A 72,089-nucleotide genomic window follows, 5' to 3' on the forward strand; every position below is an offset into this window, starting at 1 on the left:
ACTATTGTTTTGTTTCACCTTGATAACCTTAAAGTGACAAATCTTTCATAGTCAAGTTGCAAATATCTCTTCATTAAATATTTGCAACATTTTCAAGCTAAACAGAAATCACCAGGCTGGAGGCTTTCTCTGTGTCCTATTACTTCACCCATTGAATACTAAATATTTTGTAAACCTTGAAGGTAGTTTTGCATTTCACCTGTACAGTGCAACATTGGTGACGTTTTAAAGATTTAATTAAAGAATACTTATCATAGTAGAAATCCATAGGAAGTGCTGGGTGACAAAACCCCATTGTTGTGAAATTAATTGTACCACTAATGTATAGATGAAACAAGTGGAAAGCTTGAACCCAATGAAACAGCTCGTTAATCTTCAGGCAGCTGTGCTGTGCTAGGTGAATCATTTCTGTATTCACATCAAGTTATCTTAAAAAGGAAAATATCCCAAAAGCTAAGGTATATTTTAAGTAGGAAAAATTATTTTGCAGAATAGAAAATATTGATTGACATATTTATTACTAGATTTTTTTTTCTGAATTAATTCCTTAAAGACCTTTAAACTTAGTTTTAAAAATACATTGTTTTCTTATATTTTGAAAAAATATAATAGAAAGCCTTTCTTTTCTTCCTTACATTCTTCAAAATTTATACTTTTAAGAAAGAAAAATTTTTAAAAGGAAGGTGCAAGTGTTTTCCTGTGGGTATAGTAATAAGAATTTAAAAATATTGTGCCTTTTGATATCATGTTTTCTTTATTGATTATATGATTTCTACAGTATTTCCTGAGGAAATGCCAAATAAGTTTATTGGCTAGTGTTTTAATGCACAGAGATAATAGCATATTTAGAATATAAGCCTTTTTTTCTTAATTTCATTATTATTGTAAGTTACATATTCTTGAGTAAATACATATTAAATTAAGAAGAGGTAAAAGCTGATGAAGCTTTGTGGGGTTCCTTTTATTTTGAAATTTTCTTGATATATCAGTTAAGTTGCTAGCTCCTGACCTTGGCCACATTATCTACAGGTCTCAGCTCAATATGACACACAAAAGAGGAAAAATGTTGTCAAGAACTCAGATGTTTTTCATGATATGAAAAAAACAAATATATTGACATAGCTCAGACATTTAAAACACAACTTCTAGTAACTGCAATTGTAGTTACTATTGTGACCAATTGCTTCTAATGACATCCTAAGATCTATCCAGGACCAAAATCAAGGTTTTGAAAAAAAAAACAAACTTTCAGGCTGAAACATCTTAATGGACTTGAATTTCTGAGACTGAAATTAAGATTTTAATCTATACCTTAAAATACCACTTTAACCACCAAAAATAGGAAATACAAAATCTCTAACTCCTTTTGATAATTCCCATTCATAAAATGAATTCTCAATATTGCATAATTCAACTTCCTATTTTAAAGATATTGCATATATATATATACACTATGCATATATATGTATGCAACAACAAACACAACAAATAATGAATGGTAAAGAGGGAGAAGACAAGGAAAGACATCTGATGACCTCAAATTATCAGGAAAGTTTTGAAAGTTACTAATCAGATAAGAAAGAAATCTATTATGAGGATGTAGCCTTTCAAGAACTTCTTGGACAAGCAGTTCCTCAGGTCCTAAGAGACCTGGAAGGAGGATGAGGAGATGTGGCAGATGAAGGAGTCTGTGTGCAGGATGGGACTAGTCACAGAGGAATCCTTAAAGCATGAGTATTTGTTGTCTCTCATGTTTTAAATCAGATGCACATACTTCTAAACTTGCTTAGCTGGCTCTGAATAGATGTTTTGGAGAGCCAGAAAATGAATAAAAGGAAATGTGTAGGTTTTGAAGAGACAGCCAAACTGAAGCAATTGCAGAACCAATCTTTAGAAGGAGTACCATCTCTCTGAATAATCTGAATAAGAAATATGAGTAAAACAGGAAGCAAAGACGAACAAAGATAACGCAAGGGAAGTGCACCATAGACCTGAAGGACCTCAAGAGTGCTGAGCTCAAACTGACCTGTGGGTTCTAAGATTCATCAATATAATTTAACATGAGGATTAGAGCACAACACTAATGGCTCAGAAATTCTGTCTTACTATGTCCTCTGAACAAACTTGAGATTATATTCTTGGAAGAAAGAATTTTTAATTTCACTAATTACCTATTGAATTAGAATTTACTGTACAAACAGAACAATTTATTAAAACAGTTGATACATTGTTTTCCTTCTGCCTTCCTCAGTGATATAGTTGTTGTGCCTTAACAGTAATCAGCATCTGATTGCTTAACAAATAAATACCAAAGGTGCTGATTTAACAGTAATTTTATTTATTTTAAAGTCAATATTTCTTTCATTCATCCTTTAGTCTGGACATTAGTACTTGTGTATTTATACATGTGAGTACACTGCAGAGTGCCCCAGTCAATATTCTGTAAAAATAAAGGAGTACACAGCCTTTTAATAGCATTGACCAGGCAGTTTGTGGGAACGTCCGAGCTTGCCTTGGCCTGAGCTGGTTTTAGCTTGTTTGACAAAGTGACCACTGTCCCACTTTTTTGAGAAGAAGGTCTCTGAATGACTGTGGCTGAGTTTGACCATCTCTGGGAATCATGATATACACAAACACTGCACCTTTCTCTCTGTTGAGGCGGCCTCTTCATCAGCTTCCAGACTTAAGCTGGGAGAAAACTGGTAACCCACGTGAGAACTCCAGACTAAGGAGAAAGGGGGGAGCTCCCTCCATGAATGCGGACCTTCCCCCCACTGCTGAGTCCTGAGTCTGCTGATAATTTGTGGAATTCTGGTGCCCCATTTTCCTTGGGCAGAGCTACCTCCACTGCCTCAGGTCTCTGAGGGCATCTGGAATAGGGAGATTAACTTGAGAAAAAAGTGATAGCTGGACTAAGGATAACCATTTCTTTTTCTTTTTCTTTTTCTTTTTTTTTTTTAATTAGATTCAAATTCAGATTTCAGTTAGGGTAACAATAAATAATGTTCGACCTCACATTTGAGCAATGAGGAGCAGATTAAATAGAAAAGTTAATGGATTTATCAGGACTAAAGATTTTTCTATATAATAAGGTATTTCAGGAATCTGAATAAAGATATTTCAGGAAACTAGCTGAGAATTTCTGAAGGAAAAATGTGAATTCCTGTGGTCTACAAGTTGATAGTCATGTAGACAAAAGCATGAAGTGCTAATGAAAAAGACAGAAATATAATTGAAATACCTCTCTTTACTGTTTGAGGAGTGAGAAATAAAATGAACTACAGCAAATGATGGAGATGATTTTCAATTCCTTATCACTTCAGAACATTCACTATTTTTAGTTCAAATGGAAAGCTCAATTCTCTCAGGCGCTGTAAAAATGGAAGCAGAGCTGCATCTGACACAGAAAAAGAAGTAGCTTTCCATATCTGGGCATAGATACTGAAGCAGTGTGAGAGGAACTGGAATGTGACACTGATGGGAACCAAATCAGTAAGGCAGAAGATAAGTAGGGAAGCTGAGGGAGATTCTACCTAATTTTCAGGTAAAATGTTTCAGGTTTCTTCTAGCTCTCTTCCTTTCACTTGATATGAAAGCAAACACTTATTTTTAGATTTTAATACAGTAAGAAGACTTGTTCCTAACAATAAATTAAACTTCAAAAATGGTAACATGAGAAACTCACAGATAATAGAAGGGGAAAATTAATACGCCAAAACTGACCTGGAACTAAAGTAGTAAGACAAAACCAGAAGAAGTTATCAGACTTTATAGATAGTGAATACTTGAGGAAAGGTTGTGAAAGATAGGGCACGGTGGAATGCTGTCTTACTAGGAATTTATGACTAATGCTGGATATAAAATCAGTAAAAAAAGGTCAGTGGACAGAGCGAATCAGCTGTTTAGTTAGGACTGGGGTTAGGGAACTTGTAAGGTAAAGCAACTGAAGCTGCTCAGTGCTTCCTCTCAAGCAGTTCTGCTTCTGATCATAGCAGCTTTGAGCAGGAAGAAAAATGCATGGCTGATCTGATCACTGATGAGGCTAACTTTTTTCTGTGACCAGGAGAGAGCCAAGATGTTTTTCCTGACACCAATGAGAGATCATTCAACAGAGACAAACACAATAATTCGAGACTCTAACAAAATTCAGACAATTCCATCAAATAAAAATACATCCCTATTATGTATAATGCAATGCTAATTGCCAAAAATTTTTCCTTTAATGGATCTATTCTTTATTTCAATTGCTAAATTATATTACTCGCTGTCTGTTGCAAGGAATGCACTTTCTCTTATGTGTTTCTTCTGGATACTAGAGTTTGAACTGGGTCACAATGATAGTGGTGAATCAGTCAAACCATTTCAGAGCAGTACTAGCTGTCAATAGAAAATTTCAGTGTAGAATTCATCCTGATTTAGCAAAAGTGAATAACAGTGCCACAAATTTTTTTTCATTATGTATTTTTTTAATGAGGAGTTATTGAATTGCTTACAGAAGGGACCTGATTGGTGTTTCATGTTTGAACTATTGACTTTTAAAATATAAAATGACTGCAAGTTCACTATTGGCCTTTGAAACCAGGATAAGTAAAAGAATACAAGAAGAAATGGTTCACTATAATGGCTGTAGAGGATTGACTCTGGCTGGATGCCAGGTGGCCACAAAACCTGCTCTATCACTCCCTCCCTCAGCTGAATAGGGGACAGAAAATACAAGGAGGGACAGGACAGGGAAAGATCATTTGCTAGTTACTGTCACAGGTAAAAGAGACTTGATTTGAGGGAAGTAATAGAATTTATTACCAATCAAATCAAAGAAGTTTATTGAGAAAATAAAACCAAATCTTAAATTCCCTCTATCCCTCCTTTCTTCACGGGTTCAGTACTACTCCTGATTTCTTGTGCTCCTTCTCCAGAACAGTGCAAGGGGACTTGGGGATGGGGGAATGGGGGGAAAGGAATGGGGGTTGCATTTTGTTCTTCAGCAATTGTTTCTGCTTTTTTCTCCTTTAGGGTCGGACTCCTCACAATTCCCATGCTCCAGTGTGGGCTTCCTCTCAAGGGAGACAGTTCTTCAGGGAGCTCTCCAGTGTGGGTCCTTCACACAGCTTGCAGTTCTTTACAAACTGCTCCACCATGGGCTCTTCCACAGGATGCAGTCCTTCAGGGGCATGGGCTCCCATGGGGTCACACAAATCCTGCCAGAAAACCTGCTCTAACATGGGCTTTTCTCTCCATGGGGCCACAGCTCCTGTCAGGAGCCTGCTCCAGCATGGACATCCCTTGGAGTGACAGACTCCTTTGGACATCCAATTGCTCTGGTGTGGAATACTCCTTGGCCTGTAGGCAGATCTCTGCACTCCTGTGATCCTCCATGGGTTGCAGGGGCACAGCTGTCTCACCATGGTCCACACCAGGGGCTGCAGGGGAAACTCATGTCTGGTGCCCCTCCTTCTCCACTGACCTGGGTGTCTGCAGAGTGAACTCCAGAGTTCCTCTCACATAATCTCACTCCTCTGTGCTTTTTGGCACAGAGCAGTATATTTTTTCCCTCTTTGTTAAATCTGTTATACCAGAAGCAATATTGCTGATGGACTTGGCCTTGGCCAGTGGCAGGTCAGTCTTGGATCCAGCTGGCACTGGCTCTGTCAGATATGCAGGAAGCTTCTCAGAGAAGTCACCCATTGTACCCCACATTCCTAAACCTTGTCACTCAAACACTATACAATGGCCCACTCACAGTACATTGAAAATATTGTCCGTGTGTGAAAGTGAATATTCTTTATTTCAGAGGTACAGTAGCTATGTATACAATATATAGCTCTATGCCCTGGGAAAAGTATGCATCCTACAATTTTCCAAGTCCTCTTGTGAGAGTAACAAAAAGAGACCTTGACAGACTGATGTAAAGTTCTGAGAATAACTGAAAGAATAATTGTAAATATTCAGTCCTGAATAGGCATTGCTGAGAGACAGATATTTACAAGTGTTTCATTTCACCAAAAATATGTTGTTTAAGATGAACACGTAATCACAAACAGCAATTACTTACATTTTATAGCATATCTAAAAACTAAGAATACTATATTTTTCTTGATTAATTATGTTTTAGGGTTTTTTGGGGGGGGTTTCCAAAATATTTAATCTTTTATATATTATGAAAATGTAATATAAAAAATATATGATATATAGAGAATTATATAATGTATTATCATATGTAAATATATATTTCAGGTATCACTAAGAGATATCATATATTGAATTAGCCACTGAAAATCAAAGAAATACTTTGAAAGATACATTTGTATAGCAGCTGTGGTTTAGCTAAAGTATTTTATAGTTGGATTGCAATAGACCTACAATCTTTTAAGGTAAGCAATATGCAGTTAATAGTGTTCAGGTATATTAAGTTAGTGCATAAGTGCAGAAAAACAAGTATCTATATCATGGAGTGGGAAATTATAATAATAAGTGGGCATCTCTCTTTTTCAGTGATGACTGTAGCAGTAACCTTCCCTTCAAAATTTTGTTTCAATCTCCAAAAGTTTAATTTATTTTTTCTAGGTAGCTTGTTGCTATTTTGTTTGTTTTGTTGTTTTTTTTTTCTATAACCTTTTCATGAATAAAAAGGATTTTGCATGGTATAGTAATTTTTATGAATATAGCTCTAAGAGGAAATTTCTGTACTGTTCATAATGACTGCCATATATAAGACAGTATACAGATAAACAGGATGACAAAAATAATTTTAGCATAGTTTTCAGAAATAAAACTGTGCTGCTTTGGCTGGGGTAGCATTAATTTTCATCACAGTGTCTGGTATAGGACTATGTTTTGGATTTGTGCTGAACATGATGGTGCAGAGATATTTTGGTTCTTGCTGAGCAGGGCTTACATGGAGCCAAGGCCTTTTCTGCTTTTTGTATTCCCATGTTGGCAAGAAGGCTGGGGGTGCGTGGGAAGATGGCAGGAGACACAGCCAAGACAGGAGACCCAAAGTGACCAAAGGGATTTTCCAGACCATGTGAGATCATGGTCTGCATATCAGGCAGAGGGGAAGAAGGAGTGAGGGGCAGACATTTGGAGTGATGGCATTTGTAGTGTTGTCTTTTCTCCTCTGGTCTGTCAGTGGAGCTCAGGAAGAAAATCTTTTTCATCAGTATGTGTTCTTCATGTAAGAAACAGATTTCTGTCATGTGGTTTCAGGCAGCAACAAGACAGACAGCAAGGGAATTATATTCCTGGATGTTGTTTGCAGATGCTTAGCAGAAACTGTGGCTTTCTACCATAGCAAAAGTGATTTGCCTTAAGGTATCAGGCTGTACCCTGCTTCTTTCCCTGCAGCTTTGCAAGCACACTTTATATCAGAACTTATACAAGATATTTCTGAAATATCTCCTTTTAGAAATATCTCTTTCAAAATATAATGTTTCATAATATATGTTTCTGCCTTAACTGGAAATCATTACATTTGTAAGGGGACACGTCAGTGGCCTTTCTCTTTAGGATATGTGTGCCTTCTTTGTGTGTTAAAAGTGAATACCCAGCCTGAAATAATATAGCTTTTTAATTTCTCACAAATGTTAACAATTTTGGTCATCACTGAAACTGTATAGAACTCATCAATAATTTGATTGATTGATTGATTGATTGATTGATTGATTGATCTGGCTGACTGGCTGTCTATATCACTGTTAAGCTATTACTTAGTGGCCTGAATAAAATTTCTTCTTTGAATCATGTCCTTAGACTTCTGTACCATAGAAATATTTTTTTTTAAGGTGTGAAATATTTACTTGCCTAGGTCCTGTCCCCTGGTAATACTTAACTAGTCTTGGCCTCATTAATACTTGGCTAATTCCTAACTACTTATACGTTGTTAGACTTGTAGTTACTCCCTACTCTCCAGTTACTTCTATAAATGTGTGCAATGGCATTTGACAAACAGGGTTTTTACCACAGTACATTAAACATTATGTACTGAAAGTTTATATGATTAGATAGTCTTAAAAAAGAATGTGCTGACTGTTATGTATACTTATGTATATATGTATGTATCTGTATATATGGCAAATATTCTTTACAGTCATGATAAAAACCCCAATGACAACAACTTGCAGATGTAACAATGTTCATTCCAACTGTAATTTTGTAATCTTGATAATATTAAAGAAACCTCAGTGCTTCTCAATATGAATTGCAGGCTGGGAACTGATGCCCATGTCATCTTGTTATGCCAGCTCTGCATTTGTTCCTTACTTCTGTCATTTATTAAAAGAGATTAAAAGCCAAATAGAAAATGTTTCAAAATTAGCAATGCACTTCACAATTATGTCATTTGTTAAACTACTTGTAACTCTGAAAGAACAAGTCCCATGTTTAAGAGATAAATGAGGTTTTTGAACAGATACACTAGGTATTTTATGTATACTTTTCTGTGCACAGTGCTGAATTCTGATCAACTGGAAAATTTCTTAAGTCTCGTGAGTACAGGGAAAACTTCAAGATTTACTTGCAGATTTTAAACTTCATGTGTTTTGGTTTTTAAAATTATTTTAAATATCTTTTATTTTATTTTGTTTATTTTTAATTATTTCTGGATGGAAAATTACTGAAAAATGAAAGAAATTAACTGAAGTTATTTATTTGGCTCTATCTTCTTTTTGTTATTTTTCTGTGAGCAATATGAGTCTAATTCAGAATCCTTGGCAAATTAATGTCTATTCTTTTCTTCCACGTGGTTTTACTTTGTGACTTTATGTGACCTAAAGACACAGTAGTAACACAGCTTATACTCATAAAAACAGTACAATTAATTTCTTACAGGCATTATTTTTTCAAATGGCAATTTCAATTATTGTATTATGCAACACTTACTGAGTAATTTTGCAGATACAAAAATGATGCGATGTGTGGTTTGGTGTGTCATTTCAGAACAGCTCTTGGATTGGGATCAACTTTAGAAACCAGTGGGGATTAAAAGAATAACTCCTGTCAGCCATTCATACTAACACAACTGTGAGAGAGGATGAGGTAAAAATAAAGTAATAACTTTTAGTGGTTTGAGGGTTAGGTGACATACAGTAAAAGCACTAGTTCAGCACATTCATTTTCTTTCAGTCCATTCTTGTTTCCATTACAATCTGAGGAATGTACTGTTCAACTGCAGATCAGCATCACTTCTATGCTTCCAGCAGTAATAATTTAATACTCTACATTTTTGATATTGGTTCCCTGCTAAGCCTCTTCCCTTTCAATTATAATATTGACTTTTCTTTATAGATTCTTGCAATACTTCTTGTTACATTATTGGTACAAATGTTCACTCCTAAAAAGATAAAAGGAACACTGCAATGTACTTCTCAGCCTTTAAACACGGGCTTTATACATTTTTCTTTCTTTTTCTCTTGAAAATAACAAAAGACTCCTAATTTTGCCAAGTGTACTAAAAAGATGTATTTCTGTGTATTTGCTAAGTAGTCATGTTCTCCATAGGCCAGTTATCTGCAAGATACTTCATAATACCTTCAGCTGGGAGAAGACGGCCATTAGTCATGTGCATGTGCTTAGGGCAGGTATTTCCAAACTATTGCAACTAAGACTATATTGAGACTTTTTTCTCGGAAAAAAAAAAAAAAACAACCAAAAAAAACCCAAAGAAACAACAACTTGTTCTTTGTTAACATTTGAGATAAATTAACTCGGTGATATGATAATATGTGTTTCTCTAGCATTTCCCCTGTCCTCCTTACTTTCCCAGAAGCAAATGCTAGCTCCTTGCCCTTGTGGACCAAAGTTTAATGGATGACATGTCATAATGGAAGCAGCAGGTTAGGTACAAAGTAAGCATTTCTGCAATACTATTGAGAAACATAAATGAAAAATAATTACACTAAAACTAGTATTTTATTTAATGTTTTCAGACATCAGCAGGAATTTGTTACCTGTCAAGCAGACCTTATTTCATACATAACTGAATACCAACCAGAAATAATGTGGCCTTCAAGTTTCTCTTCAATTTTGTTACATGTTTTGAAGATATCAAGGGAGGTAGATTAATCTGCTTTTGCACAGAACCAGATGTTACTGTCTGCATCAAGTCATTACATATCAAAATGCATTCCAAAAGAAAAACTACTTTTTTCTTTCAACTTCAGCTTCTCTCTTTGTTTTCTTACAGTTTTTTTTTGCAGTTTTCTTGATTCACCATCCACTTTTAAAGTATAATTTCTTATTTTTTTTTCCTGTGTGATTTCATTATTGACTACATTTATAAGCAAACATGGACCAGCAAATTTCCGGACTGGACTAGGCTGTAACTTGTCAATTTGTCTTGCATACTGCAGGGCAATATGCTTCTCTCAACAGGACAGTGTCTCTAACAGCATGGCATCTCCACTGCTGCAGGAAAACACTAACTTCAGCCATGACTGAAGTGGGGACTCCCCTTTTTTCCCTCCTTTGTCAATCTTCTTTGAAGCAAGGGTGCAGAAGCGATATTTCTTTCTTTCAAGAAAAAATAAAGAATAATACTTGGATGAAATTATTTTACTTACCCTGTTTTTGCATCCAAACTTCACTCTGAAAATTACGAACCTGTTAATCATCAGAATTTTTTTTTTCTTTACAGAGGATAAGATATTGTTCAGTTAACATGATTGATTGTCTGTCTCAATTTGTACAGCTATGAAGATCACAAAATGTTTCACATGCTAACCTATTAATAACTGACATAGGATAGCACTGATACATTGGTATTTATGCTATATATATACGCCTTTAGCATTTCTGGCATTAGCATTAATGTTCTGAGTGAACATTAAGAACAGAACTTTTGGTGGGCTGATGACTTTAACATTTAAATAGCCCAAGCTTTCAAAGGATTTTTTAAAATATTTCTGTTTTTTATTTTATGCAAATTTAGTCTTTCAAACAAATAGATTGATAAACCTGGGTGCACAGTGCTGCCCTTTGAAAGGGGAGATGAGGTAGTGCAAGGGAGTGCAGCCCTAGCATGGTAATAGAAGAGGCAAAGGATGGCACAGGATGGCACTGGGAATATAAACAGCAGTCAGTTAAAGATAAGAGATGAAGACAAAATTATTTTACGGGTAACAAAATGAACAAAGAGCAAGTATCTAACATGTAAAATATAAGTATTCAAAATAAATAGTAACTTAAACTCTAATGTGGACTTGTAGACTCATATAGAGAAAGCAAGGTGTAAAGCTGTGTTAGAAAATACACATGAATAGCCCCAAGTGTTTCCAGATTAAGAAAAAGAAAGTGCCAAGATCAACACTATACAGACTTGGTGAAGAATTTGGGATGCTGTCACTTTGATGTAATACCTCATTCTTTCTTCTTGATGAGTACTAGTATTGTGTATCTGGACTGTAAGTCTAACATGAAAGAAAAACAGTACAGTAGGAAAATCTTGTGCAACCCTTATTAATTGCATTAATATTAACATTTATTTTGCTTTTATTGGATATTTTGGATTGTGAATGTCAGTATCACTGTGTCAGACTAGCTGTTATAAATGTAATGGTTTATTTAGATTTTTAAGATTGAAATTACACTAAAGTTCTTGAATTCCTGTAGAAGATGTGTATCTCTCTTTCCTCATTACAAAACATGAAATGCAACATAGCCAGGAGAGTCTAGGATGAATGCAGCCTTCCAGAACAGCTCACAGAGACTCTACTCTAACATTTCCTGCATCTCAGGAGTTGCCCAAGTCAGGAATCATGGCTTTAATATGTGCTCAAGGCTGAGTAATGGGAACTTGTAAATTTCTTGATCATTTAGGGTGTGACAGATGGCATTTGTCAGGGAATGTGCATACAGCACATACAAGGTTGGTTCACAGACCATGTGTTCTACCCTATCCTATATGTTGGGTTGATGTGATCTGGGGGTTGGTCTGGTGGTTGGCTTGTTTCTTGTCATTTACAGTTACTGGGAATGTCAGGAGCAATAAGAGGGTATGTAAGCATGGCGACTAGCACCAGATTTTACACATCATAAGGTTATCTTTTTTGTGTTGTAACAAGTTCTGCAAATGTAGCCTTGATTTTTCTGAGATCTGTATGACAGATTTTATCATGATAAATTGGAAAGACTGCATAAAGATTGCTGTATCAGCTAGTACTCTGCCAAGACAAACATTATTTGTTTACTTTCTGTCTGACTCTTATTGCCTACCACACAGTCTGCCTTTTTATCACCTATTTAATGAACTGCAGAACTATCTTTCATTTGTGCTTGTTATTCATCTTGGCACAAAGTTTCTCAACGGGTGTGTTAATAGAATTAATGCACAGCAGTAAAAAAGAGTAGCAGAAGCAGAATTAAAAATCTAATTTACTTTCACTAAACAACTACTGAGTGAACACATGTGCCACTGAAACAGATCAGCACAACTGTGGCAGCTAAAACATTAATGAACTGCACTGGATGTGAGTGCCTGCTCTGGACACTGAAACCTACACGTGTGAATTGCAAGAAGCAGGTTATACAACATCTGCCATGAAAATTTGAGCAAGAATATTTAACATATATTTTAAATAATTAAATGACATTATTTTATACACAGCATTCAAATGGTTTTGAAATGCAATTATTCACATAAGACATATGCTTCTGTTTTACCACACATGCTTCTGGTTAGAAGTAAAGTCCATGAAGAAGCAGAATCTGACAGGCAAACACAGCGCTCTGTAATTCGTACATTTGACATGAAACATATGGTCTGCAGTCAAGCACAGAAAGCATCATATAAGGTGAAAGCCAGTAGAGCAAATTACAAAACCAGAATAGCATGTGAGAACTACTTTTGAGAACTATTTTGTGAAAGCCATTGTATCTATTTGCTTAATTTATTGAGAATATTCTTTATAACTTTCATGCTGAGCATTGCTCTTCAGTAATACCATTTTAATATCCTTCCAGAAAAAAAGCAGCAAAGAAGTAACTGTACTCTTATATCTCTGAGGTGAATATAAGAAAGTCAACATTACTTAAATATCTGTTTTCAGCAGAGACATGGTAAAAAGAAAGGGTGAGTTAAGTAGCATTGCCTCAAAATCCATTCCTTTTTTTTTTATCTTTTTTTTTTTGTGGTTGTTTTTTAAGACTTTCCAGCGTGTACTAATTTAATTCAGGATTACCATTGGAAGGCCTCAGAGGTGGAGAAGAACATCCGCTAACAGCAGGCTGGGGCCTCATTTTAATAGGTTCGGTCAGTCAGATGAAAAACCCTCCATTATAACCATCTCCTAAATCTGATCTGTTATGTGAAAGATACTAAAGCTCTTGCATTTCTTTGTCTGTGATAGAAAATGCATTATGTGCCTTCACAAATTATACACAAAAGGAGTTAGATTCTGTTTGTAAAACAAGCATGCCTGCTGGGTTTAATCACCACAAGCAAAAATCACTTTATATTTGCTTCTAACAGCACTTCGGCATCTTTTATTAGTGAGTATATAAAAGCCTCTTTGATTTTTTTTAAAATACATTGGAGCTGTTTTCTTTATAAGTGGTGGTACAACAATATCCTAACTGACCTTCATCCTTGCTATTGCTTTTGTGTTCTGCAGATTCTCCTCTAATATTTAAAAAAAAAAAGTAAACTCAGGCAAAGAACAGAGATGATTAGTCACTTGCCTTTCATCTCTGGGGCTGCAGTCAAATGCGCTTTCAACAGGAGTATCTTATTATCTCCAGATCAGATGTCTTTAGGTCTACAGTGTAATATGTTTTGATGACCTTGGATTCTAGGCCAAAACAAAAAAAAGAACCAATGTTTTCTTGTTTCTATCTGAATGCTAACAATTTCATATACTCCAATGGATTAGAGGACAAAACCTGCTGCTGATTCAAAGACAGCTGAGAGAAGAGTAAAATAATCTAGAATTGTGCCTGCCATAATTTAATGTCACCTCCATTTAAGAAGCAAAACTTCATGTAATGATATATCAAATATACTTTCTATTTGAATTTTGAATCCACTGCAAATGAGTTTTAGTTATACCTGTAGAAATAAGTAATTCATATTCTTACACTAATTTCAACCAAACAAATGATAATTAGACATTGTGTGGGAGGTATCCTCTCAGTCCATCAGTCTGCAGAACGGCTCTATATCACAATTTAAAAGACCCGAGACATGCTCTAATACCAATGGCACAACACAGTCATGTACAGATGATCCTTTACACAAGTTATGAATAGTGCTTGAGCTTGTCCTGATATGGAAAAAATACTAAAACTAAGCTGTAAATAACTTTTACTTCATTTAGCCTTACATATACTATTTTTTTTTTTCGCAAGTGCATGCCCACATACTTGTCACAGAATCATAGAATGGTTTGAGTTGGAAGGGACATTAATGGTCATTGAGTTCCACTCCTTGCCATGAACAGGAACACCTTCCACTAAACCATGCTTCTCAGGGCTCCATCCAACCTGGCCTTGAAAGATTTCACTGCATGCTCTTTTGAGAAGAATCTCACTCAGTATATTAGAATTAGCTTTCAGCTATTGTTTTCATGCTATGTGTCATGGGGTGACTTTACCTTTAAGATAGTTTTGAGAGCTAAGGAAGTTGAAGCTGCTGGTGACTGATGGTCACCAGCTGCTGGTGGTCTTTTCTCCTGACCAATTATCAGTCATTTCTAAGAATTGACAGCAGTTTTAACCATTAAAAAGTGAAGTCAACTTGTAAACACCTCCTTAAGATGTAAAGCCAGAGCTCTCTTGTCTGTCTTTGTTTCTTGGCTGTGAAAGGTAACAGAGCTCCAGCTGGCCTCCCGTTCTCTGCCCAGCCATGCAGCCCGGGCAGGGGCTGGGCTGGGCCCAGCGGCTCCCGGCCGGGAGATGGGGCCTGCGGGGCTTGCCCCGGGCTCTGGCCAGGCCAGGCTGGTCCCTGGCTCAGCTGCAGGTTTTGCCGTGACTGAATTCACCAGAGACTGCCGAGTGAAGAAAGGAAAAAGCTCTGGACCTGCGGCGTGCTGAGACAGCGACCACACTCTCCAGAGCAGCCATGAAGAATCTTCCATCACAGACAACTCCAGTCGCTGCTCCAGCAGAGATCACAGAACCATCTACAAAGCCTGGGCAAGATTTTAACCTTTTCATTACCCAGATGAGACTTGCAGATTAATCCTGTTATCCAGAGAGAGAAAAAGAGAGTAATCAACATGTAAAGAGACAGTAAAGAAAAGAAGCTTCAGAAAAGGTAGAGAATAAGGAGATGCTTTATAAGCTGAAATATTTTTCTGTTAAAGCTGTGGAGATGGACAATAAGGTCCTGAAAAAACTCCTTTAATTCATGATAGAGTATATAGGGAGGAATGGAGTGTTCAAAGTGTGGATTTTGAGTAAAAAGTAGAGTAATTGTGATACAGTGAAGTGCTGGAACAGAGTGAAGCGAAAATTTGAAGCCTTGGGGGGCAATGAGAAAACTGTTTTCCAGTAGAGCTCACAGAGACAGATGAAGAGGACTTTTGCCTTTGAATAACTCATCCTTAAAATGACATCCCTAAACTCATTGACCCATAACACACCTCAGAGTGATGTGAAATGGGAGGAGTGAACTGATGACAAGAGGTCTGGGCAGCTGGCATCAAGAAAATAGAAAGCTATAACATAAATAGCTTTCTTGTAGAAAACTCCATAGATTAGCAGAAGAAAACTTCTGTTTCTCTACAAAGACTGATGAAAAGACTCTAGCAGGAATTGGGACTGTTTTAAACACCAAAGTTCCAAAGTTTTTGTCTCTATGTTGTCATGTGAACAAAGGAATGGTGGGTAGTGGGGGATAAAAAGGGTTTTCTGGAAGTTTATTCTAGTGTTCTTATTCTTGTAGTTTGTTAATAAACTTTCTTTAATCCTTTTTAAATTTTAAGCCTGTTTTGCTCTTGCTCTAATCCATATCTCACAGCAGGAAATAAGTATTTTTTTAGTTACTGGTTTAAAACCACGACACTGTGAAAACACTATTTTTGAGCTGAAACCTGGTGAACTGATCTCTTCAGAGATAGTACGTGAATAATAGTGGTTTTAGTAGAGCTTCAGGGATAGAAGTAAAAGGTTAATTACCTCATGTTAGGGTCTTTACAACTGTGTATATTAGTCTAATATATGTCATATCATTTAGATTCAAACAACATTATTCCCTAAAACCCACCTATGAAAATTTATGCATATTATATATAGCAACTACTCTTAATTGTAAAGAACTGATCAATTGACTTCTGTTGCCTTCTGCTAATTTTCAGCTCTGACAACATAATCAATAAGAAGCCAAAGAAATTATCTTAAAAAACCCAAAACATCATTCACTTGATGTATGGATTTATCATTCAAACAGCTGAAGTCTACAAAACTCATTTACTTCACTCAGTTACCCAATTATGGCACTAATCCAGGAAAAATCTAAACACCTCCATAACACAGAACCAATTATACTGGGTTTTACTGCAGGTCCACCACTGTCCTAGATTGTAACAAGCCACAGAACAAAATATTAGTTGTCCATTATTCTCAAAAACACAGACTGTACAGAACAGTCTTAACTATCCTAGAACTTTGTGCTGTTTTATCTTTTTTTCCCCCCACCTTACCGAAAAGGTAACATCTGTATCTGATGGCGTTTGCTATAGTGTCTGACTGCGGTGCACCTGGAAGACTGCTACAGGAGAAGTTAGTGATCTGCATACTTGATTTTATATGCAGGTGCATGGTGACCATTTACCAATGAGCACCCAAGCAAAAAGGGGAGCGGAGAGCTCTGGTCAGTCTGTAACAGCTCATCCCTTCTGCTGCCCTGTTCCTATGGAGGAGTCCCTTCAGTGGGACACAGTCCTTCACCAGCCCCTCCAGTATGGGTCTCTCCCACAGGCTGTGGTTCTCCAAGAACTGCTCTAGCATGAGTCCTAGCAGAGGCTGTCCTGCAGCCCCCCCTACTAATACTTTTCCTTTAAACCCAAGACCTCCTTATTTTAAGTTTTCTCCTTATTCTTGAACATATCTGAAAGAAAAAGTAGACATAAAATACTATTAAAAGCTATTTTTTTTTCTGTAGCACAGAAGCAATCCTCAGACATTGATTTTTTTTTATATATACTGCATTAGAGACTAATTCAGATCCCTCTCCCTGAATTTATAAAAAGTCTGTTAAACTGCAAAAATGTGGCACGTAAACTCATTTCATAGGCACAAATACAGAGCAATGATTCTTTATTTACATTCTCATTAGAATTATTTTCCTGTGTGTTTGAGCATAAAATTTTTACTTTGCTTATCCCAACTGAATGCTAAAAAATTATGTGTTGAAGGTATCTTTAGAGAAAAGGAGTAAGTTGCTACCTAAAACTAAAAATATTTTGCTTGAAACAGAAGCTTATTTAAACACACAGACTGCCATACGCTGGATATAGGACTTGCCTATAGGCAAATCAATTAGAATTGCATGACAAGTAGTGGAAGGAACAAAAGCAACAAAAGCACTATGCTGTAAATAATTTCATAATGGACCAGGTCAAGTTTTAGTTATAAAAGCACCAGAGGATTCAGCTATCAGCTGTATTCTTAATTCTTAAACATGAATGTTATATGTTGCTAACGCAGTATTAATAATCCCTTTATTTAACAATGATTTTAAAAAATAAAATACGAATCAGTAATAAAATCTTTTTATCAAAGAACCTATGTAGTTGCAGTGATGTTACACACACCTCATAATGTGAAATTCAAGATAATGAATTATGATAAGGACCTTGATAAAATATTCAGAGAATCTGGAACCTGCAGCAGAAATTTTACAAGGAGTACCACTCCTTGTAGACACGTTTTTGGCAGATAGTGATGTTACAGGAACCCAGAAGCAGAACCATTTCTTCCTAAGAGAACTTTTTCCTAATACTGGCACAGTATAAGCATATGAAGGAACTGTCTTAGTTCCCAGTTAGGAACTTAACTGGGTTAGCTTACGGAGGATTTCAAAACAAAGCTTTCTTGAAATTATTAGACCTTTTTAGCCAATACTTTGTCAGTAAAGACAATATCCCCTAAAGACAGAATGTGGTGAAGAATCAATAAATGAGCAATTGCAGTTTGTTGAAGAAGAACTGAATCCTATTTCTCCTTTCTGGGTCTTGAAAAAGACAGAATTATCGGAGCTCATAAATCCATGTATAATGAAATCATCTGAAGATATAGCCACTCTTTCATGTATCGTTTGACAAGTAAGTGTCAAACAGTTAGGATCAAAGATGCAACTAGCTGTCAATATATTGTTAGTATTTATCAGCCTTGGCTTTATACTCTCTTAATTAAAAAAGCTAGAAGAAATGCTTATTTAATATGCTGTTCTGAATATCCCACATCTTTCTTCATCAGACAAATTCCAGTTTGTTTTTGAATTGAAGTATCTTTTAAAAATATGCGATCATAGCTAAAAGGTTCCTTTGCTAAAGATGAACTGTTTTTAAGGTGGTAAAGTGATCTGAGTTTGATCTTACAGTAAACACATCTTTCAGCTGAACTTACCGATTTCCTACACACTGGATTTTTGTGCACTTTTGACACAAATAAAAGTTAAGATTTATTATAACTCTCCCTGCTGCTTTATACAATCTTCACCTACTATTTCATTAAGAAAAAACAACCGGTTCATTGAGCCTCAACTTCCAGATAGTTTCTATGGTTCTTACATTCATACTAAATTGTTGAGCTGAGAACATCAAATACACCCAAAAGCTCCAGTGGCAGTGTCTCTTGACCTGAAAAAAAGAAACTATTTTTTCTTTTCTTTCTTTTATAGATTGCTCAACAAATATATTTTAGTGAAATTATATACTTAAAATTTTTTTTTAACGTTTGATATGTTTTTCTAGGTATTGCTTTCAAACAGCAATGCATGGCTGTATGAGAGATGTATTCATTCTGAAAAAAACTGCATGTTAATTTAGTATTCTTAAATTTATTTAATATATATGTTGATTTTGTGTCATACATTTTTTGCAGTCTATATTAAATTTTCAACATGACCTTTGGCCACCAAGCCTATTATATCCTTAAAATAAAATTCTGAAACAAAAATTCCCTAGAAAGTGGTTTTGTCATCAGGGAACTACCATTTAATATGATCTGTTAGAGTATAATATTGTGTCAACAAGCATAATTTCAATGATATATATGTAATATATGAAGAAAAAGAATTTTTTTACCTTATGATTGAAACCCAAATGAAGTAGTTAATAACTGTTACATAAAAAGTGATGCTGAGCACCAAGTAAGTTAATGCAATGTGATTGATATTCTGTAATGAGAACTAAGCAAAATGCCATTAATATGTAAAAGTAATTTCTAAGTGATTTGTCTTTGTGACATATGAAGTTTTATGTAGGTCTCAAAATTTTTATCTTTTTTCTATAGTCTGCAAAATTGGTCAGATTGTTCAAAATTTATTATATGTATGTAATTAGCCCTGACAGATGGATTAGTTTAAAAATGTCTTTCAATACTAAGAAAGGCCTTCCTTATGAATTATCAAGAAATTCCAAGTGGAAATTCTTACAAAAAGTTTTGTTTCAAATATGTTGGAGAACCAAGTCATGTATTTTTCAATCCATTCTATTTTTTTTTAATTTCTGATTTTTTTAAAAAAAATTACTTATATGATACCTTAAGAGGAAAAGAATCCAAATTAATGATTAATTTCCATTCAAAGTTGTTGTTTTGTTTTTTTCTGATATCAAATAATTTTATCTTTAGAGGAAATCAGAATAATTATAAAAACAATATTTTTGACAGACTATATTCAATAGCATTTTTGATACCATATTTTAAGTAATATCAAAATTTGACTTTTAATGAACAAAAAATAAGCATTGTTAACAATACAGATGTTGCATATTACAATAAGAAGATGTTGCATGCTAAGTCGACGAACATAAACCCCTCACCTGTTACTTTTGTAAAGCTATGTCTATATTCTTAATTGGAATATTAATCTCATCTCTTTTTGTTCATTTCACTGTTTTTATTATCTCATCTTTGGCTTTCCTTAACAATTTTTCCTTGCAGAGAAGAAACACAGTAATAGATCAGTTGTATCTGGGATGATTGGTATGGGAAGCTTCATCCAATGGCTTCATCCAATGTGATTATGGAAATAAAGTTTTAAGATTTCAAGTGTTATCATAAACAGTTTCTCTTGACAGTAAGATTTTAGGAGTCATGCAAGAAGATTAACTCTTTCATACCTTCTCAGCCTAGATATAAATTTTTGTTGACGACAACAAAGTAATATCATGAAAGAAATCTTGCCTGCTACTTGATAGCATTAAATAATGCCTTCAAGAATAAGTTTATATAGTTTAAGTCCCAGGATCGCCACAATGCGGCACACTGTATTCCCTTTTAACTGAAGGTGTTCTCACACACAGTACCACTTGTTCATGGTCTCTTTCTCTCTTACATTTGTGTACACAGACATATGTATAGGCTTTTGTGTTCCCATACACACACATATAGATATAGAAATGCAAGCAAACAAAATCAAATTTGAGATTAAACATAAGACATTCAGGACCCATGCTGCTGACCAACTTATCCAATACTTCAGCTAAGATAAAATGTTTAATACTGATAAAGTTTCTCTTGGTGATAAATTACAGAGCAAGTTTGGACATGTCCAGAGTAACATGAGAACATGGTACCATGCCGTTTGCCCTTGCTTGTGTGAGACATGAAAACAAATCATTGCAAGTAAAAGTGTTGGCTTTAATATACCTTCTACTGATAGAAGTCATATCAATAAAAATATCCCCAAAATTTTCATCTATCTTTTATTGAGCTAGTTGGTGAAGAAGTTCCAGGGATTAAATAGAAGAAGTACTGCTTTCTGTCTTGCCTGAGTGGGTAGAATTAATGACAACATGATCACTGAGGGAAGTTGTGTAGTTGAGAAGGAGACATCACATAACACAAGAAATCTTAACACTTGGAACTAGTTGAAAAAAACAAAACATAGATCATAATCCCTGATTGTTCTGTCTTTTTCAGCACAGTAGCACTTCTATTTTGTTACAGTTCTGGCTGTCAAAAACTGATCTGAATGGATCAAAACAAAAGCACAGTGTACCAGCACTTCAGAGATCAGAGCCATTGTCAGTGGGATTTTGCTGCCAACTATTAGAGATGACAAAATGGAGAGAAGCAAAGGAGTGAAAGCTGATCTTTTTCATGCTGAAATCAAAACAAGATCTTCTCTGACTTCAAAAGAAGAAGCAGGGTAAAATACACAACCAAGAATAGAACAGTCAGAGTATCTAGAAAGGAGTATCTAGAAAGGAACAAAGCAAGAAATTTAGGGAGTGAGGAAAATTATTTGAGAAAAGGCAAAATTATAACAGGTTAGAAAATAGGGAGAGAAAGTCTTGGATTAGAAACACCTTCACAAATTCTAGAAGTACCTTCTTACCATGTTTCAAATGTTATTTTGATCTCAGAAAATTTGTTTTTTATAGCCCATCTTTATCCTAGAAGTGAAAGTGAACAGACAGTTCCTAAATCTAAGGAACACACATGAGTACACACACATGCATGCATATATATGAATTACAGGAATATATGTGTACTTCCTCTTGATTTCATTAGATTTAAATTCCAGAAAAACAAAGACTGCTGGTATGCTGAGGTCAGGCTGCAACCATGTTTAACACAAAGAGAACTTGTAGAGATTTTGAGAGACCTTGGGCTATTTCCCCAGTACTCCCAAGCTGGAGGCTTTATGACAGGTCTATATACTATTGTTCTTCCTTCAATCAGTCTGCCCTGTTTCCAAGCCTTACATACACATTTTGCAGCATGGATTACACTATGAAATAACAGGGAAAACAGTATCTGGATCTATTTTGGAAAAATAATTTTATCCAGTTGAAAGCTTCTCTTAGGACTCAAATCTGAATTTGTTGTTCAGATTTCTCTGTATATTCAATGAAGAAGGAAAGTTTTCTCCAGAGACAGATTTGACATCTGTTTTAGAATTGTGTTATTCTTTATTCTAGATTTTTTTCCTTCCTCTTGTGAGGATTCTTATTATTCATTGATAATCTAGCAATCCTTAATGACTCACTTAGAATAAATAATTTGCTTTTAAGATTACAGTCAGATGACTGACTCTTTCATAATATTTATCAATTCTAATTGTATACTAAAATTATGTATAATTATAGAAAGACCAGTTAAAGATTATATCACTTGAAATAAGGCAATATTTCAAACCCAAGCGAATTAATTCATATTAATGATACATGGTTTAAAATACACTCATTTAGTTCCTGCAACCGGGATGCACAAACAACATAATGGAAATTATACATATAAATAATATTGAAGTGTTTTAAATTAAGAAACTATTTATCCTAAATAAATAGATTACATTAGTAAATGAAAATAAGTAATAAATTTCTGATTTTATATGGATTGTGCACCACCTATGTGATCTTACTATTCAATAAGGTGACAGTACTCCATTGAAAAATACCCATGAGAATGTGTGGGGTTTTTTAATGTGTGCATGCATTGTTTTATTTTCTTTGTGCATTATTTATTATCTGAAAAGTAAGATAAGTTGGCTCTGAAGAAAGTCATCATAAAGTGTCAACACACCAGGTAACAAATCAATACTTCTTTAAATGACTGTGCTTTCTGGAGGAAAATATATTTCAGTTTGGGGCCTTAAATTCATTATGCCTCAGTGCATACTGAGTGAAAAACACTATCTCTGTCATTAATGTGTTTATAAAAGGGTCTTGTCTTCTAATGCACACACCAGTTTTCAGATTTCTAATTGATTTTAAAATTTAGGTAATCTTTTAAACAGAAATTAGCTTAAGTACATTATTAGCTTTTAAGAATCATTGCAATACCTCTGTGACAAATTTAGATTCAATGAAAATTATATTTAAAAAAAATTCTTCAAGCTTCATAGTTTCAAAAAATCAATTTTAATGATTTAGTTTTTCCGTAGTGGTAATCTACATCTGAAATTTTCAAGCATTGCTGAGTTTTTGTGTTTCTTTCATTTTTGTTCACTAAATATTTCTTTATAAAGGAAAAAAAGGAGACTAGACAATTTAACTAATTTAAACCACATAATAAAAAAATTAGCAAACAAACCCAGATCTGTATTCAGCAGATTTTCAGAGTACCATAAGCCTGTTTTATTGGTCCTCTCTAATGGTATGACAAAGTATCATGAGAGTAGTTTATCATCTATAGAAATTTTGTTTCTAAAGATTATGTGTTAGCAGCATAGGAATACCAGAGCCATAGTAAAATATGAAACATTATAAAACTGCTAATAGATACAAATTTCTGGCTTTTTTTTTTTTTTTTTTTTTTTGTCATGCATCAAGCTACCCTGCTTCACATTTTTGTCTGTGTATCTCCCTAATCAAAATGGGAACAAGTGTAAACATTTTTGTGGGTAATATTAAGGTGAGGAAAGTACTTAAGGGTGGAGATTGTCTCTTCCATACAGGACATAGAGAAATAAATAGAGGAACTATGATTGTTCTGCTTCCCTAACTCACTGTAGGGTGGCATTAATTCTCTTGAAGCAGGGTAGCTCCTTTCCAGTTACCTCCCCACAGATGTTGTATGTTGAGGTAGTCATCTGACACTCATCAGTGGTAACTAAAATAATTTTGCTTACCCACATATTCTGTTCACATTGCTGAAACCTTTTTATGGTCAAGAAGCAGAATGTAAGCACATTCTTCAGTGAATGATTAAGCAAACAAGTAACCCAGAGCCTTTACTGCTCATGAAATTATTGAACTTACTTCATGAGTAAGTTCATGAGAATGAGACTTACTTCACTTAATGAGAGTTACCTGTATTTTTCTCATTCAGTTCAACTCAAAATTCAAATGTTGATTAGAATGCACTTATGGTATTATTAGTTAGTCTTCGAGTTACTAGGTAAAGAACTAAAATGAGTTTCTTATTATTCTAATTTTTAGACTAGACTTTTCACACTGTCAGTTCGAGTAATTTTTTTTCAGGGGGGAGGTGGGGAGGAAATTTACAAAGAGAACTTGGGTTTTCCTGGACTTATATTTGAATTGAAAGGTATGTATTTCTTTCAGGGGAGGAAACATTTATATTGTTTTTCCTTACTAATTTACTAGAAATATTTGTCCCCTCAGCTAAAAAAAAATAATCATTGTACTACTAATAAAACTCATTTAATTGAGATTATTTTAGGGATGGATTTCAGTATCCACTAGTGAACAGCAATGTTTAGAATATTATTATACCACTCTTAGGTGGTTTCCTTTTAATAACACTAATTATAATAGCTAATGTAACAGAGTATATCATTGCAGAAGTCAATTTTGTGTTGATGTAAAATTTCTCTGCCCTATATCTCTAGATATATTTAAGAGATTTCTTACATATGATGTTGCCATAATTTTCCTGAAAAACTCTTGATCCCTGTTTGCTTGAATTTTGACATAGTTGTATTTTTTTCCCCTCTTTGTGAATAAGGAAACAGAATTAAAATGCATCAGTATTTTGATAATTTTTGATCTTGGAGCTATAAAAAATATTAGAGGTCAAAGAAAGAGAAGGCCATGTTCTTATATAAACAACAAAAGAGAAAAATAATTGGCAGAGATTGACATTTTTCCTTTTTCTGCAGACAGTAATTTCATATTAATTTTGAAGATACAGAATTTCACACTTGTCTTAAAAAGCTCTTTTTACAATTTCAGCTGAGTCCCTGGAGAATTCATCTTCAGTAAGAATTTTTCAGGATAGAGGACAGTATTTCTTTCAATTTCTGCTCCTGAGAGCTACAGGCAGTAATATCACTAGGTGAAGATATGAGATCTTCTGCATTCAGAACACTTCCTGATACAGCCAGGTAAGACATGGGAGGAAAAGACATTGCTCTAAGTTAAAGGAAAAAGTACTGAACCTCAAGTGATATCTGAAGCTGAACAGGTGAAAGCATTTTCCAAGCAGGAAGAGTGTATAAAATCAGGAAACCCAGGGTGAGGGCCACTGATGCTAAAATTCAAAAGCAAGTGAGGAGAGCAGGACTTGAGTGGTCTGGTCAGAGTTCCTCCCTTATATGAGGACTCTTTGGACAGATAAAGAACATTTTATTATCTTTAAAACTAATATTATGCTAATTTAAAGTAAAACATGGATAGCTACAAAAGGGATAAAAGTGCAGTGGTAACTTGGCTTTCCCACAGAACATAACAGGCTTATTTTTGATGTTTGAATCACTGAAGAGGGTTATGCCTTTTTTGCAGATTTTGTGGTAGAAGAGTGAAGATATTGAGACAGTTAATTCACCTACCCTAACGACATAGGAAACTGGAGAAAACAAAAACTTTCTTCAACAGATCATCAGAGTCACAGTAGGCAAAGACAAAGGAAGAGGGGCTAAATGGAGCTGAAATTTGTTCCAAGTCTCTCGGTTAAACTACAGGATATGAGTTTGCATGCCTGTGGCTTGAACAATAGGTAGAGCTGCAACCCGTCTGTAAAGAGGTATTTTCATGAAGGATTGGTTAATTTGCATTCAAGGGCTGTTCTCAGGGTACACAAACACATTGAACAAGAGCTATGAGGGCAGCATATAAAGCCCAAAGCAAACAAAATAATGTGATTCTTAGGGGACAAAAAAAAAAAAGAAAACGGTGGAAACTGCAATCAGAATACAGAAGAAAAGAAATCAGAAGTTCCACTTAGAGAATGTGGGGTTTCCAGACAAAATCCTGGTAATCATAGGGAGGTAGTAGGAACAAGACATGAGATAAAAATAAGAGAAAAAAAGAAAAATTCAAGGGGAAAAAAGGATTCTTTTATACATCTTCCCTGGAGGAAAAGAATAATGAATTACTGATCTAGTGATGTCAGTAATAACACCAGTAATACTATAGCTTCCATTAATTTTACTTTGTTACATTGGATAAGAAAATATAGAGATATAATTTTTTGCAAAAACAAAGTAATCGAAGGAGATGTATATACTTCACATATTGTTCAGATGGAATAGAAATTTCCCCATTTGATTGTGGTTGGAAGGAAAATTCCTGTTTAAAGGAGAACCATCAAGAAAATACTGAACAAAACCTTCTGCACATCAGGACAGTGCAAGACCTGGATTGCATTGCACTGTGATACTGGACTGTCCACAATGTGAAGGTAGGATGCAGTGTCTACTGATTTTACAGAACATAAGGATATTTTAGTGAGGTGATTATCTAGAAGACAAGCTATGGTTCCATCACTGCCTAGAGCTGTGGACTGAATTCTATTAACCCAGGTGGAAGATGGAGGAAGTAAGCCCACAAAAAGATTGAACACATTAGCACAGCCTCTGAAAGTAGCACAGACTGAATGAAAAGTCAAATTGTGATAAGAAAACCTTCCAATAAAGGAAATACCTTTTCTGATTGAAAAACCACTTAACAGGACACTGAAGGAAGTCACAGTCTATTAGAACTGACTGAAGACATGCTGACCAGTTTATTCAGTGAAGGCTGTTCACTGTGATGACAACAATGATTTTAGTTGTGTTTGGATAAATATCCTTTCCCTTCATAGTAGTAGTTTATCACATGAAAGAGACAAGTGGAGCCTAAGTGAAAAGATAAGAAAAAATTATTGAACTATTGAATTTCCATTGTTCTTTACAATGTGTGCTTTCAATGACTCTTTTTTTGTTCAGTTTTACAAATAATTCAGATATGCTCTCTTCTAAGAGAAATCACAATAATTTTCACTTGAAATATAAACTAATTTTACAAAAAATTTAATAGTGCCACTTGTTAGAATTACCTGGCACATCTAATTACAAGTCTGCTTTCTAGAAAATAGCCAATGTTCTTCTGAAAAACACAGTTTATGTGGTAGAATATTTCCCTTTGGCTGAGAATACACTTAAGAAAAAAGAGGACACAAAGAGAGAGTATGAATCCATGTTAGAAGCCAACTACCAATATGTGAAACTGACTGCTAAACATTTCATCACAGTGATAAATATGAAAACTAAACTGATGCCATACATAAATTCATGCTAAATTATATGTTTCGATCCAATTCAGATATTTCAAAGTTGAAAGTATAGTGTTAATTGCATGATGTAAAAGAATAGTTACCACTAAATCTGAAACTTCAGATTCTTGATGCCTTGAATTAGTTTTCAAGAGAAGTATTCAAGCTTTTAAACTAGTTTTCACTGCTCCCCTTTACGTTATTTGATAGTACACTACATGCTGTATTAAATAAATAATAGCATTATTAAGAACAATTACATCTACTAAATATATACTATATATTAAATATATATGCATATAGTACAGCATATTTAGTATTATGGAAGCACATTCATTAACAGTTGTCAGTCATTCAAATGATGCAGTGATAACTATGGCAGAGGAGTCCATGAAGAGATTGATTCTCCATTCAGGTTTTGATTGATACTGTGCACTAAATGAGGCCAAATCACACACAAGGGAGCATGATGCTCTAGGTAAAAGTCCACAGATCTCTTTTAAAAGGGCATATTGATCTTGTATCACTGTGGGATGGAATGTATGGCATGGTGGGATGGAATTAACTTTCTTCTTAGCAGTGTATATGGTGCTGTAGTTTGGATTTATGAAAAAAACACTTCAGATAACACACCAGTGTTTTGGCTTAGGCTGACAGCTCTTGCACAGTGTAAAGGGTTTCTCTTTTTTCTGCTCTGCCCCCACAAGAAGTGTGCTGGAAGTGGACAAGAAGTTTGGAATGGACAAATCTGGGACAGCTGACTCAAATTGTCTGAAAAAAGAGGAAGGATTTTCATGATTATGGCGTTTTTCTTCCTAAGGAATCATTTGTGTGGTGAGGCCCTAAAGCAAAACATCTACCTGCAAATGGAAAACAGTGAATTAATGCCTTACTTTGCTTTGCTTATGCACAGAATTTTTCATTCACCTATTAAACTTCCATTATCTTGATCCACATATACTCACCTTCATTCTACCTTCTTATCCCATGGGAAAGGAGGGTGAACAAAGAGCTGCATGGATGCTTGGCTGCTGGCCAGGTTCAGCCCAGAGAAATCACACATTTTACACAATAAGCAAAAGAATATTGATACTGATGTTTGCGTAACATGAAAAAAATTCTTTACATTCAATACATGAATTGAAAAATACGTCTGAAATGAGGACTGAATCAGAGATTTAGTCTTACAGTGGAGTGCTTTCCTTTTTCACACAGTTTCCAAACCCAAAAGGGTTAAAAATAGCAGCTGATCAGGTCAGTGCAAAGCCTACTCTTTGCCAATTGAATGATACAAAAACTGCAATGATCGGATCACTGTGTGAATATTTTGAATAATGTAGATAATAAAAGTGTCATTGATATCAGTAATTCAGGCAAGACTTTTGTAGAGACAGTGGTAAATGTTAAACAGAACTGAGTGTCAGCATAACTAAAATAAATAAATACCACTTTTCTAAATTTTCAGTGATCATTAAAGCACTAGCTAAAATGTTCAAAGAATGAATGCTGAGTTCTGAAAAGAGATAAACATGAGAAGCAGATAAGCAGAAAAAAAAATCTCAGACTTTACAGACTTATTAAAGGCAAAGAATATGTCAATTTCCTGAAGAAAAAGGATCATAGTAAAGACACAGTTTTCTGAGGTCGCTAAGAAAATAAATTCTTCATGAGTTAAAAAAATGTTTTTCACTTGGCTATACTATAGTGGAGGGGAGAAAAAACAAAGTAGTAGAGTATGAAAAAAAAAGAGCATAGGAAAACCTTGAAGTTCCCAGCTGCACATTCTTAGGAAATCATTCACTCTCAAAGTAGATGCTAAAGCAAGAACTTGCTCAATTATATGAAACTGCAGCACTCAAGGCAGGAAGGAAGATACTGTGAATGAAGTTGAAAAGTCTCTGATTCATTCAAACAGGCAATAGAAAATGGAAAGGGAACACTCCAAATTCAGTAAGTAAACCAGAAAATATGACACTTCCATATGGACAGACCTCTAAAAAGTTTTGCTATGTTTTTTGGATAAGTAAGAATCTGCAGATGTACTAGAAGATGAGATCCATACCTTGAGGAGTCTTTAAAGAAATCTTAATCACAACTACACAGCTGAGTGTATTGACCCTGCCTATACTAAACTTCCAGAATCCCAGTCAGTGCTGGCTTCAAGCCATAGTAATTACACAAGTATAGAATTATGTCTGACTGAATGAATGTTTATTGTTTTCACTAAACATTTTACAGCCAGCTAATTTAGTGGGCATAAATCTAAGTAGTTTCAGGGAATTACAGGGTTTGATATATAACCATTATCATCTGGCATATTAGTGGAAAGTAGTTCAAAATGTTTAAAATACGTTGTTACATTAAACTGTTAAAGGAAAAGAAGCACTTTTAAGCCACACTGTTGGAATTGATTTTTCCTTTATTATGCAGGGACACTTAATATGCAATCCTGATCACATAAAGGCAAAATGAAAGGTTAACCTTGATTCTGGAAATTGCTGGGGCAGAACCTTTGTGAGAAGTATGATGTAGATTTCATTGTGTCTTTTCTTTGTACAGGATGTATATAAAGATTACTAGTCTCAGATATCACCTGTTTTGGTGGCCTGAGAGAAGTCAGTTACATAAAATATTATTATCTTTCCTACATTAAAATGTTCACAGACTGGTTTAAGTTTTGTCCTGGTGTATCACCATATAAATTTCCTGGACAAGTCAAAGCACATCTTAATTTACAATTTACATTTACGTGTAATTTAATTTACAATTACATTATATGATATAGGAAGGAGATAATATAAACTTGCACTATTCAAGCAATATTATGTGTATCTCCTAACAAATTTTAGAAGATATTTTTATCTAGTAAAACACAAAACTATCTGGAATGGAGAAGTATTTCTTTTTTAATAAATGACAGAAAAATGACAGTATGTGTGCTGGTGAAAGAAAAATAATAGCAATAATTATGTTTATTAGCACTTTTCCTTCATCATACATTGGTATTCCTCCAGAGAAAAAATGGGGAAAATATATACTAAGTGTCCATACTTCCAGAACTGATAAATAGAAAGATATTAATTCTTTGAACACCAAGTTGTTGGAGACTAGAAAGATATTCTGAGTATCTGTTGCTAAATCTTCATTCATGTTTTCATGTACTTTCTTCAGCATCTTAAAATACTGGTCTAAGTACTTTTGTATAACTCTTCAAGGACTTTTGACCTTTTCCTGAAGCATAGTTTTAAAAATAGGATAGAAGTCACAGAATTATGACTTATAATTTAGGTTAGATGTTAGTATAGACAGTCCTCCAAAGTTCTTGTGTTTTCTAAACTAATAACTGGGAGGGGAAAAAAACCTACAAGAGCAACAGCAAAAGATGTAAACCTGCCAAAGGTCACTATCAAAGCTAGAAGCAGAATGTATTTTCACAGAGTGCAAAGTAATCTCTACTAATATCAACATAGTTCCTTCTATCACATGGTAATACTAACAAGCTTGATGTCCTACATTAACACATACAAAACCCAAGCTGTAATAATATTTGCATGTACAAAACTTCTTAAGTAATCCATGAGAGTCCATCTAATTAGACACTAAATTACCATGAGAAGCTTCAAGTAATTATCGGTTTTGCTGTTTCTGGGGAAAACTCTCATCTGAGTCTCATCTGATGTTATAAACTTGATTGCACTGTCTTCACTGGAATTAGCACTAATAGACACCAGAGAGATTCTCAGGTCTCAGGTTATGAAAATATTTAAGTATTTTCTTAATTTTAGAGCAAATGAATAATCCTTTTGACTTTGCTATATTGTACATCTGCAGGACTTGAGATTGTTGTCATGATGGATGTGAATGTCTTCCTACACTCTGCAATCAGAAAACTTGGACTTTGTCTCTAATGTTGAGAGATTATAAGTGACTAGTCCAACTTGGCACTGCTGGAAAGCATCCTGAGGGATGTGGGTCAGTCAAACAACAAAGAACCCAGAATTTAAGGCAAGCAAATTTTAATCTATTCAAAGAATTAGTTAATAGGGAACTTCCCTCAGGGACAAGGGAGCAGAACAAAGATAGCAGATCTTTAAGAACATGTTGCACAGAGAACAAGAGTTCTAAAACCCCCGATATAAGAAATAAGGAAAGGCAGGCAAGAGACAAGCATGACTGAGTCAAGATCTGCTGGTCAAACTAAAGGCCAGGAAGGAAATGCACAGGCAGTGGAAGTAGGGCAAGGTAGCGGTGAAAGAGGTGAAATAGGGACATTGCCCAGTTGTGTAGGGATGGGTTCAGGAAGGCAAAAGTACAGCTGGAGTTGAACTTGGCAAGGGGTGCAAAGAATAATAATGACTTCTACAGATATGTCAGCCAGAAAAGGAAGGTAAAAGAAAACTGACAAAATTGTCAACAGTGCAAGAAGAGAAGATTGACATACCACTGCCTCCATCTTTGATGGCAACTTTTCTTCCCACACCACTTGAGTGGATGGGCTGTACGGCAGGCACTGTTGGGAGCAAAGTCCTTCCCACCTTAAGAGAAAATCAGGTCTGTGACTGAGGAATCTGGATGTACACAAGTCTATGAGGCCTTATGAGCTAGATTCCAAGAGTCTTGAAGGACTGGATGATGGAATTGCCAAGCCACTTTGAAAAGTCATGGCAGTCAGACAAAAGCCCTGGTGCTTGGAAAAAAGAAGATTCTTTTCTAGGAAGATTCAACCTATTCTTAAAACAGCTTGAAAGGGAGACCCTGGTAACAACCCACCTGTCAGCCTCACTTCTGTGCCTGGGAAGATCATGGAGGGATATGTTAAGGCAAAATGGAGAACAGAGAGGTGGTTCAAGACAGCCAGCACAGCCCCACCAAGGTCAAATTTTGCCAAATAAGCCACTTACCTTCTGTGATGGAGTGACTAAATCAGAGGACAAGGGAAAAGCTACGGATTTCATGTATCTGGACTTTTGTAAGGCCTTCATGGACCCCACCATATCTTTCTAAGTTGGACAGAGATGAATTTGATAGACTTTTCAGTGGATGAGGAACAGGTTCTGTGGTAACATTCAGAGGGTAGTGGTCAATGACTTGGAGTCTTGAAGGACATCAATGACAATTCAACAGGTTTGTGAATCATTTAATTTGAGATTATAGATGATAATTGTTGCAGACTGTATTTTTACAAATTATCAAATACATTTAAAGCAGAAGACCTAAGTGTAAATTTAGTGACAATCTTAGAATCATGAGTAATTTTAAGGATTATGTGTAATTTTGGTCTTGTATGTTCTCAGTTATCATTATACACCTTAGGAGTTTGAAGCTACAGTGACATAATTAAACTGCAAGAGGTAAAAATGCCAGAAACTAAGCACTAATGTCAGAACATCTAAATGTCTTGAGAGCACTTATTCAAAACATTGAATACATCAATATGTGAAATATTTTTCCCTATGGTATGCAATTATAAGAATCAGCTTGAATGTTACTTTTACTGCAGATTGAAAGTTTGACGGTGGTGAATGTCATCAGTCATGTCAGCTAGCCATGATTAGTGCATATAATTATTTTTACAGAAAAATTAAAAAAAAAATCAGTCACAACTGAAAATATTAAATAAATAAAATAAAATAAAAATCTAGTATGCACATGACCTAAGTCTACCAATATGGCATGTTTCTGCACTAATATTATACCTGCTAAATTCTAAGTGAAAGAACCTTACCTTAAAAAGGTGGAAGTACTGCAGTTTGTATTAACATATTTTTAATCAGGAGCTGTTAACTGTGGGTATAAAAGTATATAAACAGAAATATATCACAGAATGCTAAAGAAAATTCCCTTTTTTCCTCTGCCAGACTTATATTTTTTAAGAAGAAACCTTTTCAAAAATGAACTTAAGCTCATAAATGAAAATCTGGGTTTTCTTTTTTAGGGTAATGCATACGTTGTTTTTTATCTGCACTGCTTAGCTAAAGAAAAGAAATTTGGATTGATTCATCAGTTTTCATTAATCTTCTTTAATATAAATTCCTATGAAAGAGAAATTTGAAGATTAAAGCAAAAACTTATCAATTAGAAGTACATAAAGATTTTGTGTTTCCCATAACCAACAGGTTGTTTCTGTATCCATGCACATATAAGAATAAGTAGTGTTGCTTTCTAAATCAGTAGGTCTGTGAAATATAATTTGAGAAAATAAATAAAAAATGCTTCCTCAAGCCAGAATATATATTGCTCACTATTCTTAGAAATTCACCAACCATCTGTGGTCTAATTTTTGTTGACCTCAATACATTATGGATGACAATGCTAAATAAATATTTTTGTTAAGAAATCCATAAGAAAATGCCTTGGGATTTAGCTGCATGTCTCACATATCTCTTCACGGGTTGTTGGGTTTTTTATCTGTTGATTTTTAATCTGCTTTCATTACACATTTATGTATATTTTAAAACCAGATACTAATACAAATAGGAAATTAAATATATAAGATGCTATCTTTGCTTTTTCCTACAGCTCTAAGATAATGTGTAGAGTCTGTTCCATTTTCTATCAACCACACAGTTCTTTTCTATAATGAAAAATTAATCCTGGTGAAATGTTAAAGAACTCACTTTGTTCTCTTGCTGTCATAAGCCTTTTAAGAATATTGGGATAGATGAGACCTCTTATCATGATACTTCATTGATAAAAGCTGGATTTTTCTCACCACAAAGTAGTTCAGTCAATTATTTATAACCTTTGCTCATATACTAACACCTGTCTCATGCCTCTACAGAAGTTTATCTTGATTATTAGATAGAAAGAAGTCTTAAAGGAAATAATGAACTCTTGTTTTGTCTTTACATTTTTCTAAATTCTATTATATGCAGACTATGGTTTGCAGTGACACTGGAGTTTGTGATGTTTTGGGGTTTTTTTACTGTATGCCCATACTAACTCTTTCATAATTTTTACCTGGTCTTCTTGTGGACTTCGTAAATTTATTCCTACAGACACTTATCCTGATTCAATTTTATAAGGTCCCTGGTAGCCCATTCCTCCAGCCTGTCGAGATCCATCTGGATAGCAGTCTTTATCCAAATCATATTGACTTATTACTCTATTTGGAGTTATCTGAAAACTTGATAATCAAGTACTTCATCACTTCCTTCAGATCATTAAAAAATATGCAGGTATATTTCATTATAGACTCCCAGAGTACTTGCCTTGCTACTGCTCAGGAGATAGAGTGTGACATTTTAATCACTACATTTTGTGGCCAATCTACCAACCTGTTCTGAACACCATTTAGTCATTCTCCAATCTAGACCATATAAGTCTAATTTTTATACAAGAGGAGCCAAGGTGACTGTAAGACTGTGACATGAACAACCTGGAGTTAAATGTTTTGAATCAGTGACTTCTGTAGTGGATGGAACTTTGCTCAACACCAGGTGCCCACAAAATCACTCTACCACTCCTCTTTCCAAGCTGGACTGGAGGAAAAACATAAAATGGAAAACAACTCATAGGTTGAGATAAGGCAGTTTACTGAAACAAAAGAAAAAGTTTGTGCATAAATAAGCAATGAGAAAAAAAAAGTTCACCTCTACTTCCCATCACTGAGCAATGTTCAGCCACTTCCCAAGAAGCAGGGCTTCAGCACACATAGTGGTTGGTCCAGAAGGCAAACATTGCAAATAACAAATGCCTGCACCCCTCCCTCCCATTCCATCTCCTTTCCTTAGCTTTTATATCTGACCTGACATCACATGGTATGGAATAGCCCTTCAGTCAGCTGGGGCAGCTGGCCTGTTTGTGTCCCCTCCAGGATCTTGCCCACTCCCAGCCCTGTGATGGGGGGAATGTCGAGAGACAGCGCTGCTGCTGTGCCAGCCCTGCCCAGCAGTACCAAATTCCCATGTTACCATGTGTTACCAACACCTTTCCAGCTACCAACACACTGCACAGCACTGTGAGGGCTGCTGTGAGAAAATGGACTCCATCTCAGCCAGACCCAATACAACCAAATGCAATTCTCTCAGACTTTTTGTTTGGTTAGAGAAGAAGGAAGACTATAAAGCTGGTAAATTGGTATCCTTCAATTACAAAATGTATATAGTTAATACTGCACAAAAATCATGGCCTCCTTTAACAATGTTACATTGACTTCCACAACATTAAAGTTAAGGTTCATCTATAAATTCAAAATTCTGTTTTTGGTATGACTGATCTTTATACATACTCTTAAAATAGGACTATTTCTTACACTGGATTATTCATTCCCCCAAGAGTCTTCAAGATACTGAAGACTCTGGCCTTCATCCAACAATGTACTTAATCACATAATTTTCTATTCATTTCAGTCTTATGTTTTGGAGGCTTGAATTTAAGCTTTAGTGCTTGTTTGGACTTGAGTCAAACTGTTCAACAGCAAGCAGGAATGATCCTGCATTAAGTTATTAAGGAGGAAAAAACAGTGCTATTTGGACATAAATTATAAAGTTAAGCAAAAGGTGTTGTCTGTAGGAGACTTTAAACAGGCAGATCAGTAAAAAAAAATGCATTTCAAGTGGTTCAAAGAAAAAATTATATTCAAATAATTAATCTCTTGTTACTTATAAAGATTGTATTTAAAGAATAAATACTATCCCTGATGTTTTAATTTTTCCAGTTTCCTTGATATTACTTAATTAGCTCTTTCTTTCCCTGAGAAGATTTTGTATCTCATTTTCAAAGATACAACAATATATGATAATGAAAATTCTGTTGCATTTGTGCACCATTAAGTACAAGCTTGTATAATTTAAAATCAAAAACTTTGAAGAACTCAAGTATATAATTGCTATTTCTCTAACACATACACATGCACATATATATATATATATTTACTTAACATAATGTTGAAACACAAGTTTTCCCCATTAACACGCTATATATATATACATATATATATATATACATATATATACATATATATATATATACATATATATATATATACATATATATATATATATATATATAGCATCAGTGCCACATGCAAAAGTTCCAGAGATGAAGACACTACCACTTCTCTGGAAAGGCTATTCCAATGCTTGACAACAATTTATGTGAAGAAATTTTTCCTTCTATTTAATCTAAACTTGTTCAAGTACTCACAGCACCAAGAAATCCATGTTTAAATTCTGATGCCAAGATAAACAAGTCAAGAGATAATAAGCATTAAAAGCTTGGCAGCAATAAATGTATGTTTAGCTTTTCTTTTGAGTTTCCTAATGATGGTGTCATGAGAAACACCTGCTTAGGCCTGCAGATAAGCAGCAGCTGTTAAGGAGAGACCTTCCTTAAGGGATAAGTAAAGTAAGCAGAAGATCCTGTCTGATGATTTGCTGAGCCTTGAAACAAAGCCATCAGTAAGAGATAATGTTAATAAAAATGCAGTTCTTTAGTATAACACAGTACACTCAGCACCCTAAGTTCATATATGGTAACTAAAGAAGATAAAAGGTAATCAGACTTTGGTGAAAAAAATACAAAAATCTGGTCTATTCTGGTGTATTGGTGATTAGTGCAAAGATACTGAAGAGACTATAACCAATAAGCTCCAAACCTAATGTATTATTCCATCAAATGATGCCAAGTTCTGCAGAGTTCAAACATATGGTCTTTCCAGCTCTAAGGTCATTTTACCAACTGTATTTATCAGGTCATTCGCAGTTTACTTCAAAGGTCCTTCACTACCTGATTGCTTGTTATAGAACTGAAAAGGGCTTCTCACAGAGTTTTTGGAAGTAAGTTACATTCACTAGGAACTGTGAGGTATGCACTTCCTAAAACGTGATTATTGGGGAGGACATGATGCAAGTAGAATAGTGCAGAAAGTAGGAATTTCTTTTATGAGAAGAAATAAAATATGATGTGTGGATTAAATAAGCAAAAGGTCTACATTTAAGTAGCAGCCATGTTCTGCCACAAATGTTCCTTATTAGGAGTGCATAGGTGTATATATACATATATCTCTACATATAGTGGGGGGTGTGTGTGTGTATAAATAAATAAATACATAAATAAATAAATAAATAAATAATGCTATTCCAGGGGAGCTTACAGTTTTTTGAGTAATTTTCTACATAAGTATTATTTTAAATAAACCACTAACCATATGCAATTTATTTATCGTCATTAAATAAAAGTTGAACCTCTATTAATGCATAGTTCAGTTAATACTGGAAATGGGAGTTAATACTGTAAATGGAAATTTTCAATAAAAGACATTTTGTAAGTGCTATGAACAAAACACTAAGGAAAAATCCATATTCATGTTGCCTCAAAGAAGATATAGAAGAATAAGCCTCTTAATTTTCTAAACAACTTATGAAGTAGTGTGAAGAACAATGTACCATACCACAGAATTTCATTATATCCTATTAATTTCATTTATGTCTTAAATCAGAAATTATCAAATGCTATCAAGAAGGGAAAAAGTCAAGTTTCTTTCCTCATCTATCAATTTGAAAGGAATATCAGCCTCTGGATAATTGCTTGGGTTTTATTTCCCAGATGATGTGCTTAACTCTATCTTATGTCAAAGAAAGCTTGAGGACTAGTTCCTCATTCTCCAGAGTATTAAAAACACAGAAGTTTTTTCCTATAGTTCAAAAAGGTTTTTCCCACCATTTTGCCATTTAATTCATTTCCCCCAGTCCTAAACAATTTAGATGTTTTAAAATAGTGTTTTCCAGTGGAAATAAATGTTTCCTAGATTGATTAGACCAATAAACTCTACTATATTTAAATTCCAGATCTGACTCTCCAAATGCCGATATAACTATTACTGGCATTCATCTTCCTGAAGCATTTGACTTCAAAGGGATAAAACATGAAAGTAAAATTAATCAACTGCAGTAATATTTGCCGAATTGGGCCCTTAGAGAACATGTTATTCAGGCTAGAAATGCATAAAACACTAAAGAGACAATATTGTAAATAATAGTATTCCTTTATGTGATATATTTTGAGAAAATGTAAACATGAGTTCTCTCAATCTAGAGGATACTCTGAGGTAAAGTGTATTTCTTGAAAGTCTGTCCTCCCTGCACAGAATATTCAAACTATCAAAATGCAACAGTTCTTTCTTCTCCCAGGGTTATTTAATTTTACATAAGAAATGGTGGTATTTCAAACATTATTGACAACTTACCTACTTCTAACACAACATCTGGATGGATAGAAGACAGCTAGACAATGAGAAACATAACTGATTTTGTAAATGTAGAAAATCTATTCAGATTTTTCCATAGATTGAGTAAACACCTCCTGCTTTAGGGTAAACACCTCTCAGTTTAGGGAAAGATTAAATTCTTGCTGTTCCTTCTCTCTGTGTGATTAATTGGCCCTTTGGTCTCTTTGCTGTTATAACAAGTTTTTACATTGGTACTGGAAGAATTTTCTTTTAAAAAAATTACATTTAATAAAAAGGGTGATCCAAATTATTATTATTGGATGTTGTCTTCTGTTTCAGTTTGCCTCTGATAAAATGATTTACACCTCTGTAAGATGTAAAAATTAATAATCTCTTATATCTTACATTTTTTCAAGTTTTTATGATCATCCACTTTTTACACTTAGAATGTTACATTTGCTTTGGTTTTGTTTTTATTATTCTTTTTAAATAGACATATTATTGTTGTCTTAAATATATATTTTGTTGATTCATGCGTTATCTGAACGGGTGGCATGAGCTGGCCATCAGGGGGCACTAAGAGAGCATCCAGCTTCTTACCCTTATGCAGGATATAACATGTCACCTGTGCGGCCATCCTAGTTCCAGATCCCCTTAAGTGTCTTATGCTTGAAGCTACAAATCAATCTTGTAAGCATTGAGGGTGTGCACAGATCCCTGAAGGAAGCTTTTCAGAGATACAGTCAATGCCTACTTCAGCAACTTGGATTTACAGTAAATTTAAGCCTAAAGGCAGCCAGTGCAGAAGTAAACAGAACACAAGCCAGTAACACACTATAACAATAAAACTAAAATAATTTCAGCTTTTTTAAGATAGCTCTATATGTTAGAAAAAATGTTTTAGATTAGATCTCTTATTTCTTATTTGTACTTTTCTTGATATTCTTTTTGTGTATCATGTCTTTCATCTCTCAATCATTCTCAGGTGAATTAATTTGAACTTCACTCAGGTGAATTTTTCTGAGATGTAAAATAATGTAAACTACATCAGAGTTATCCCATAAGATACCACATTTACTGGAAGAGATTCTAGATATTATATCTACAACCAGCAACATTTATTTGAATTATGGATACAATTTTAACTCCAAGTATTGTAAACTTCTGTTTTATATTTCATAGGGAAGGTGCCATAAAATACAGCTGCTTTAAAGCAATGAAAGAAATTTAATGAGAAGTACAGCTTTCACATGTATAAAATACTTTACAAGAGGGTTGATTTTATTAATATGTATATTTTGTTAGTTTCATAGTTGGCACTGTTGTTAGAACTCTGCATGTAATGAATACTGTCTTTGCTCCTGTTAAGAAATGACAGTGAAAGCAAAAAATACACCAAAAAGTTTGAGTTTAACTATTAAATAAAACCTTAAGAAGAAAATAATTTCTGTCTTCTGAAACAATTGTAGGAAAGCTTATTTTGAAATGAATATCCATTACTCATGAGTATGCAATGAATATCCATTACTCTTTTGAATCTCTGCAAAAAAAAAAAAAAATTGGTTTTCAGAGATAGTACATGTCATATTAGCAATTGGTAAAGAAAAAAAAAGAAGTTTGCAACAGACCTAAGAAAACAAATCTCAGAAAAGACATAGGTTTTACAAACAAACCTGAATGCTTTTTTTGTTTTTGAAGTAGTAGTATGTTTTTTTTGAGATTTCTCGAAACTGGCTGATCACCTACAAAGAAACTCAGTCCATTATCGGACTGTCATAAGAAAAAGATATTTATCTTGTGATCTTCCCCTTTGAAACTATGGTAAGGAACTCAGTGGCTGAATCTCTTCACTAGCTTAAAGACATGCACAACTGGATAGTTCATTATTTTCAAACACCTTTTTTCCTGACTGTAGTCATGGATGTAAATGAGAACACCATGTTTAAAATTGTTGTTGATATAAAAATTCCTAATAAGAAAAATTGAATCTGTAATGTATTTCTAATAACAAATTTTGCTTGCTTGTTTTTTCTCTTAATTTTTTTTCTTGGAATGCATTATTAAGATTATTAAAATGTGTATTGCCAAAAAGTATTCACTATTAAAAAGGTACTTCTTTTTTAACATTCATGCATATGAAAAGACAGTATTTACTTTCTGCTCAAATTCAGTGTTGCATATGTATTAAGATGTTACACTGTCTCAAAGGACATTTTATTGTGAATGAATGAAAAAGAATAAAGAAATGTGTAAAAAGAATGCAGCACATCTGATTTTTGGAAGTGTCTCCTACCTTAACCGCCAGCTGTGAATAAGATTTTTGTGATAATTATCTGTATGAAGCAAAGACAATATATAACTACTTCATTTGTAAAATCATAAAATCTTACAAAGGTTTTACATTTTCCAGATTAAAATGTAGTATTTTCATATGTACAAAATGTTTTGGTTGCCCTTAATTGGCAACAACGATCATCTTTTGAAGGCATCCGTCTCTTTAGTAACTATGAATGAAGTAATGATCCATCACAAATAGTTTTGTTAGTTTAAAAATTGAAGAGAAAATTAAATATATTTATGCCAATGTGCAGGTTTTGGCCGCAACAGAGTCGATTTTCTTCACCGTAGACAGTGAGGGGCTATGTGTTGGGTTTGTGTTGAAAACGGGCTTAATAACACAGGGATGTTTTCATTGCTGCTGATCAGCTCCTATAAAATGTCAATGGCTTTTCTTCTCCTCACCCTCCCCTAAATAGCAAGTTGGCTGGGGGTGAACAAGAAGCTGGGAAGGGACAGAGCCAGGATGGCTGATCCCAACTGACCTAAGGAATATTCTGTATCATTTGGCATCATGCTCAGCATGTAGACCTGGGGAAAGAAAGTGAAAGGACAAGGGTTGTTTGTGGTGGTGGAGTTTGTCTGCTCAAGTCAACACTACATGTGACGGATCCCAGCTTTCCCAGGCATGGCTGAGCACCTTCCTTCTTGCCCTTGGGAAGTGCTGAATGAATTCCTTGTTTTGTTTTGGTTGTGTGCACAGCTTTTCCTTTACCTAGTAAAGTGCCTTTGTCTCAACCCACCTGTTCTCACTTTTACCCTTCTGATTCTCTCCCCACTCCCTCTAAGAAGGAGTGAGGAAGTGGCTGTGAGGCTTAGTTGACAGAGGGAGTTAAACCACGGCAGCTGCTTTTCTTCTGTTTTCTCTGTTGAGATTATTCATGTCTCCTGTTTTAGTCACATTCCTGAGCAGACATGTTTGTCTATTTTTATTATGCAGTTCTGTGCAGAGATCCTAGAGAAAAATGTATTAGTAATTGAAGTAAAGCACATCGGATAAGATACACTCCATGTGACATCCAGTGTTCTATGTCTGGTGCAATCTAGTTGTCTATATTTTCTCCATAGCTAACAGGCAAAACTATTTGACTTCATTCAGTCCTCCACAGGTAGCTCTTTTGAGCTTGAATCTGTTATCTTTAATCTGTTGCTTGCTGCCAACAAACACAGCCAAGCAATTAGTTTTAGGCACATAGCTAGAGTTAGGTGAGATGGTTAAAAATTAAACCAAATAAAGCATAAGTCTATAAATTTTCACCATTTTTTCAAAATTTATAGATGAACACCATTTTTCAGTGCAATTGAATTTAAAGCTTTACATCCTAACAACCAACCTTGTTGATGATCCTTCTGCATTTCAATATTTAAAATTGGTATGTTCTAATAACATAATGGATATTCATATATTATTGCACCCATTAAAATTCTGTCAAAAATTATTGGTATTTGATTGCACTAAAACCAGAGGGAAATGACATTTACTTACTATAATGTAAAATAATCCTACTATTTGAATTTTGCTTATTATTATGCCTGACTTTGAATAAAGCAGTGAACTTTAATGCACTACATTACAGCCCAATCTGCAAACACCTGGAAACAAACTGTAACACATCATTAAATATACAGGTTAGTTAAAGTGTCTTATAACAGAGGAGCTGCCTTAGTGAGTTAGTGAACTGCTTCATTTGCTCCAGCCTCTTGTTTCTAGATCTGGCTAGTAGTCACTGTTTCTTATGTGAAGAAAACATCTTTACTCTTATAGCAGAAAAATGTAGACTGTTTTAGGCTCATCCCTCCTGCTATGGAGAAGCAATGAACAGTCTTGTAGCAGGCTAGCTGGTGCTAGAAGCAGGTAAGCAAAAGTCTTCTAGAATCACAATTATATCATAAAATGAGAGAGCATAAAAACTTACAAATCCCATATCTTATTCACAATTAACATGTATTTTTGTAGTTCCGATGATTAAATCCTTTGTTAGTTCACCTTCAGTTTATACAGAAAACATATACATTTTAAACATGAAATGCACTGTCCAAAAATATTACTTAGAGTGACAGTATATTTTTCCTCTGTATTCCTTTTTCTCTCTTTAGGATATGTTTTTATTCCCTTTTTGGATCATGAATTTCAGTGTCAGAAATACTTACGTGAATTACAAGAGGTAATCTGACCTGTTAACCTTCCATTAGAATACAAAACCTATATGCAGTGTCACTCATAGGCCACTGTTTGAATTTTAAACATTCTTAGTTATTTATCTCATCATACAGTTTAGGTTTTCAAACAGTATTTAAAAGAGTCAAAAATAAAAACCCCTGTGGAAGCTTAAAAGAAAAAAAAGAAAAAAGTTTAAAGAGAATAAGGGATAATCTCAAAGTCTCATTTAGACTTTTTTAGATTGACAGATTGAATAAACTGAGGGAATAATAGTTTGAAGACTAGCTTTCTTACACAGCTACTCAAGTAAGGAATATAAGCAGAAAAATAATGGGAAGTTTGGTAAGAGGGGTCTTCCATAACCTCTAAATACGAACATAATGTAAATACATTTCCATATGCCAGAAGGTCTCTGCATGGGAAGGCCTAAAGAAAGACATCTGTATTGCTTTAGATTTTCTGTTGGTTTTTGTTTGTAAAACTGTCCTAGTTGCAGGGATAGAAGGCAGGGTTTAGCATTATGTGGGGGTGACCAAAATGGTGTATTTTTCACTTCTCTTTGTCATCATTAGTGGACTATATTTTTAAGGCATCAAGGGAAGCAGAAAGGTGGTCATTCTTCTCCGGCCCGGAGCTGAGGAGGGCTGATGTGGGCTGCCTGGACCACATCACTGTCACCGAAGGTTGCCTGTTCATCATTTTTCTGTCCCCATGGAGCTCAAACCTTGAAAAGCTCCTACACAGGAGGCTGCTGCTGGAAGTGGAGGGCGAGGGAAACCCCCGGAGCAGCTGAGCCATGTGGAGCCAAAGCCCGCTGCTGACCCAGCCGCATGCTGGCTTGAGTCTCTTCTTGCCCTGGGACAGACACCCAGCACCACGCACAGCCACTCCTCTAGGGCACCCAGAGACACCCAGCCCGGGTTGGGAATGCTGCTTCTTGCCCTGGGACAGACACACAGCACCGCACACCTTGGGCACCCAGAGACACCCAGCCCGGGTAGGGGCTGGGCATGCTCTGGACAGCGGAGACCGCTGCTTGCCCTGGGAGCGTGCCCAGCTCCACACCACCCGGCACAATAGGTCCTGCTCCAAACCAGCTCTCTGGGTTTGTTCTGTCCCTGGTTTTGCATTCTTCCTCGGCTGGGAGGAGGAGGTTGAGCCGCAAAGAGAACCTCTCTGGCGTGCTATCCTTTGCTCTCATGAGCACCCCGTGGCAGACAGCATGGGGGCAGCCCCAATTTTGGTTTTGCCCTGGGCGGGGTCCCCTGGTACCTTGCCTTTATTGGTTAAACCATTCTCTTTTTGTGGACTCATTTATTATTATAGTTGTGCTTACTACAAGCCTCTAAAAAATTGTGACTCAGCCTTCAGTCTCCTTTAGCATTTATTTCTCCATTATAGAAAAGGGGGTGGTTTGAGTGGTCTTAATTTCCTTACTGGATTTTTAAACCCATGACAAAAACTAAATTAAAAAGTGAAAGTAATCCATTTCCATTTGTCCTTCATAAGTTACTCAACTTCTCACAGTATTCTTTTTTCCTATTACTTTGTCACTGTAACCTCTCATATTATGTAAATCTTACCTTATCATTAATCGTTTTTGTCGCCTTTGCATGAATCTCATTAATCTCTGGTACATCTTTACTGAGATGAAGCAACTGAACTGAAAATAAGGTCATATGAGAACTTTCTAAAATGTAGTATTTTATATATATATTTGTATTTCTATTTATCTGATTTATTTTATCTTGCTTTAAGAGACTTCTTTGGAATAGTTTTTTATTTGTTTGTAAGAAAACTGTTTATTTTTCTACTTCTTCTGAATTTGCTTGAGTAAAGAACTAAAAAGCTCCCTTTCAAATAACCTTTACTGATAGCCAACAAAGTAGTTATTGATGTATGATACACTTCAACATCTGCAAGCTCAAACTATAAATAATGCATTATACTGAATAATAATTTTTGTGGTGTGATATCATTCAACACAGCACTACATGGGGTATTGTACAACTACACACAGTGCTGTAATTTTAAGTTAGGCATTTTCTTTTTCTGGAAGAATTTAGCAGTTCAGAAATTATATAGTCACAAAAAGTAGATAACAGAACCAAACTGTTGAAAGAGTTTATATTCTGTTTGAACATCTGAAATGATGGCAACAATAAATTATTCATAACTAAATACTTTATGTTATTAAGCAAATCAAAATAATATTTATTGTCTAGACACAACTTCTTAGATAAATTATTACAATAATTAATGCATTACAATTCATTGGACTAAAAGTTGCTTCTACACTGATGTTGCTGCCCCAGTAATATTTGAGTCACTTGGAAAGTGAACACCAATACCTTCTCAACTAGACCAAAGCACTAAATGCCATGTCCACTTGTTTCTCGAACACCTCCAAGGATAGTGAATCCACCACCTTCCTAGACAGCCTGTTCCAATGCCTAACAACTCTTTACATAAAGAAATTCTTCCTGTTGTACAACCTGAACCTTCCCTGGCTCTGCTTAAGGCTATGTTCTCTTGTCCTGTCACTAGTTGCCTGGGAGAAAAAGCTGACATCCACCTTTCTACAACTTCCTTTCAGGCAGTTGTAGACAGTGATAATGTTTCCTTGAGTGTCCTTTCTCCAGGCTAAGCAGCCCCAGCTCCCTCAGCTGCTCCTTATATAACTTACCCTCTACGTCCTTCCCCACTTCTGTTGCCCTTCTCTGGACACGCTCCAGCCCCTCAATGTCTTTCTTGCAGTGAGGGGCCCAGAACTGGACACAGGATTTGAGGTGTGGCCTCACTGGTGCTGGGTACAGGGGGACAATCCCTGCCCTGCTCCTGCTGGCCACACTATTGCTGACACAGGCCACGATGCCATTGGCCTTCTTGGCCACCTGGGCACAGCTGGCTCATGATCAGCAGCTGTTGACCATCATCCCCCCTTTTCTGCTGGGCAGATTTCCAACCATTGTTCCCCCAGCCTGTAGCACTGCAGGAGGTTGCTGTGACTGAAGCTCTTGGCCTTGGTGAACCTCATAGAGTTGGCCTCAGCCCATCAGTCCAGCCTGAACACCTGTATTGGCAAATCTGACACATAAACACATTCTTTTCTTTTTGACTTTTACCTTTGTGTAAGATGTTGCATTGACCACTTTTGTTTTCTTAATGAATCTTACCTTTTTTCCACTACTTAATTAACTTTTTTCACTATGACAGTTGCTTTGTTTTCCTTTTATTTTGTGCCTACTGAGAGCTGAGATGTAAAATATAGATTTTAATTTCCCTAAAAAATTGTCAATTATATTAGTTTATGAAATAGTGTCTCACTTTAAATTACTTTAAATTATTTATCAACTATTTCAGAAATTATATATGTTAATATAAAGTGAATATATAGAATAATATATAGATATAATATATACTAATTATATAGAATAATATATAATGAGAAGTCAAGATTGAGTCCCTGTGCACAAGAAGAGAACCATATTGATTTTTTTTCTGAATGCACATCTATTTTTTACCATCTTACCTCTTTCCCGTAGTTTTCTTTGCTAACAAACTAGAAAGGATTTTCTATGAAGATTATTTTGTAATTTTTACTCTGCATTGGACACTGAGTTTTGTGTCCCTGATGATAATGAAGATATGAAAAAAGTTGTAGAACTAAGATGGTAAAACTAATATCACAAAGTATATTCTAATAGAGTTCTCTTTGCAGGTTGTGTTATCTGTAAGTAGGAAATTATCAACCTTATAAAGTGTGGAAGTGATTGTGTTAGCAAGGTTAAAGATTTGCAGATACAATTAAATCCAACAATTTAAAAATTACTTCTGGAAGTATAATTTTAATGCAGTATAATGAAATAACTTCAAAAGTATTTAAAAATAGTTAGTTAGTGAGGGTTATAATCACAGCTCTTTTGATGAACTGTTACAGAAATCTAACTGATAATAGTGACAGCATTTGTGATTAAAAATTTGCTTGAATAAGCTAATGGTGATTTGGTCAATCAATGGTTGTCATAGTCACAGATAAATCCAGCATGCTTTGAACAGGTGGAATCCCTGATGAAGTTTACTGAAGACAATGGTGAATATTTCTGTTCTTGCTTTTTACCATGTTCACAAATTCTATATTGTTCAGTGAAGCTGTAATATTCCGTGAGCAGGAGCTAGGGTTGATCACTGAGATGAGAAACACTAAGTATTTTCCTCACTGGATTGCACAAAGTGGGTCTCAGATATCAAGACAGAAGTCAAATGGATCCTGACAAATGATTCTGAGTTGTATGGATCCCAACATAAGGTCAAAGGAGACCTTTTTTTACACTTGAATAAACTCAGTTATAATTTGGATATAACTTGCTTTTAACTGTATGACCTCATCACAGGAAAGAAAGGGGAAGAAAATCACCGTGTAGATATCTGTGCAGGATAAACTTTGTCTCTTTAAGCTGTCATACAAAATAATGGGATATTTCTGCCAGAACTATGAAGGAATACAGGCAGCTGGACAATGAAACTTTCCAAACTACTCCAGCCCTTCATATCTACTTATATCCTCACTTGACCAATTTCTTTCTCACATAGTGTACAACTTCTGCTTTAAGAAGTTTAAATTAGCAGGTGTTTGTTTTTGTTTGTTTTTTTTACTGAATAATACTTTTTGTGTTTGAATCACACTCCTCTTCAAATTAATACAACCTGATGCAAAGCACACTTAAATTTGCTCTCTACTTTTTGCTCTGATATGTGTGATTTTTTTATCTTCTGGTAGTCAATGATTTTGACTTTTTAAGTGCCAGAATTTCTTAAAAAGTGTGAGGTATAATATGGGTTTATGTCCAATGAAAAGCATGTTTTGAAAACAGAAGTTTATGGGCTTTTTCTCTGAAAATAAGAAAAAACTGATAGCTAGTGAAATTTTGCCATGAAAACATGGAAAGTGTGGAAAAGGCAGAAAAAGTCTGACTCATTATGTCATGAGCAAATATTTTGGCAGTTCACTAGATGAACAAAAAGTGGGGAAAAAAATTAATTGCAAATTATACATGGTTTCTATTTATTTAAATTTTCAGGTTATGGTTTAAATTGCAAAGGGGAAATGAATATAATAATGAATGTTTTTCATAAAACTGTATTGTTTATCTGCTTAATTGAAGATTTCACAGTACAAAGAAAGTGTTTTCATATGCTGGAAGGGAAAATCAGGGGAAAAATAGGAAACAGACATAAAAAAAATGTATTCTACTTTAAATTTGTAAATTAATCCCTCAGAATAGAACTGCTCTCTTATATTCTGAAGTATTTTGAAGGAGAGGAGAATGAGAACAGTTCTGGCAAAATATAAGGATACAACTGTGACTCTCAAAAGTATTCTGCTAAGTCTGATTGGAATCCAAAGAACCACAAGAATTACAATGCTTCTAGTGCCTTTTTGAGAAACTCCTAAAATTACAAAAGAAATACCAGAAGGCTCCCTCAAAAAAAAAAAAAAAAAAAAAAGAAAAAAAAGAAAAAAAAAAAGACTATCATGAAGATGAAAAATCAAGCTGCTGCTGCTATTCAGTCAGGATGAAAAATAGTAGACACTGTTACTAGCTGGCTATACAGTATTCCTGTAGCATTTTCTAAATCTTCTGAGTCACTGGATGGATCTTCCAATACATTAGAAGAATGTTAATATAATTATGTCTTCCCTTGTATTCTGCATCAGCTGTATGTGTGAAGACTGCACTGACTTCATCAACTGGAAATAGATCTGTTAGAACACTGGTCCGTGCTGGTACACTGTAACCGAGCTACTACAAAAGGAAGAGAAAGTATATTTAGTAATACTGGATAATACTTTAAATACTGGATATACAGTATCTTTGTTTTGAAAATACTTGGCCACCTTTCCTATGAACATTTCCTTAAGTTTCTTGCATCAGGATGGACTGTATATATCCATGTCATTTATCTCCCCAATAAGAACTGACAAATCTGAGAAATTTAGCGTATGAAAGTGAAAATAACTATGCCTTATCTCAGTTTATTGTTATTCTTCTATGTCTTTCCTTTTGAAATTAATGATTTTCACTTGCCTTTTATAATTGCAGGAAAAAAACAAGACCAAATGTAAAAATCACACTTTTCTTCCATTCCTTGTCACTTGATGCTCACTTCAGATAGATGGACATTAATTTGTCTTAGCACATGCCACACATACTCCTTTTCTCCCTGGGAGTTGTGCAAATGATTGACAGCAACAACCAGAGGGGGATGAATATATTGGAATACATGGGTCTGACAATGCAATGAAACACTTGTAAAGATTAACAACTGATGTAAAGATTAATAAAGATGCATAAAGATTAATAACTGATGCATTACCCGTTTGACCTTAAAGTAGGATGTGGGCATTTGTTGGTGTTGACTGGCTTTTTTTATTGTTATTTTTGATAGTCATACTGGTACTTCATATAGGCAGCCACTTTCGAGAAAACTTACACTTTATTTTAAGGATTTCTGTTTAACTCATGCGCTGTAGAGATGCCATGAGTAGCAGATGAGTGTAACAGGCCCTATTAATTTCATAACAATGAACTTTATAATATATATGTATATATATATATACACTATATACTGATTAATGGAGAGCCTTAACTCTTGTCTGTGCTGAAGAGACTTCCAATTGAACTTTGACCATTTTTTATTGTGATCCAAGGGGAAAATTCTTTTACCAAGGCTAAAATACTGATTACTGTAATTTCTCTGTCACAGCAGTGAGCTTCCAATTAGTCCATATATAAAAGTAAGTATTTAATGGGAAATAATATAAATTACTCAGAAATGTTTGAGATAAGTACAACAGAATTCATAAGAGTATGAATTAATAAGAAATATATTTTACAACTTACTGCATAGAAGGAGAATTCATCTATCTGCAAATCTGAATGTTTAGACCGGCACCATGCAGCATAAGTTCAAAGAGCTCTAAACACTTCCAGACATCAGAAACTCCTTTCCCAAACTTTTAAATATCTTAAAAATTTGAAGTGGATTATTTTTAAAACAGACAGATGAAACCAAGAATGTTGTACTTGGAGCAACATGGAACAAGAGCTTTGACTCTATTCCTGCTTCTACTAATAAATTTTCCACTAAAAAAAATCATTTTTTCTCATGATCACTAACAAGCGATGTTACCTTCTGTAGGTTGTTTTTTTTTTAAAACTTAAGGGAATAAATACACTAACCTCCATTGTATCTTGCTATTATTCTCATATAATTTTTTAAATTTTTTTATCTTTTAAGAAATATCACATGGTTCAAAAATGGAATAGAAGGACATATATTGATGGAACCAGTAAAGTCTGCCTTACAAATATTAAAATCACAAACAGAACATAAGCACTAGGCACTAAGAGATCTCATTTTCACACTGAGATTTTACTTTCCTCTTTCCTTGTTGTAGACATTTCAAAAATACGATGCATATCACTTTCTCATTCAGCTTGATGGTGCATTCACTTATATGCGCAAGATAAATATGATTTTTACCATTAAAATAATTTTTAGAAAGAGACCACTTAGGAAGGGAGGGTGTCAAGAAGATAGAGCCAGGCTCTTCGGAGTAATGCCAAGCAATAGCACAACAGACAGCAAGCAGAAACTGATGCACCACCTCATGATTAAAAAGTACTTCTTTACTGTGTAGGTGACCAGGCACTGGAACAGGTTGACCAGGGAGTCTCCCCTATTTGATATATTCAAGAACCATCTGGACACAATCCTGTGCCGTGTGCTCTGGGATGACCCTGCTTGAGCAGGGAGCCTGGACCAGATGACCCACTGTGGGTCTCTAAAAACTTGACTCATTTGCTGACTCTGTAGTTTTGTGAATTTTTATTTAAGGTGAATTCTTACCAAACTGATGTGCAGACTAACCAAGAAGTTAAAGTTCCAGTTGATAAACTTTTCCATATTTAAATTGCTAAGTAAGGACTGAAGAGAAACCTGTGGGTAGTAAATAGTATAAAAGTCTTATATATTCATTCTGTTCTTAAGCTATTTCTAGTATGGAAAAAAAAAAACAAACCAGACTGCCATGCCTAGAAACAGCTGAAATACATTTTCTGTCACAGGTGTAGTGCTGGAGGGAGGCTGGGGGAGAAGTGGTATTTTTTTAACAGATTTTTTCAGTATTTTGACAGTGAGTAGTCCATTGGAACATCCTGCTAGTCAAAACCAATTAATTTTGACTAAAATGTTGATAGAGAGAGATGGTTTTTCTTCCTTCTATTATAATTTTTATATTTGTTAAATACAGTTGAACTCACTCAATTGGACTATTCACAGTGGAAATGACCTTTACTTATAATTTTTATATTACCTTTTACCTTTTTAATACTCTGTTTGTATATGCTAATTTTCAGGAAAATAACTCTAAATATTTTCTTCATTACAAATGTATGTAAATGTAGAATTTTCCTCAGGATAAATTCTGATCCATTTTGCCTTCTTTGTTTGTAGGTATGTGTTCAAAGGTCTGAGTGCCAATGACTGGAGAAGAGACCATGCATCACAAGGGCCTTTAGGCCTGTGTTTCAACAACAGCAGAGGCCAGGATATCTGTTTCCCTAGAAAACTGCAGTTTTCTTCAAATTTAGATGCTTGCATGTAGGTGCTGAAAGCCTCAACAGTATAATGTCAGCGTATGGAATAAGACAATGTTCTTATTGGACCACGATCTTTTGACCAGCCTGACAGAGAATGTATCAGATCGTCTTCCCCTCACGGCTTAATTTCCTTTGTACTACATTGGATTTGTGACTGGCAGCAATGGGATGTTTGCCAAATCTTTTAAGGTGAAGTTTGTCATATATACACCCACAGACATGTGCATACATAGGTATGTAGATGCAGCAATCATAAATTTTTTTTAATTTTGCTCATTGATCACAGTCATTTAATTAACTTTAGTTAATGAATTTTAGTTAATATGCTTGTTCTCTTCTCCCTTTCATAACTATTAAATACAAAGAAATATTGTTGTAAAATATAAAAAAATCATAATTTATCATATTTTTAATCAAATGAAATAAAAATAAAAAAAATAATTTCACAGAGGAGTTGTACTTCATATATGATGGCTTTCTCTTGCCTGGAGAAAAGGAGACTCAGAAGTGATCTTATAATTTGCTACAACTACCTGAAAGGAATTTGTAGCAAGGTGGAGGTCAGCCTATTCTTCCGGGCAACCAGTGACAGGCTGAGAGAACACATCTCCAGCTGTGCCAGAAGAGGTGCAGGTTGGACATCAGGAAGAATTTCTTCATGGAAAGTTTTGTTAAACATTGGAATGAACTGCCCAGGACCATTCATGGAGGTGTGCAAATAAAGACTGGAAGTGGCACTTAGTGCCATGGTCTAGTTGTCTAGTGGGTGATCAGTCAAAGGTTGGACTTGCAGGTTTTAGAACAACTAAACTTGCAGGTTTTAGAAGTCTTTTCCAACCTATATGATTCTGTGATTATGTGAATATCTAGAAATCTTAATGCTGCATCGCCAAATCACTTTGGTAGCTCTGAATAGTGCGTACAAGGTGATTAGTGTTCACTGGAGAAGAAATCATAGCAAGTTGCTTGTGAGAAAACCATGATTTAATTTAAGTTCATGACTCTTATGGTCATATGGTTCTAAATTAGTTTTTTAGATTTTAGTTTAGTTATTACTTGCTTAGAAATTAAATGCTTTCAGATACTTAAGTGGGGTCTGTTACAATAGATAGCTTGAAAAATATATACTACACATTGAGCTGTGATAATTAGGGAGCTATAGTTCTTTTAACCTCTTTTGAATTCTCACCCTTTACTGCTTGATCAACAAAACGTTTCTTTCAAATATACTTCATAAGTAAATAGATGGAGACATAGTGGATTTTCTCAAAATACAGTTTCCTTTTGAGAAGTGACTGTCTAAAATATTAATTTCTTACCATGTAGTCCAGTTCTCTGTGCATAAGATGTTCACATATCTGCACTATTGCATTCTATTTGATTTAATCATAATAATTTTGTTTGTCTTCTTCAAACCAGAAGCTACTGTTGGCTTCCAGTAGTGATATGTATTTTGAGAGACAAATGGTAAAGAAAAAATGTGCTCCAAATATTTTACAAGCTAAAATTACTAATTAACATTAGTTAGTATTGTATTCTTCATGGAAGTAAAGGAAATAGATTGTCCCATACTAGTGACAGTATTTAAGTAAGATTCATTTTTCTTTTGCCAGAAAACAAGGGAAGTCTGGTAGATTTAGAGCTCAGATTTATCTTTTCTCCTGCAGTTGAAGAGAGCCCTGAAGTACATACCTTAACTAGCTTTTAATCAAATACATGTATAATTTACAAGCTCCTCACTAGGAGGAGAGCAGAGGTTTTATCATTTTTATCTTTCCAGATTCTGCCATTTCTGGCAGCACAATTTGCCATATTCTGCTTCTCTGTCCAGGGAATGCTTTTCTTCTCAGTGCCATTATCTATGTACAAAATTCTACTAAAATTCCTCAAAATTATTAAAAGATATTTATGTGAAAAATTATCACGATTATGCCATCATTAAACAGAGTTAGAATTGCAACAACTAGTCTTCAATGCTAAAGTTAATGTGCTGATATCTTTTGTCAAGCAAGAATCCTGCAAAGTCCTTAACATATGTACTATGCTGCATGCAAATAATGGCACATTTATCCAGAATACTTCCCAAGAAACCTCAAAGCGGATCTGCAAACAATAATTAGACTTTTCATTGAAGTTCAATAGCTATATATATTTATGAACTGACTTTTTACCTCTCATAAAGAAATTACTGGAGACAATTACAAAAAGAAGCATATCTCAACTGAGACCCACGGTTTTAGGTGCTTAGGATTGTGAGAGAGAGAAATGTTAAACATTAATGACTCAAAAGATTGGCCATTTGCAAAAGCAATGGGTGATTTGCTTTGGCCAGGTTTTCACCCTGCAAGCTAAAGAGAGTGGGAGAGCTTTTGGGTCTGGGAATGAAACCTCCGATCTGTGTAAGAATAACCCACGTGCAGAGAGTGAGCATCCACCACTGGACAATGACTCCAACAAACTGACTTTTGTTTAAACAGTTTAGCCCTGCCATTGATTGCATTCTTGATAACCTGTGACGGACTGATGAATAAGCCTGAAAGTATTCATTAATCCTTCTGACAAGACACAACTGTCTCAGCTATACTGGTGTGAGAAACGGCTGTCATGTGTTAGGTGTTATAAACCATCAAAGTCCCCTGAAGCACTCCCAGACTCATTTCTTGGGCCTTCCAGCAGAGAACTGCACATCTGTTGCATCAGAGAGTTTACAACTCCCCCACAGGTGAGGTACTTGGGTGTTCCCACCTGAAACCATTGAACTTTTTTTCAGGAATTCCTCTCACCCCTAATGAATCAAGACTGAACCTATCACTTTGATCAATGGACATGGAAATTTGAATAAGTCTTATCTCTGGATCCATGGGATCTTACCTCTTAGCTATCTACTCTTATCCTTTCTTTCTTTTCCTTATATACATTTTCTTAATTGATATTTTTATACTTTTATATTGTTACATTTCTATAAATAATAACCAAAATGACTACATACCTCCTTTTCAAATTGCAACCAAATTGTTCTAAAATAAACCTGCCGTGTATACACTGGTCATTCAGCATTGTTTCACTCTAAGCTGCTACAGGGGATCTATTATCCATAACCTCAGTTATGCCTCCTTCAGGGGCAGGCTGTGACAAGGATAGATAAAAGGAAAGTACCCAGTGGATCTGTACCCAAAGGACCATTGTTGTGATTCTTTTTGGCAGAGGCCCTTAATTTTTTTATCCCTTTGTGAACCTACAAAATTTTATTTTCCAAGGAAAATGGTGGTTTTAATTGTTTTTATGATTCAGGCAGTGATTTTCAGTTTTAGGTTTGCTGTTTGGGAAGAAGGGTGGCAGATTCACTGGTATCATAATTGCAAATTTTTGTCTCTTTGTGTTATTTGGTTGTTAAATTGCCCTTGGAAAGAAAGTAGTTTATTGATAGCAGAAATATATGTGCTCTAGAATTCTCCTTAAAGTTCCACCTACCCACAACAAAAAACTCCATATCTTTGTGCATTTCTTTGTCATATTTGAGAAAGAACAAAAGCTCTTAATTGCAGATCCTCTTGGAAGCATCAAGATTAAAATATTTTGTCAATTTGTTGTGCTCTCACTTGCCAATAAATTAATTCTAAGACTGAAAAAAATAGAAAGAAGAAGTGTCAGAATGCAAAAATTAATCTTGAACAGTAGATGGAAAAAATTAAGGAACTGAAAACAAATGAAAGTACAAATATATATCTCTTTAAATTTATTAAAAAGAATAAAAAAGTAATAAAAAATAGAATCTTTTATTTCTAGCATTCACTCCAGAGATTTGTAAACTCATGCATATTATATGATAATACAGATTTTATGCAAATGTTTTCTCTGCAATCTGAACAATAACAATAAATATTTTCTGGGCCAGTGTGAAATACCTGATGCTTGTGTAAGCACTTGCTCTATTCAGTTTTCTTTCTGACTCATAAGATTGGATCTGCTTTCTATTACAGCTTAATTTGCATAATTCACCTCAAATCCCTGGTCACAAATATTTCTACAATTCTGCACAGTATGCAGTGTGTGGTATGACTTTTAGTGAATTGAAATTCAGGCACTATTTTCTTCCATAGTAAGATCACAACTAAAAGGACTTAATTTCCCAAGGAAAACAAATCGTCAGGGAAATATTTGCATTTTACAGTTTATGTAAACTACTTTGTGCCCCAGAGAAAACAGAGTACTCTTCTTCCCCACAAGTCTTTAAAATTCCAACATATAACCCTGTAATTTGAGAAAGAATAGATCATTGCCAATGATGATTCATAAGCATATGTATCATTCAGCATCATAGCTCATCAAAATTTATTTCCCAATTTACATGGAGTTGAAACTCATTCACAGCCCTGTATTTTCATGCTTAAAAATTGTATTTATCCTGTGTTTTTCATTAATATTATGAAAGGCAATGTGAACATCGCTTTACCCTATAGAAGACTTGCATAAGAAAGAATAGGATTGATGGAAATGTAGTGCATAATTGTTCCCATTTGACCAAAAAAAAAAAAAAAAAAAAAGAAGAAAAAACTTGGAAAGGAAAGCAATGCAACTAAGTATGTGCTTACTGTTAAAGTTACATGTTACTTGTATTTATTACGAAAAGTTATAGGTTTTTCTATTTTCTCTTTTTTTCTTCAGGTCAGGTTGTAACTTGATATATGTACTACATGAAAACTTCTTCACAGATGTTTTAATAAAATCATACTAAACCCACACACAGAAAGGAGCAGAAAAAAAAATGGCAAAGGTTAATGAATTACATGACTGATTTAACACATCTTTATATTTCTGTGAATGATCTATTGATTTGAAACAGCTTCAAACTTCTGCCACACTTTAAAAAATGCAGTTTTGAAAGATACAAAATACCTCATATTGTTTTTAACTTATTAGTAAGGCTTTAATACCTAGTATTTCACAAACAACATTTTAAATTGAAGAATCAGACACCATCTACACATTTCCACTTGAAGAAATTGCTACACATATAGTAAAGTTTCTCTATCCTTAAATTCATTTGTTTAGCCTTGTAAGCTGAGGCAGGAGAAATCACTACAACAATAATTTAATTTAAAAAATATTTCAATAAAAGTGTTTGTTTCCATTTATTTATGATGATAACTTTAACCATTTAGACTGTGTGGCTCTTGAAGGTAAACTGGGTTTTTTTTCTACAGAGACATAAAATTGCTGTTACTCAGAATAATCTGTTGTTTTGACAGTGTTAAAAATATCTCTGAAGCCAAGTTATTGTGCTAGTCTATACTAGCACCAGTTATGGGAGCAGAGAAATATTTGGCATTTGTATCCCTGAGTCAGATTGATGTTCACAGACATTCAAGTCTTGGGTAACTTCTTAAGTGTATGGCAACAATTAAAAGTTCATTGAACCTGAGTCAGCCCAGGTGGTAGCAAATATTTTCACAGTGCTATTCCTCCTAGGAAAACAGTATGTCTTGTTGGGCACAAGAAAGTCTTAAGCAGTTCTGATGTTAATTAGTCAGCCTCTGAAATAGTTTCTGAAATGGAAACACTTAATATAAAAGAGAAGGGAAGACAGGTGCTAAAAGACAAGAGAAACAAAGCTAAGGAATAATTTAAATGATGGAGAGAAATTAGAGATAAGACAAAAAATAATCCAATATCAAAACAAAGATAAATAGATGTTGCCAGCAAGTGTGCTGTGCAGTGTTTCAAAAGCTCTTGCATCCTCATAATCTAAATAGTGCACTTACCCAAAGTATGAGGTGGCTTCTTGGGGGTTACCTACCTATAGAAACAAGGATTCAGAAAGTATGGTTTGTATCTATCATTGATCTTGGCACAAAGTCAAGATAAATAAAGGGTGCACTTTTTCCTCCATGGAATAGCTACAGACAAATTGGTACCTTCAGTCTGTTCAACATGGAAAGATCCGTTGTGACTAAAAAGAAAATAATTTTATAGGAAATATTCAGCTAGGCCCACTCAGAATCTGTTCTTTTGCTGTCAACAGATATTCACAGAGCCCTCTCAGAAGAAATTAATGTCATCTTTTACCCATATTTTATCCTAGTTTTTCCAGTTATTTTTGCTATGTAAATAAATTACATAGTGTTTAAAACTTGTCAACACAACAAACCTATTGTTTTCACTAGATTATAATTTGCACTTGTTGTCTAACAGAGCTGACATCCTTCCCTGGGATCTGAAGGAATCACTTTGAGGTTTATCTAACTTGGAACACTTGTTCTCAATTCTGTCAGTACAAAAATAAACCAACATCAAAATAGCTGTCATGTTTGTTACTCAAATTATGGAAGTCAACTGACAATTGCTGAAGCCATCATTTACATTAATAACTGTGAAATGCTACTGTGGTAAGTGGTTAGAAACCGCTGGTATTTTAAATTATTAAGAATCCATTCGGCAGCTATTACAGAGATGTTGAAATTATTAATTAAAGTGAAAATTAATAGTCTGTGGCTATCTAAACAACTATTTTGAGTATTAAAAAAAAATTAACTTGGTGTCTTAGTTACAGCATCTTTTATAGCTGTACATTGGATTTGGATTTAAATCCCAATTCATACTTTCGTACTTTCTTTTGATAGATGGAAGACTTTTGGAGTGCTTGCAAGTGGCTTTCCACTTGTTTTGACCAGGAAGCAACCAAGAAAGATCACAGTCAGCTTGTTTTCTCTGTGGCAGCTGCTCTTAAAATCTTTAGCTCTTTACTTGTATCATGAGAAAAAACAAGCAACAACCTAATAGGAGGAATAGGAAGAGTTTAGTTATAAAGAGTTTTGATAAATAAATGGCATTAAAGCTTTTTATTTGCTGAGTCTTTCAGAAGAACTGATTTTTCATAAAGAGAAAATGTCATTGATCTATTGGATTAAGGCCTCAGCTCAACAAAACAATCTAATTTCAAGCTGTGGTCCTTAGCTTGAAAAGGAGGGTCACGATACAGGGGTTAAGGCAGTAGAAAGAAAATAAAAGCGTGGCAAATCTCCTATAAATCTAAAATAAGTCTGCAAGATACTGGGTGAAAGGCAAATAATAAAAAGAAGCTAAAATCATCATGCTTGCATTATAATAGAGGAGGAAAATCAAAATATAAACATTATTTCCTCTTTGAAAAAAATATTGTTGATTGTTTCTTTTGAGTGAATTTTGTGTGAAAATTGTCAATAAGATAATGTATCAAGAAAAGGATTATAGCACTGATTAGAACCCTCACTACTGCCTATTTATATATTGGTATAGAACTGAAAATTAAATTGAAACAAGCACTTCATTTCTTCTCCCTTTACAAAATGATTATTTTTCTACTTTACCTCACAGGCTTATCTTAAAATCTTTGAGCTTTCACAAATTAAAGTAACAGTCTGCACATGAAGCTATGTGTTGCATGAGAAGGAATCACAATGGAGATCAAAATGGTGTAGTAGATCTGGGAATAGGTTTTCCATGTAGAAATCCCTATGGCATAGACATTGTTTTGTTGGATGTAGTTACAGAGAAATGCAATCACATGACCTGCCTCAGAACACTGTTTTTGCCACTGCCTAATGAGAAGAAATTTAAATTTTCCTATTCCTTGTTGTGCAATTGATGTGTGTAATTTAAGATTTAGATTTTGTTGTCACTTTCCAACTTTGTCTTTTATAGACACTAAAGATTGCTTTTAATTTCCCGTCCTTAATATTATATAGTCTTACTGGGATGGAGTATTTTTGTCCCAAAACAATTAAAAATACAAAGACTGATAGTTTTGTGTTTTAAAAAGAAGATGCAATCTTTAATTTCTTTTATTTTCTTTATTTTCTTTATTCTCTTTATTTCCAGTCCGCCTACAAATTACCACAACCTGATCTAGCTTTTAGTGAAATCAAAGACAGTGTGCACATGTGTTTGAATGGGTTGTGGCTATTTTATTATTTTATTTTATTTTATTTTATTTTATTTTATTTTATTTTATTTTATTTTATTTTATTTTATTTTATTTTATTTTATTTTATATGACACAGTATTTTTTTTTATTTTAAGGTGACATGATAAATATTTAAACTGAAAAGGATAGATTATAAAAACCTTTCTTCTTGGATGCAGTGTTAAAAAGCTTTCCCTTTCCCTTTCCCTTTCCCTTTCCCTTTCCCTTTCCCTTTCCCTTTCCCTTTCCCTTTCCCTTTCCCTTTCCCTTTCCCTTTCCCTTTCCCTCTCCCTCTCCCTCTCCCTCTCCCTCTCCCTCTCCCTTTTCTTTGTTGAGCTTTCCAGGACCTTTTTCCAGGATACTATCCATAATATTTGCATCGTTTTTTATCTAATCTTTGGAATTTAACTTTGCTCGTGGGTGACCAAATATGTTTTGGTCTATTTTATAAAATAACAGGAATGTTCATAATAGAGCTGTTTGCAGAAAGATAGATCTACAGATATCTAATGCATATTTGCGCTGCTAACAGAACATAATTATTTAGGAATATAAAACCAAATATCTAATTTGTTCGTGTTTTTATTTAAATATCAATAGATTTCTTTAGAGCAGTCCTGTAACTGACTGAAATATAAGACATTATTGGAACAAATACTTTATTTCAGTTTTTAGTCACAGAATCCCAAGATGCAGTACAGTCTTGGAATTTATTATTCAGGCCCTTTCTGAGCCTTCAGAGAAATCTTGTCATGCATTATAAGATGTCATATCTTGTCATGTCTATAAGACATAATACTTCATCTGAAGTACCTTTGGTTCTATAATGCTTGTGGAAACACTACTTTACATAACATGGTTTCTTAGTACTCAGGGCATAGAATTTATTTTAAATTATTTTTCAGCATATACTGATAGAATCCTTTCACTTCCTTTCATTACTTTCTTTTCTTGTTTTGTTTTTTTGTTTGTTTGTTTCTTGTTTTTTGTTTTTGAAACCATTATTTTTGCTTTATCATTTTGAACTACAGAAACAGATTCTGAAGTTCCTACCTGACTAGGGAAATACACCTGTATCAGAAGTTTGATGGTTCTTGTTACTGCTCAAGGACACTCATCTAGAATTTAAAAAAAGGGGCAAAAGACAACTGAGAAACCAGTCCAGAAGAGTCATGGAATAGGATTAAAATAGGGATTGAAGGGAAAAGATATGACTTTGAAAAATTTCTATCTAAATGACAATAGTATAATGGCATACTGCCAATTGTCAAAGAATATGCTTGACTGAAATACAGTTCTAAACTTAGTAAACTGACTGTGTTATGGATTAATGAACTATCATAAAACCACAATTCAATAATTCATTTAAACTTTACATATTTCAGAAATTTCTGTTAGCTAGGATTGCCTACTAGGCACATGTCCTATCTGGTAAGCAACTGCTTTAGAATTTTCCTCTTGCAGCTTTTACCAAAGAAAACCAAAATACTGCAGACAAACAATGTCCATTTTCAATTTCAGAGTAACTCAAATGCATTTGCCTTCTGAACAGCTCCTTATCCTCAAACTTGAACTCCCTTTTGAGCAGAAATACTTTCTAGCATGACCCATTTTTCCATTGGCATGTCACTTAGCCTCTTTGAAATGACAGTTTCTATATGCCCTTCATACTGCAGTTATTGCAAAGCTCTTTTATTTTATTCAGAGCCCCCATCATTGTTTTGATTCGTTTTTATCACTACTGGCCATCCCTGTCAAAACTTCCTAGATCTAAAAGTAATCTTAGGAGGACTGGCAGAAGTAAGATTGAAGTCTCATACAATTTTGCTCTTCATTTTAAAGTATTTGGTAGTTTGCTTGGGATGCATGATTACCTAAAATTCTTCATGCACATAAAGACTAATTCACAGAGTAAATGGCATTTTCAAATTTACTGGTGAGCCATTTTTACATAGAACATACAGAAATGGATGAAAAAGCAGAATATTTTCTAGAATTTTAATTCTGTTGAGGATACTTCTACTGTCATGTAACAGATAAAACATTCAAGTATTGAATAGATTGGATATGGGTGTGCATGCAAATACTTTCCTTTTACATACTTAAAGATTTTTAACTGTCACAAAATGAGTGTTAGAGCACATATGGTATCAGGAATATCTTTGTACTTTAAAACTTCCTGGCCTGAAGCTAATGTTTCAGTGAACACCTGATGCTGTATTCATTCAAGAAGCTCAAGCCCATTTCCATAATATAAGAACTTGATAGTAATCCTTAGTAGGAACAAAATCAGTTGAAAGTACAGAATGTTCACAGTTCACAAGTGCAAATACAAATAAAGTCACATGCTAACAACACAAACAAACAAACAAAAAAAGAAAAATGGACTCAGAATAATAGGTTTTAATTTTGCTAGAAATCATATAATGATAGAATGCTTTGGATTGGAATGGACCTTAAAGATCATCCACTTCCAATCACCCTGTCCATCCATGGGACACCTTTTACTGGACCAGATTGCTCAAAGCCCTGTCCAACCTGACCTTGGACACTTCCAGTGATTTTACTGCTACACCAAAGAGAAAAAAATTGTTCCACTCAAAAAGCCATTAAGAACTTGATCAATTTCAAGTATATGTGTAATTCAAGATTGGATGCTTGCCCAAATGTATGAATAAATATAAAATATGTTCTTTAAAAGGAAATGCCTTTTAAATGTAAAGAACTCAGCTCAATGAAACAAGACAGAGAATTTTAGTGCATCTAAGTGCTTATTCTTATTTAGGTATGGAACATCGGGTTTACTAGGAAATACCACTTAAAGTGGTTAATATTTTATTAAAATATGTTACATCTTTCCAGTAAAATATTATGAAGTAGTTGGATACTGTGTCTAACTCTTAATGAGACAAAAGGTCTTTCATCTTACTGCCAGTAAAAGATGCAGACTTGTAGGTAGCATTTTTCATTTTTAACTTTTTTTTTCCCTTACAATTACTCATAGATTTCTTACCTTCTGCTATCATCATGTTAGAACAAAGATGTGGGAAAAAAAAAAAAAGAAAAATTGAATGTGACATCTCTTCATCTGTTTGGAACTAATAATGCCTTCACAGCAAACAGTTGTTTTGGTACATGCTGGATACTGATGTAAAATAACAGTGGATGAAAACATATGGAATAGTTACCTAATTTCTGTGTGCATTTCATGACATAATTGGGTCATTCTTGCAAGTTTTCCAGAATAAATTAATTCAGAGGGAAACTGTCAGATTATTTTGAAATAAGAATATTTTCTCTATAAACCAGAAAATAAAAATAGAATATTTAGTTTCTTTGAATAAAATTGTCACAGTTGAATGATACTCTAGTCTTTTTATTACTGTCATTTTATTAACTTTTTATGCTCTAGAAATGTATTCAGTTCTCACTAGAAAGCAGTACAACATATTCCATAAAAACTAGCCAAAACTCCCTGTCCAGCTCCTGAATGTGAAACATTATAGATTAGGATTGTAAATGTTCACCTAGGCAGGGAGAGCTGCACCACCTCCATTGCTGTGCTGCCTCACAGGCTTTCTGTGGCCCCTCTGTACAAGCTGCCCCTTTAACAGCTGAAGTCTGCTTCTTGTGCTCCTGCTCACCAGCTCTACAGAGACCTCAGCAGATATCTAATAACCCAATCTGCCTTGATCAGCAGTCCACAAAATAGAACTACTCACCTACTGGAGAGGAAACACTGAAAGTTCTTCCTTCTCAAGGCACTGTTTCCAAAGCCCTGTATCCATGAGGTGGGAACAAATGCACCAACACTGCCACGCTGATGGTGCTATTCACCACATGTGAACCTTGTGTGCCTTGTTTGCCTTGTGTGAACCTTGGCAAAAGGCTTATACACAAGGATGTCCACAGGTTCTTAATACTGTCAGGATTCAGGTGGCTGTGTATTTATTCCTAGAAGGCTTTAGGAGAATGTAAACACTGGTTTGCATTAAGAAATGTAATACTCTGCCCTGAAGCCAAGGAGAGTAAAGGTAAACTTTCCCCAAAATGCGGTCACACTTTCCAGGTAACATAGGCATATATTAAGTAAATGTTCTTAAGGGTGAAAATAACATTTTAGCAAATATAAAATTATTCATTTTCACATTTATACAAATTAAAACATTTTTAAAATGAATAGACAAATATCATCGGTTTCTTAATTGCTAGACTTATTAAATTAATTTAAAGTTCTAGCTAGCAAACAAACAAAAAGGTAAAAAACTTGATTCATTTCTGTGTTTAATTTATTTTTCATTTTATTTGTTTAGGATGATAAAAGATGCAATAAATATATTATAAATTGGGTAAGGATATTATTAGCAACTACCAGAGAGTTGGAAGAAATAGCCTAGTCTAAAAACCTGAGCTCATAGTCTAAAGGAAAAAAATAAAATAGCTTTGAGTACCTTGAAATTTCAAAATGAAGGTAAAGGAATTTTGATTACTATCTTTGCAATTAATGACCAAATAGTTAATGCATAAAGACACATAAGGAAATGCATTAAGACCCATTATATTCTGATATTATCAGTGTTGTAAATCTTCTGCAATTTTTTCTGAAGTGAGCAAATAATTTATCTTGTGTCATTTAATTTGGGATTTCATAACCATGTTGTTATAAAACAATGGCAGATAATGTTCAGGGCCAAAGAAAAAGAATCACTATTCTACTCTTTGCAAATAAATATATCTATATGCGTATATCAGTTAGAGAATTCTAAATCTGCAATGGAAGTTTTCAGAAGACTGATAAATAATGGCCAGTTTTAAATTCTTAAAATTGACTTCAGTAAACAATTTATCATTAACACTTTTTATGCTAGTGTTTGTCTTACATGTTTTTAATTATTGTCACTATGTGGTCAAAACTATTTTGACCAGTTAAATAAATCCATATTTAAATATAATTCTCAACAACCATATCTCAAGTTTACTCAATTAATACTATTATTATAATGCCTTCAGCCCCACTGTACTATGGAAAAACTGAAACAAGCCCGTAGACCACAAATGAATCATCCTGATCATCAGTCATTTAGTAGAAAAGTGCTACTTCCCAATGTTTGAATCAATTTTTCTCTGTATTAAGAAATAATTTCCTGAAATGTTTGTTCTATTAATGATATTATTTGAGGGAGGGAGAAAATTAAGAGTATTCATAATATTTTGCTGTGAGATAATGATGTTTTTATCTGTACAGGCATACAGACCAAAAAAAAATATAAATAAAGATAGAGGGGGAAAAAAAAAAAACCCTGAAAAAACTGGAAACAACACAACAGAGATAGGAATAGTTCAGTACCTACTATTTGTACTTTTGATTGGAGTAAGATTCCAGATATTGGGGTAACTAGGCTGCAAAATACAGAGCAGAAATTGTGCTATAATTTTTACTATAGCTGCTTTCCTACACAGCAAAATTCCTGAGCACTTCATTAAAGGTATCACTGAACACTTGATTACCAATAACACATTTCTTTAAGGAAAGGTTTTATCAGTTACTGTGTTGGCTTGTTTGGTTCAGATGGGAGTGCCGAGGTACCTCCCCTGAGAGGCAGCTTAAGACTGTGGATCATGAACAGTTCCCAGGTGGAAGGCCCCAGAAATCAGAAGGATACTTATTTTCTGTCTCAAGAAGATCAGGATGCATAGATAAAAGAAAGTCCATAACTGCAATTTTTAATACAGTGTGCACAGACTAAAGGCGGTGCGAATATATTTGATTATTTCAGAACTGGAATATGCTTCTTTATGGGTTCAGTTTCATCTTTGGGTTTTCTAAATATCTAATGCTTTCTGGACATTTCTGATGAGTGTGTGAGTGTGTATAACGAAACAGAGAGACAGACAGACAGATAGATAGATAGATAGATAGATATGAAGAGGTGTCTTACCATGACTACACTTCACCTAAATACTTACAGGTTTTATTTCTTCAGTGCTGGATAAAAAATTTAAAATTACATAAAACCTCCAAGCTGTAATGAATTGTAATCTAAATAACATATAAAGGTTCCCTGTGACATAAAGGGAGAAATACAGAATTGAAACTTGAAGGACACCAGATATTTTGTAAGTATATTCAAGTAATCAGTGTCTCTAGGGTTGGAAGATATCAATAAACTGTGTAAGTGAAATAAGTGAAGTACCTCAGTGATTATTTGAACCTTTTTTTTTCATATATGATGGGAAGAGTTATGATATATTGAAAGTGCTGAATTTAGAAGGGAAGTTAAAATTAGCCCTAGGCTATGCCTAGAGCTTGCAATATCATAGACACACCTTTAGAGCAACCACAAAGTTTCTAGACCTCAAAATTATGAAGAAAGTTTTCAATACGACATTATAGTGGGTCAGCTGCAGACTGAGAGCCTGAGGGTCGGTTTATATTACAAAGTTTTGCTGCCAGAGCTATATCAGCCTGCGCTACAACAGCAACAACAAAGAAAACAGCAGAAACCCTCTGTGACACCTCTAGGCTGGCAAGTCCTCCACGTAACTCTGTCCACAGAAGAGAATTTATGGCTGCCCACAGCAATGCATTGCAAGGCATATAAGAAGGTGGAAGTGATACAGTTTAGTGATAGGAATGTAGTGATGATTGTTAAATTGTAGACATGTAGAAAAATTGAGATTGGTATGGATGCAGAGTGACCTGGCCCCACAGGACCCACTTAAGCTTTGCTGCTCATAGGGTTCAAAGTTCACTGTGGAAACAGTTTCTAATTGGGAAGTGCACTTTTCACCAGCTGCTGTAGTTGCAAGTCCAGACACCTGCCCAAAGCAGCCCTTTCCAAAGTGGAGCCTCCACCTTCAGCAAATGCTGAAAAAGCCAAAGAGGGAGTCTACTCAGGTGCCCTGACCTTCTAAAGGGATGGGCACCTCCCGCCTGCCCTGCGATTCCAGTTCTGATGACGCCAAGGAGCGTTGAAGAGGCAGTAAACATTTTGGGGCACAGATAGATATGCAATACAATAACATTGAGTTACCCAGGGCAGCCCAAGATCTGGTTTGTCCTTACAATAACACATTTATAATAATTTATAATAATTCATTTATAAAATGAATTTTGCTAAAACCATCTCATACTCAAGCTATTATCCAAACAAAAATTTTGGAATTTGTATTTCCCAATATTTGAAAAATTTGGAGATAATTGTAGGCAAACCCCATGTGTTTATTTTTCATGATTTTTTAATGTATTTTTCAGTATACCCTGAGCTTAATTACACAGTTTATTTTAGCTACTTTACAGTAATTGAGCTATAACTTAAGCAAAGAGTCCCTTATGCTGTGATTACTTTCACATAGAAAATACTAAAACATATCTCTGGAAGATATTAAAATACATTCTGTTAAACTTGAAGTTTAACAATAATAGGAATAAACATCAGAAAAGTAAAAAAAGAGAGTGATAAAAATGTTCAATTACTTTTATATCTTACTTCAATTGATAAGAAGTCAAACTATCATTTACTATTTTCATATAAACTGTATATGAAATAGATCCATAGGCATAATGAAGGAAATTAAGTAATTACCATGACTAATGCATCCTACAGTATAGAAATTATAGACTTTTTGAAAAACAATTGTGATTTCAGGTGTTGGGGTGTGGGGGGAGTGGGGCAGGGGCAGGAAATCCTGTGTAGAAATCACAAGTTTCATTAGGTCTGTTAAAATTATTTCTTCCCTATACAGTTGCAGTGGCCCTAATCAGAATATCATTGTACATGAGGAGTTAGTGATCCACACAGTAGTGAACCTGAGGAGGCACAGGCCTGTGCTCTGTACCTGTATCATACATGTAGCTCTTTACTTCCATATAAGCTCAGCCAGCAAATCCTGATGGAGAAGCCCATAGCTGTTCCCATGAGGTACCAGTGATCATGTCACCTGTGTGCCTATCTTAAAGCAAACAGAATTTTCTCATTTGGACACTTTTACTTGACAGCAGAAATGATTGATAGAATTGTTTTCTACTAAGAAAGTCTTAGAAGGTTCTAAGTACCAAAATACCAAAATGCTGGTGAACCTTTCTGTGGAGCCAGCCTTGCTCTGATCAGAGGTGCCTTGCCACTTGATGCTGTCCACTTTAGGGTTCCCAGAATATGAAGTAACATAGAATTATCTATGCTGCTTCTTTCTTCTATTCTAATGTAAACTGCCATACAAGTTATCAATATCTTTTGGAATCTACAATCTGTCATTTTTACTCAGAACATAGTAATGCATTAGCCACAGTGTAGTACATTAATCATAGAGAATTAATTCACCTATAACATATTTTCTGCAACCAAAAGAAATGAGAAAATGTATTTAGTACATTTTACTGTACAAGTAAGATATAGCATGGAAAAGATAGCCTTAATATTGAGTTTATACTTTTAATGTATCTTATGATAAGTGATTTAAGGCATACTCATAGCGAACATCATCATTCTTACTTTCTCAAAAGGTGGGTGGAAGATAAAACTCAATTCTTGGTTTAGCAGCTATGGGAAAATCTCCTATCCTCAAAAGTATATTTTCTGGTCATACTCACTTTCTGAAGAACTCTATTTCAGTATCACTTCAAGGCACTTAAAATGGTATTTTTCTTACTGTCTTCTAGTTTCCAGTCAGAAGACATTTTTTCAGCCTTGTTTTTCATGATATAAGAAACATGAAAATGTTATCTCAGATACAGCTTAGTTTTCAAGAAGCTCAGCATGGGGACTTGCTTGTCAAGTAAGCATTTTGGCTTTAATCTGCACATAGCAAAATTAGTAATATCAATAAAATCTGTAGTTGCTTAAAAAACCCAAAAATAAAACCTTAAATAAAAAATAAGAAATATTTATTAATGGGAAAGATGATTATTAATTACCATCAGTGGAACTTTGAAGTTGTGTCTTGAATAAAAACAGTCAAAATCAGACAAGGTTATTCAGTGTAAGTTCAATAACTGAGATATCTGGAAAAGGCAAAACGTAAATGAAACATGACACCTTTCTTCCCCATTAGTTAGCATGGATATTTTCATCTCTATCTCTAGTTATTAGATTGGCAAAGAATATAAACTATAATAAACTTTATGATGCTTGCCTAGGAAGCTTGAAAAAATCCCACACTGCACTAATGAATTTCACTTTTTAAATTGTCACTACTTCTCTTTGCAATATGCGTAAGAAACTCGGCAAATCTCATGCCCTGTTTGAGGAGAGGCATTGTTGTTTCATTTTAGTTTCCTTATCTGAAACAATATCAAACACCCATCTGAAGCCCTGAGTATCTGTAATGCAATAAGGCCTCTTCAAACCTGTACAAAATTTAAGGCAAAAGTCAACCATGAAGTATCAATAAGACAATATAGTCAGGATATTTCACAATTTGCTAATTAAATTTTTTAACAATTTTCCTAAATATTTCTAATTTACACAAGTAACAATGGACAATTTGTTCTATTTTGCAGTTCCAGGCTGGACAGACTGGTTCAGGAGCATTATAATTTACTCAAATTATACTCTGCTGATACTAATTCTTATCTTGATTAAGATATAATAGAGTTAAATATAAACCCATCTCTGTCTGCAAGACTAACAAGAATTTTTACCCTGGAAGACATGTCAAAATATATTCTAGGTCAGAGTGAGTGGGTCTGATTTTTACCTCTGCATCATGTAATTATATTAAAATTGGCACAGATGATAGTATAAATGTTACTACTGTAATATAAAAGTCTCTGCAAAGAATAGAAGAAAGAAGGATTAATAACAATAGTAATAATTTTTAAATTGAATATATTTATATGTAAAATCATAGAATATTTAAATTAAAAAATAGAATGTCACTCAGTTCTCTGTAATGTCATATCACGGCAATGAAATGTTTACTAAGATTTAGTCTACCTGCTTTATAGTCTCCATATTTTTGGAAATGCAACATGAGATACAAGACAGTAACATGAAGGACAGCTCTGATTTGCAGAGATGTCACGCAGACTCTGACAGAGAGGATAAAAGTGAAGTTGATGTCTATAGGGGAAACTAGAGAGGGGGAAGGAAATTTTTTGTTTTAAAAAATTAGATAGTAAAATTGTAATTTTTGTCTGGATTAAAATAAATAATTAAGATTTAGGACTGTTTTCGGAGAAATTGAGATTAGCTACAGCTCAGAGCATAACAGTGAAGCATTAAATATTTGTTTGAGTTTTTTTGGAAAAAATGCCTAAATATACCTTTGGTCAAAGTTATAAATATGGGACTTGTTTAGGGAATGGAGATCTAGAAAAAAGAGTGGTTTTTTCATTGGTAATGAATTTTGTTGAATTATCTACAAGTTTAAGAATCCTATAAGTAAAGATGCACAATGCATAGCATTTATACATTTATATGAATATATATAAATCTATATGAAAATGCACTTCTGCTTACTGATATTCTCTCAATAAATTAGATGGCTAGCTCTAATCAACATATCTAATAACAGTCTAATTTCAAAATTTATGGATAAAGTACAAAGACCAAAGGGAAATCTAGAATTATTTCTCTAATTGTTTCATGAGCAGCCTCCCCGTTTTTTGTAATGGCTACTCTACTATACTGAGACTAATTAATCAAGAACATCATGTACATATCAGAACAGACACTAAAACACATTCTACAGCAACAGCAGTGCCCCTGAGAACAGCAGACATTTTTTATTAAGTTATTCTGCAAACAATGCCATATCTAAAAAATTCTGATAGAATGACAGACTTTCCTGGGTAAGGAGAAAGGAATAAACATGTGGTTTTAAATTTTAAGAAGGCTTTAATGCTGTCTTTAAATACGGCCCTGGTGAAATCGCATTTTCAATAATTTTCAATTAAAAAAAAACAGAAGAAGAAATATGAAAATTAAGGGATCATAAAAAGAGACACCTTTTAGCTAGTCACATTTTATGATAGGTCAATAGTAGTATCATATATGACATACAGGAGGTAAAAAAATTGTTATGTTCACTAGTGTTGATTAAAAAAAAACAAAGATTGAGGTTTTTCTCTAATATAAAACTTTTCAATATATGAAGAAATTAGAGAGTAAAATGACTGAAAAAATTAGAAAATGTGATGCATGATGAAAAAGTAAAGAAGATGTTGACCTGGGGAAAGAAAGAGCAAGGTGAAATATTTTGAAAATGCAAAGAGTTAATATAAAGAAAAAACAGTCATTTGTCATACCCACTGTGTGGGTAGCACACAAGGAAATTGTTTAATTTTCAAACCCATAAAGTTCATATTAGAAATTCCAGCTATAAGGAATGTTTACTGATCTAGGGAGGCTGGGAAATTCCCAATGTGAGATATTTTAAAAAGCATGCCAGACTAACATCTACCATTGATTTTTTATATAAAATACCAAGAGAGTTCCCACAGGACACTTCTCATCAGAAAGTATATAAACATTAGGATCTCTCTTTATGTTTTTGTAGTTGTAGTTAGTACACATCAAGGAGGATGAGTATTCATCTCTTCCATGTCCTTTGGCAGTAAGAAGAATCCCTTGGAAATGTGTTATGAAAATATATTGACTTCATGCTGATCTCTTGTTTCCAGTGGAAGTTGCCTACCCAATTAATTATTTTGTAAAATATGTTCTTCCCCTTGAGTGTGCTTGAAAATAAAATGATCATACAGTCATTCATATAGAACGAGTTTAGAAGAGTCAGTGCCTATGTATACAGTCAGTGGTGATACAGCCTTGAAAAGAAATTCCAGGCAGATAAACAGTCACAAATCCCCAAAAGTCAAAAATGGCAAAGCCATGTGTCACTTGGGCATCTCCATGTTGAGACTTCAAACGGGTTTCATGTCAAGTGAAGTTAGAAAGTCATAAAACTTTACAAAAATTCTCTAGGAGTGGTAGGCTACTTTGGAACTCTATAGCAATGGCCAGAACAATGTAGTAGTGAAGTGTCCCCAGGACTGGCATGTTAAGTGAAGAGACCCTGTGAACAACTAATTGTTTGATGAGGTTCAAGCAGAAGCTGTGTTAGGGTATAAGGTTAAATAATAACTTGGTGATGGCTAAGAAGAAAATATAACCCAGAGTAACCTTGGATGATTATACAAAAAAAAACCCCACAAACCCAGAAGAATGTATATGTATGCTAATGTAATGAAGTGGACAAAAATCAGCACATGGACACTAGGAATTTTGTCATAGGCCTCATCAAGTATGAGTGACCAATCACATCTGTTAGTATGATTCTTTCCTTGTTACCTTTTTGTATAAAAGAATGTGCTTGTTTCCTAGGAGGTCAGCCAGCTATATTAGATGCCTGGCATGCAATTCTGAGGGATTGTTATAAAATAATTTTTTTTCCTGGCAAGTTGATGAGCTCTTGCAAGCCAGGTGAAAGAATCCTGCTTTTGGATTAACAAGTTGAAAATGGACCATAAATTTGGCAGGAGCACCTCCACTTTGGCTGATATCTGTCAGTCTCCAGCCTCTTGTGCCCTTATTTTCATGCCTTGAAGCACAGCACCTTGGCTGCAGAAGGTACATCATTACCTTCCCTATTGGGTTCAGGGAAGACATGGTCAGCTGCCAAACACCTCTGTGTGTAGGGATGAAGGGGTGAGAGAGACTAGAGGACTCTTTATACTAGAAGCTGGAGTAGGTCTGCAGCCTTTGCAGATTATAT

The sequence above is a fragment of the Poecile atricapillus genome, chromosome 4 (assembly GCF_030490865.1).
Source record: "Poecile atricapillus isolate bPoeAtr1 chromosome 4, bPoeAtr1.hap1, whole genome shotgun sequence".
Lineage (NCBI taxonomy): Eukaryota > Metazoa > Chordata > Aves > Passeriformes > Paridae > Poecile > Poecile atricapillus.